Source organism: Pseudopipra pipra, chromosome 6, assembly GCF_036250125.1.
Source record: "Pseudopipra pipra isolate bDixPip1 chromosome 6, bDixPip1.hap1, whole genome shotgun sequence".
Classification (NCBI taxonomy): domain Eukaryota; kingdom Metazoa; phylum Chordata; class Aves; order Passeriformes; family Pipridae; genus Pseudopipra; species Pseudopipra pipra.
Window position 1 is genome coordinate 36,177,435 of NC_087554.1, and position 72,089 is coordinate 36,249,523.

Genomic DNA, 72,089 nt, shown 5'->3' on the forward strand with positions numbered 1-72,089 from the left:
AGCAATAGATTCCATTCACGGCCTGACACCGTGACTAGCTGTATGACCATCCTGGGCCAATACGGTCACCTTCGGAGGGTCAGTTTCCCTACTAATATGGTGGAATGACTTGTGGAAACACTGATAAGTAGCAGAAGAAAACGCATGTGGTAAATAATGAGGAAGCTTAATATAATTTCAAAACTCTTTGTCAACAGAAATCTGCAAGGAGACAGTTATAGTTTAATGGTGCAAGAGTTTTAATCACTCCATCCTGTCAGTTATGAGTTCTGGTCAGAAACCTTAACGGCTAAAAAAGTCAGAAACTAATAACTGCATATATCCCCTGTTCTCCTAAGCTGTCTAATCAATAAATGAAAATAAGCCACTCTGTTTTGATCATGCATGGTATCTTCTGATAGGCAACCGGTACTTGCTCCCAAAAGTAGTAAATTTTTGCCTGTATATAAGGGCCAGTGGCTGTATTTACTGTCCTTTTTGAAAACAAACACTCCATCAGTCAAATTGAAGCATCACATAAACATTTTACACTGTTGTTCTATCAAATCAGTATTTTCAAAGCACCACAGAGGCATGTTTTACCAGCTGAAAGAGACTTACATTATTGCAAAGATTCTGATTGAAATTTTGGCCCTACTGAAATCAGTGAGAGTTTTGAGACCAATGTGGCTATTATTTCATCATAGTCCAGGATGCCTGGTTGCAGAAAATGAAAACTAGAAGAGCAAACTTATAATACCAGGCTTTGTAAATGAAATGTTGAGTCACCCTTAACTACCTATAATGCACAGAATGCTACTATAATGATAGCACTTTGCTATGTGTTTCTCACTGTAACTGTGGCAAGACAAGGAAAGAGCTACCTTGTGCACGTACCATTAGAGATAGGGCGCTTGAACATATATTTGGTTTTCCCTCATGCCGTGCCATTCCTATTCCTGTTTTTTTTGTTAAGCCAACATCATTTTTTTTAATTGCAAAGTGAAATAGATGTTACTTTAATTTTAAATTAAGACTTTATGTACTAAAGAGGTGGCACAGGTATTTTCAGGATTATTCCCCAGTATATTAGCTATTTTGTTTATGCAAATAAAAATGCCAAATGCAAATTCACTTCCAACGGGCCATGTGCAATGTCAGGGTCTCTGCTGTCCACTCAAATGCCATAGAATACATCTGACTTTATAATGAGTCAAACAGTTGTCTCTGTATAATCTCAATTTAGCCTTCTGTTAGGTATCTGTTTCCAAATTTTACAACACTGTAGTAGAGGTTATGTGCTTTTGTGGCTAAAATCCAGTTGAAGATGTACTTGCTCTGAAATCTCTCACATTTTGTCAAAAATTTTGGCAAGCAGTTGCCTTCATATCCTTTGCAGTGAAAATGTTTGACCTTACAGGGTCCAAATGGCTTATTGCCTAGTTTTGATCTACTTTATACACTAATGGGGAAGAGATCAAAACCAGATGACAGACATCAAGGCAAACGGCCAGTGGCAGAATGGTAGGCCTGTAGGTAGAAAACTAAAATAAACCTGCCAAGTATTATTTATCTCAAGGGAAAACTACCTCAAGCTGACTGCTTTTATGATGAACTTCTAACTGGTTACCAAGAACCACCAACAAAATGTATTTTGAAATTTGACAGCTTGAACCTTATTCCTCTTCTAAAATGGATTTTCTTGCATTGATTTTAGAAAGAAATGCAGAAGAACCATGGTTTGATAGCAGCACATAAAGGCAGACAGATCTCTAGAAAATACAAACATGACTGTATAAAGGATATGGTAATAAAAAGAAGTAACTTTTCCATCTTTTTCTTCAGCAAGGACAGTGTTAAGCAATTTCAGTCTCATAGTACTTTAATCTCGTAGGTTGGTAGTGTGTCTGCCAGATTATTCTCTCCAATATAACCTCAAGCAAAAGGATTTAACTACAGATGTAACAAAGGGAAAAGTATTAAACCCCAAACTTAGAAAGAAAATATCTTTTTCTTAATGAAAATAAATGGAAGTAGGCTACATTTCTGCTCTGTAATTATCACTTCTACCAGAAAACAACTTTTATACTCAGAATAACAACTAACAGAAAGGCCATACAAAATTAATATCTTAGTAAACAAACATTATTTTCGTAATTAAAAGTCATAATTTAGTCACCACAAATTACACTTTTCCTTTAAGTATGGAAGGTTGTATTTCTTAACTCTTCAATATCCTTAAACATTTCACATTTACATGCTGAAGACTAAAACACCTACGGTAAGAGAAACCTCAACAACACATTGCTGTATTTTTTTGTTGTTTTACTAACAGAAACAAGAAGCAGAGCATAGCACACAAAACACAACCAAAGTACCTTGACTCAGGCATTCAAAAAAAAAAAAAAAAGGAAAGGGATGTATCAGACAATTAGGTGGGATTAAACTAAATTTCATAACTATATTTTCCAACTTTTTTCTCCACAATTTGGTATACAAATTACAATTACATATGAACTAATTACAATGCCAAATTACAATTACATATCACCGCAGACAAATGTGCAGCCGACAGTCCCATAATCCTTGGGTTGTTTAGAGATCCTGCTTCAGGGTTAAGAGTAAGAGAATTATTTCACATGGATCTGGAGATCTCAGTCCCTACCCCAGATTTCATTGTCCATAAGTCTTTAAAATGCTGTCCCTAATCAGAGACTACAGTCCCCAAAACTGCTCTCAGACCTTGTTTTGGTGAAGATTGACCCTTGGCAATCCAGCTGTATGATTTACTGACTCAGATGAAAACTAATTGTCAGCAAATAATAACGTCTAATATCAACAGGGTAACTTGAAGACTCTTAAAAGCACCTTGCAGAGTTGGAATGTTGTAGAAACAGTAATCTTTATAGTGTGCTTTGGATGTCCAATCCTACACAGAAACACTACTGAAGTTCCTGATATTCCACTGTTTTAATTTTGTTTAAAACATTGCTGTTTCAATAAAATATATTGTTTCCTTCTTTACAAAGAAAAAGCTTATTTTATTTCTAACTTTGTGACTGTGTGACTGCTAGATAAGTTTTAGTTTCCTTCTTCTGTATTTTCTTCCCTTTTCTGTCCATTTCAAAACAATAAAATGTGTAGTTTAGGAATATCTGAGCATGTCCTGAATTAGAATAAGGGTATAGTCACAGGGAAGAGATACACCAACATCACTTGCTTAAATTGAGACTTTCACCAAAACTGGAGAGAACAAATTCAAGTACTGTTTAATGGCCCTGGATTGTGCCACGTAGACCAGCTCTTGATGAAAGACAGTAAATCTATTCAAAGGCCTACTAAAAATATAGTGACTACATTAAGATAAACATCTGGAAGGAAAGGTGATTTATGTATGAATGCCTCTGATTTAGTAGTCCTGAACTTAGCTTTACTGTAGTGGTAAAGGGGGAAATGTTACACTTGCCAATTACAGGATACATAAACCATTTGGTTACAAAACATGAACGACAAAACATGCCATTGACTCTTCAGGTGGTAGAACGAGCTGGCTAGGACTGGACTTATTTTGCATTTAAAACTTCCACAGAGTTGTATAGTTTTGCTGATTAAAAGAAATTGTGACAAGTTGGTCTAAAATAACTCTCATCTCCTTGAACAAATTTTCAAAATTTTTCATTTGGAGACATTTAAACAAAATATTTCTATTTTTAAATGTATTATGGTGGTTTTTTACTTTGAAAACTGCTGCATGGTTTCCTTATGGCAATTGAAAATTCTTTCAAAAAATAATGTGATCCTCTTAAAAATAGGGCTATTTTTTCCCACCCAAGAAAATAAAAAGTTATATGCACATTGTTTATCCAAACTTGACATAAATTCACCCTGCACATTATGTTGCTCCATCCTCTAGCTTGTATGAAGAGAATTAATTATTGGGTCACATAGTATTCCACATCACATCTGATCTCACAGATGATAAAACACTTACCTCTAATATTTTGGAATACAGTACTGTCTCCCCCGCTGTTTGTAATTGATAGTTTTGACTCCTGTGTCCAGCATTCAGCATGTTTCACCTTTCAATGAAAAAAGTGCAAGTATACTCCTTTTTCAAGGTAACCTTAATTTTACCTTGAGAATGGCAACACAACAATAACAAAAAGTAAAATCTCTATGGAAAAGTAGCATCCCCTTCTGGAAAACTTTATTATAACCTATGGCAGCTGCTCCTGAGGTTTATGTAGGGAATACCTCACTGTTTAAACTTGTGATATACAAAAAACAAGCCATAGAATCATAGAATGTGTTGGGTTGGAAGACCTTAAAGATCATCTAATTCCAATCCCTCCATCATGAGTAGGGGCACCTTCCACTAGACTAGGTTACTCAGAGCCTCATTCAACCTATCCTTGAACACTTCTAGGGACACGGCATGCACAACTTCTCTGGGCAACCTGTTTCAGTGTCTCACCCCTTTCAGTAAAGAATTTCTTCCTAACATCTAATCTGAATCTACCCTCCTTCAGCTTAAAGCTGTTCCCTCTTTCCTATCACTGCTTGCCCTTGCAAAAAGTCCCTCTCCAACCTTCTTGTATGCTCCCTTTACGTACTGGAAGGCTGCTATAAGGTCTTCTCAAAGCCTCTTCTCCACACTGAAACCCAAGCAGATAGATACTCCATAGGAAAAAAAAGTTAATAGGTAGTAAGTTTCTACAAAGGAAAATTTGTGGACATATTTTATTTGTCCCTCAAAGTTTACTTTCATCTTAATACATTCTTCTATTACTTTACATTGCCTTTTTAACAATGTATTTCAATACACCGGTTACACTGATTCTTCTGATATTTAATAATGTGAAACTTGAGATAGGTTTAAGACATGAACAATTAATCAAAAACCTAAGATATTCTGTTTAGATTTGTTAACTAGATCAGATGCATATTGGATTTCCTACCAAAATGGCATTCTTTTTCTTCTCAAAAAGATCCTATAAAATATTTTAATCTTATAAATTATATAAAAATGTATATAAAATTTATTGTCATTTAGAAAAGTAGATGGTACTAAGCATGTTGTACAAACTTGGATATGTTTGATCATAGCAAAACTGGGATACTCAGAAAGACAGCTCAAGACTCGCCAGAGATGAGAGTAAAAGCACATTTTGTTTCTCTAAGAATGGGAGTACCTTATCTATCTTGATCACAATAAGAATAAAGCCAAAAAGAGTTGCACATAGCAGAGAGTTCTGAAGACTTATTTTTTGGTGTTATTTCCACTGGATGGAGCAAAGTAGTAGAGAAATATGGGAAATCTTGGAGAGGTGCTGCTGCTGCTGGAAAAGGTTGTCTCAGAAACAGATCCTGTTCCACTCTCAGCAACCAGTCTGTCTTTCCAGAACTCTTACCACAAGGCTTACTTTTCACCATCTCTAGCAGTTTAATGGTCTCTGTGACTCTTCTTTTTCTCTATATCTATATCCCTCCTTGTTAATTTCCTGTGAAATTCCACGAGAAAATTAAAAAGCAATTCAAATTTAACCTCGTTTTTTCATATATTATACATGCTGAGTATTTGCTAGCTGCACAAAAGACCAAGCTGAAACTTTTAAGCAAAGGAATTTAGTAAAGTGTAACGGTCAGCTTGTGACCTAGCCTAATCAGTCTCACTGGAAAGGTTAGATATTTGAATGTTATACATACAAGATATAGTTTATTTTATTTGGCCCCTTGCACTCCAGGGCTGCCTGCAACAAGACAGTATGTAGACATATCTTTTTCATCTCTAACCTAATACTGTCAACTTGTAATATCTTTATAGCTAATTAACTGAAAATCTATTTTCAAGAACATTTTTTTCCCTTTTCTTGTCTTCCAGACCTTAATAATTTTGGTATTCATGTTTTCCATTTTGTTCTAGCAATTCTTCTAAATCCATTCAAGTGTTATGCAACCTTTTCTCTTTGAGATGTTACTGTTTAAAATGTCCATTCTAAAACTTTTAGCTGCATCATATTAAATTATTCACTCTTATAGTTCATCTCTTCAACATGTCTTAATATTGCATCAATACTCTTATTTCTGAATTTAATTCCTGTACTTAAACACAGGAGTAAATGCAAGTATCAAAAGAGACAGAAAATATTTATTTAAATAAAGGAAATTACTGTCACTGGCAGCTACAATTACTGAGCTAAACAGAGAATTAAAATATATAATATATATGTGCAAGTACATTAAAAGATCCTCCATCTCTGGTATATTCTTTATGCAATAACACAAAGACAACTTCTTGCTCGTACATTTGTTCTCCTTTGTAGTTCTTTTTATATTGTTATGAAGAAAACAATTTCTAATCAAAACTTGAGACTATACTTCAGAGTTCTGTGCATTCCAGTTTTGTAGAGATGTTGTTCAAGTGATATCTGCTTTAGTTTTCAGATGTATTTTGAATAGATGAGAAAATCTTTAAAATATGTATTGTTGTAAATATGACCTGTAACAATCAAGCATACAGTGAGAAGACAGCCTGATGTGAAAATAGGACTACATGAAATTTGTAGTACAAACTTATATTTGCATCTGGCAACTACTCTAAGAGGGCTTTGAGAAAACACTAGGCATGGCATTAAATTGTACTAGGTGGGCCATTTACACCAGCTCATTGCAAAAAATGTTTCCTGCTGATCATTCCAGCAAATACTTGGGCTATTTATAAGGGTTCCAAGGAAAACTGGATCCCACTGCGGTATACTACTCTCTAAAACTTAAATAAAGGGGATGACAACTATACCTTTCCTTTCCTAAAGCTCTTACCTCCCAGAATTCCATGCTAACAACTTACCTTCCTTCCTTTGTCAAACACCTGTGTGACTCAATTTCTTATTATTAACAACATCTTATTCTTTAGTTATACAGCACTAAGAACACTCTATTTAAGACAAAAACCTATTGTTTAATTCAATGTCACAGTAGAGTTTTATAGCAGTCAGGAACTGCCTTGATAAATGGCCCTGACATTAGCGTTTTCATGATTCTACCTTCAATGTCATCGCATCACAGTGCAGAGTGCTAAAGTAAGACCACTGCTACCTACTAACAACATATTAAGTTGAAGCTCACACTATCTCTGGATCCCATAGGCACAATAAATGGAGAAAATAACACATTTACAAACTGATAAAACCCAGCAAAGCTAATAAAATCAGACACTTTATAGCTTGGCTAATAACGTCCTTTGAAGGGCATCAAATAACACATCATGTACTGCTCTGAGGGAAATCAATTTAGGTACAACAATACTGCCTGTGAATGATGCATTTGAAAACACATGAGATACTAAACTAATCAACTCATAATGATAGAAATTTAACAATTAATGCCCCGTTTTTGTTAATGTGGACGTATGCTGGTTTGATAGGTGCAGCAATTACCTATTAAATTGTTCCAATTTCAATAAGAAACTTCTTTTAAAATTCTAGAAATATTTCAGCTACTACATTCTTTTTCCTAATGTTGTGTATATCTATTGGTAGGATATCATCATGTCACCTTAGCAAAAAGGACTTTTTTTGTTATTGCCAGACAACTGCAACAATAACTACATTATTCATTTGTTCCGGCTCAAAAAATTAATACAAATCCTTTTTATTTTCTGATAGCTCATTCTAAGCTGTTATTATCAATATATGGATTGCCTTTGTTCTCATGGCGAAGTTTAAATTAATACTTCAATTCCTCTTTTCTTTTACTCTAACAGAGCTGGATTTCACTGTGTTGATCATAATTACCAGGCATCAGATCTAGTCTGTGTTCAGGTTTATCTACTCTTGACCTCTGACCACGTACCTAATTTTAACAACGTCTAGTCTTCCAGGAGTTCAAAAATAAACTGATTTAGTAGTGCAGAAATGTGTTTCAGGGTGCCTTGAAAGGCAGTAACACTCATTTGTGCTCTGATTCTATCGGATCTGACAAACTAATCAAAATTAAGCCTGGATAGTAATAATAAAGGAAATTTCCAAGGATGAGCTAGACTAAGAAAGAAAGGTAATACTCTCCCATTTTTGTCTTTATCTCAAAGATTATGAAGAGAATGTCAGCCTACTTTAGCTCAGAGACTTTTTTTTTAGTGACATAGTGCTAAAAACTGACACCTGAAGACCTGTTGGCTGCCATCGCTAAAAAATATCACGGTATATCAAATACTTAAAAGAGATAGTATGTGTTCTTGATCCAAGATCTTGCAATAGAAAGGCACAGCAGTATTTATGTAGAGCACAGTAAGTAATTTTTAAAAAGCAAACCCACAAAACTGTGTTTGTGAGCAATGTATCTGAAAATCATAAAGGGTAGGTGGCAACTTACATGAGGAACGCATTGCCTTTTCTAGGATCCTGGGCTCATATGCTGTTACCATAATCAAGCAATGTCTTCAGATCTATCAGCTACAGTTTAATCTCATTTCATGAGAAATGATGGTCACTATTATGGACTCATGCAAAATTGCTAAAATTTCCATACACATACACAATAAAAATACATTATAGTGAGACTGAACAAATAACTCCTTGTTTTCTTTTATATTAGGTTGCTTATAAGTAGTCAGGTATTCTTATTTTCAGGCAAAGTATAGTCCTAACACTCAATTATCTGTGCTGCCTGTTCATATTCAGCAATTGCATCTTTGCATATCTCAGTCATGTGAAATAACCCTTATTTATAGGAGATATGATACCTTCTTAAGAAAACTAAAATATACATACATACACATATACATGAGCTAATAGAAACAAAGCTCTTTGAAGAACATCATGAAACAATACCCTATGCATGGTAGAAGGTTTTTCATGGGATTTCCTGCAGTGCCAAGGAAATATTTGGTATTGAATAGAACAGACCCAAGGACAGCATCAGCATTCATTGGTAGGTCAAATTAGTAATAAGTCAGACAAAACCTTACCACAGCTTTAAAGAATTATCTTTGGGTGGACTTATCTGAATTGTCATATTTAAATATGACTGTGCTTCCAATACATCTATTGGAACTTTTAAATAAACATTTCTTGACTAATAAGAGATCTTCCAAGAATCAAAACAGACCCAGTACAATGCTTCATACATTTTCTTTATAATGAAATAAAAAAAAAAAAAAAAGAAAAGAAAAAATATGACAAACTGTTTTTTAATCATGAGGTCTTTTCACCTTTTTTCACCCTTTGAACTCTTATGAATTCTTCCTACATATCAGGCACTAGCACATCTACCATAACTAAGCAGTTGGATTTGTCACATGAATTAAATCATTCTGGCATGTTTTTATGAGATCACAGCATGTCTTGTTTTACCAGAAAGACTGCTGCATGCTCTACGATTGTGTACTTTCTAGGTCAATGTATTTCTTATAGAGCTGATCAAAGGCTGACTGACATGTCTTGGAAGAGAAGAATAAGCATTTCAGGAAGTGCTATTATCCCATCTAAACATATGCCTGTTACAGTCCTAGTCATCCAAATTAAATGCTCATGTATGCTGTATTAATGTCTGATATGATATAATGTAAACAGTCATTCATTTTTGCAGTGGTGTATATATCCTCTAATTGAGGACAGAAAATAACATTTGTGCAAAATAGAAGCTGAGAAATTTTATTCTGTACCTAGGCAACTGACCATTTAAAAATCTTTTCATTTTGACTCTAAATGATGACTATTTCTTCTCATGTACAGTGAAGAGCCAGGAAAGCTAGACCCAATCTCAATCCTTCAAGAAGAGAAAACTTTTAAGATTTAACATATTAGTGTCACCTTCTTTTTTCCCAGCCTGTGAAATGATGATAGCCATATAATCTCATGGTTTCTACTAGGGCTTTTTGTAACAAGTTACAGTGTACCTTTACATGTGGGCAAAGTAACAACATATATGAAAATACATTACCTTCCTCTTTTCTTTCTGCAATAGCCATTGCCTTCTTTTATTCTACACCTTTTTAACCTCCCTTTTGTTCTATGGGCATCAGTTGCCTTTCTGAGATAATCTGAATGATGCAGTTACCTTTTTTTATATATGTTAGGTAGATAAAAAATAATAAATACTTATATCCATAGATACAATCAATAACAAAGTCTAAATGACATCTAGCTTAACAATTGCCTCTAACCTGTGTTTAACTATTTTTTCACGACCAAAAAAAAAAAAAAAAAGGATGAAGGTCTTAATGGAATACAAAAAATTTTATTACCAAAGTTCTTATGCTGTCACAGCTCCAAAAAGATGACAACTAATTAAATACTAAATATCTAGGACACTTCTTTTCAGAAGTACCCAGCAGTGCTTGTTACAGTTCAGATGAAATAATTCAATTTTCCATTAATCCTTATTTTTGCAACATCTTTTTTGAACCGTATGTTCAATATTTTACCTCCTAGAGCGTTTCATGTACTATGTGGAGAAAAGAAACACAAGACAACCACAAACTTCTAAAACAAAAAATTAATCTTTCAGAAAAGTGAAAAGAGATTAATTTCCTGGAAACTTCTGCAAATTATTCTTTTCTATGTTTTTTTCTCTTTTTTTTCAGGTTCTGTGCTTGCCACATGTATTCTAACAATAACAAGGACTTACCTTTCGTACAAAATTTCTGATTTGCTACAGACAGGGGTTGTTATCTGTGGTTCCTGATACTAACAATGGCTGTTTAACAAGTGAATGTGACTTACTGGCCTCAATGATCTTCAAGTATTCTAATATTATAAGTTCATTGTCACTTCTAATTTATCCTGCCTGTTCCTTGGATCTTTCTTCAATAAATCCAATAATTATTACGGGGCTTAATGGCACCCTTATTCTGACTTGTGCTCAGTATATTTTAGTGTGCCAATGTAGGATTACTACTTGGCAGCTGGTTTTAGCTGTCTGTGTCAGCTCTCATGTCACCTGTGTTTCAACACACCTTTGTTTTTTGCCTTTTTTCATTGTGTTTTGTGTCAAAATAACATTGAATCTAGGCCTACTCACCTATTCCTAGTGAACTGTAATCCTGTTCTGTTGTTCCAGTCAACAGAACAGGAAAGCTAGACCCTGTTCTAGGGTCTAGAACAGGGTCTACCTAAGCATTTCCATACATTTTGTCTTTTTCCAAGCAGCAGAAGTTAATATCTCACGAGAAGCTTTTGTGTCAGTAGGTACAGATTTACTGAGCAGGATGAGCAGGCTTCATTTGCCCTCAACTCTAACTTTTCTTGGGATTTTAAAATCAACTTGCATATTAACAGCAGAATGTTTAGATATCAAGTACAAGGACATGAAGCAGCCTTCAGTTGTCCTTATCCACACTCTGGAAGTGCAGGGACATGAACTATCACAGTGACATCCTTCTTCCCATCAAGTAGCATAATGTTATGAGGACATAACTTCTGCTTGTGCTGTCATCAGTGTTTCATCTGCTTCTGTTTCACCCCTTTAGCTATGGTGAAACATTGACAGAGAAATGGTTCTCTTGTCTATTTAGCCATTGTTATCTATGCTTCAGCAGCTAGTGTTACCAAATAGCTATTTCTATGTCTCTGCAGGTAGGCACAGGAAGAATTAATATTCAGATTCCTACACGTCTATGACTTCTTAATTTGCTCAGCAGTATGCAGAATAAAGTTAAAACAATGTGCATTGTTTGTTAGGAGTATGTTATCTATGACACAATTGTAAAATTGCTTTAGCCTGTAAAATTCTTGCCTGAATGTCCTCCAGAAATTCTAACTTTAAGAAATCATTAACAAGTGCTTTCTTCTGTAATATTTTCTGGTTTTAATTGTGATTATTTTTGTCTATAAAATCCCTTGTTGTTGATATTTGTGCATAGCTACATTCCTGGCTTATATTCTGCCATGAAGATTTTTTTACTGAGCCTTGACAAAAAACATTCCTTTAAGTGCATCCATGACACAGTTCTGCCTTGTAATATGTAAAGTATCTTTCTTTTATTTAGCACAACCAGGTTATTGTCCTGTCACTGAAATTTGGGTTATACATCAGGTCTCATGAGGTTTAAGTAGGTAATATCAGTATGTCTCTTTTACTTGAGATAAACTCCAGAATCTGACTGTTTTCTTGTGTCAAGTTGTCTTTGTTCAGTGTTTTGTCAGACTGAGCTCATCCTTACATTAGAAATACATCTGTATTACAATCCTTTTTGAGTTCTTTTGAGTAAAATTCATGCTATACTGTAGAAAACTGAATATGATTTAAGGACATGGCCTGTCATGTTATTATTACAGTATACCAGGCTACTAACTCCTGAAGAAACTGTTTCCTCATAGCGTGGATGGATGTACTCAGCTGGCAAAAAAAACTGGCCGAATGGCCAGACCCAGAGAGTGGTGGCAAATGGAGTTAAATCCAGCTGGTCACGAGTGGTATCCCCCAGGGCTCAGTATCGGGGCCAGACCTGTCTAATATTTTTATCAGTTATCTGGATGAAGGGAGCAAGTGCACTCTCAGTCAGTTTGCATGCAACATCAAGCTGGGTGGGAGTGTTGATCTGCTGGAAGGCTTTGCAGAGGAATCTGGACAGGCTGAATCAATGGGCCAAGGCCAATGGTATGAGATTCAACAAGGCCAAGTACTGGGTACTGCAACTGGGTCACAACAACCCCATGTCCTGTTACAGGCTGGGGGAAGAGTGTCTGGAAAGCTGCCTGTTGGAAAAGGACCTGGGGTTGCTGGCCAACAGCCAGCTGAACATGAGCCAACAGTGCATCCAGGGGGCATCCTGGCTTGTATGAGCAATAGTGTGGCCAGCAGGACCTGGGGAGTGATTCTCTCTCTCTACTTAGCAATGATGAGAGTGGACCTTGAATCCTGTGTTCAGTTTTGGGCCCCTCACACATTGAGAGAAAGACATTGAAGTGCTGGAGCATGTCCAGAGACGGACAAAAAAGATGGTGAGGGGTCTGGAGCACAAGTGTTATGAGGAGCAGATGAGGGAGCTGGGGTTGTTTAGCCCAGAGAAAAGAAAGCTCAGAGAGGACCTTATCACTCTTTACAACTACCTAAAAGGAGGTTGTAGTGGGGTGGAGATTGGCCTCTTCTCCCAAGTAACAAGGGATAGGACAAGAGGAAGTACCCTCAAGTTGCATCAAGGGAGTGTAGATAGGGTCTTAGGAAAAATGCCTTCAGTAGAAGGGTTTACAAACACTGAAACAGACTTCCCAGGGAGGTAGTGGAGCCACAATCCCTGGGGGTGTTTAAAAGGTGTGTGGATGTAGCACTTAAGGATATGGTTTAATGGGGCTTGGCAGTGTTAGGTTTACAGTTGGACTTGATGATCTTTGAGGTCTTTTCCAATCTAAATGATTCTATGATTCTGTCTCCTTTTATTTTCAGCTAATATATTATGAGCACCTAACCTATCATCACAAAGGTGAATAGATTAATAAATATGTAGTATGAAGAGATTAATTCCATTTATTACTCTATTACCGTACACAATGATTTATTCTTGTGTTCATTTTATAACAGCTGATCAAGAAGTCTTCAACTTTTGTTATTTTTTCCTCCTAAGATACTGGAAACAACCAGTTGGGTGACTCAATCCAGGCTGGATGTCAGATCAGCAATTCTCTTGCTTCCTCTCAGAGAGAAAATAAAATAGAAAGCTTGTCTCTTGAGATAACAACAGGAGGAACACTCACCAGTTACCATACAAGAAAAACAGAATTAACTTTTGGAATGTTAATTTAATGTTTTGGTAATTAACAGTATAGTAGAATATTTAGAAAGAAGACAAAACTGAAAACCTTCCTCCTACAACCCACTTCTTCCCAAGCTCAACTTCACTCCCTCATTCCCAACTGTTCTACCTCCTCTTCATCTTCAGTGGTGCTGGGTTATGGAGAATAGTGGTTGCAGTCAGTTCACAACATCACATCTCTGCTGCTCCTTCCTCTTTTCCCCTGCTCCAACGTGTCACCCCTCTTCCCCCCACCCCACAATACAAGCCTCCATTAACTTCACCAACTTCCGTCCTTCCCATGGGCTGCAGTTCTTCAACAGTGGCTCCATCATGGGGCCTTTCCATAGGACGCAGTCTTTCAGGAACTGAATGCTCCAGAGTAGGTCCCCCATGGACCACAGTTCTGATAAAAAAATATGATTCTATGTGGGCTTCTCCATGGTCTGTAGTTTCTTCCAGAAGTCTGATTCAGAGTGGGATCACCAAGATGTGCAACTTCCTTCATGGCACATCCATGTGCTGCAGCACAGGTTTCTCCATGGGCTGCAGTGTAGATATCTTACCTGACACAGTCCTATACAGGCTAAAGGCAGACAACCAGCTTCACCATGGTCATCTCCTCAGGCTGCAGAGGAATTTCTTTTCCAGGGCCTGAAGCACTTCCTTCTCCTCCTGCCTCCCTGACCTTGGTGTCTGCAGGGTTGTTTCATTTTTTTTCTCACTCCTCCCTCTTGCAGCTGCTACAAAGTGTTTTTCACCCTTTCTCTAATCTGTTTTCACAAAAGTACCACTAGCTGTATTGATAGGCTCAGTTTTGGCCAGCAGTGGGTACATTTTGGAGGCAAGTGGAATTCACTTGTCCAAGACAGGCTCTCTTCTTACAGAGGCCACTCTTACAGCCCTCCCTGCTATCAAAATCTTGCCACATAACTCAAATACAACCAGTTTCCAAAAAAGTAAGGAAATTGAGCAACTTCCTTGATCAAGAAGACGTTTCATCTTTACTTAAATTAATCAGTCAATAAAATAATAATTTCTGCTTCAGTGTGAGCTTTTAATTTCTGAGAACAAGAGAAGCCCAGCTTTTAAAAGATCACATAACGCAGTCTAATATTTCATTGAATGGGCTAAAGGAAAAATGTAAATCAAGGCTCTTATGCTATTCTCATCTAATTAGGCAGTTATTCAGAGTATGATACTGCTTTATCAGGCAGTGACCTTTGATACAATAGGATCAAAGTGTTGGAAGAGATTAAATTCTTCTCCTGAAGTTAGTTTATAATTTTTACTACCATTGTTTTTGAGAGGAACCCTATTTATGCTTTTCTTTCTGTTTCCACACTGTGATCATGAACATTTTCCTTGAGACCAGTGCTTTATTCTGCCTGCACTCTTTTAGATTGCTTCAGTTTCTACTATCTTTCCTACCATCATGCTTTCAATTCATAACTCACAAATTGGACTTATTTACATTCCTGTTTCCTTCTCGGCTCTTCTTGTGGACTGGTCTTGACCTACATGTCAATAACATTTATGTGCCTACTAAAATCTCTGTGATAAGTCAGATAAATCTGTTATAAAAACTGGTCTCCTCCACAGAGATTTGAGTTCCTTATATACACTTTTAGTTTAAAAAATAATAGCTTTTTGCTACTATTTCTCCCCCTCTTTTTTTCTTCACTTTACAACATCAAGGTTTGACCTGATCTGCTAGTAGTTCTTAAAAATACCAAGTTATTATTGGACAGTTTCCAATCATCTAACCTCTGTCTGCTGCTTAAAAGGTCATGAGATTATGGTTGTATAAATGTTTTGATGTTACCAGTGGGGATCCAAAGAGCTCTGTTTCTCAAATAATGCCCATATCTGTACCAGATTTCCTCTGGAAAATGACAGTGAATATCACTTGCAATTCTCTCTCTTGGCTGTAATCTGCAATATAAGTAACGCGTCTTTATTAGAGTGACAGGTCTCATCAGATATTTTGCATGCTAGAATCTAGCACCAAGTGAAGCAGTGAGGAGGCTTGGAGCATGTCCCAAAGCTGTGAAGAGCACATATATTTCACTCCTTGTTCAACTGGCAACAGCCTATGTGAAGTCATTTGTGCATTCACTTTAAATTATAATGTCATGCTAAATGAAACAGTACCTAGTTAAGTTCTTAAGAAATTTATTTTAAAATTAGTCTGATCCCTTTTGGACAACTACCCGGTTCATAAATCTAGCCTCATCTCTTTGTCAAATGTCTCATATTCTCTAGGATCAATAATTGAAATATATCTTGCAACAGGGACTTGGGACCCTGTCTTCAAAGATCCTTAGATGCTCTCTCAGTTCCAATACTACAAAGTACCCTTAGCTTTTGAGCTAAGGCTTCTTAGTTAAGTAAGGCATGAGTGATGTATTGGCCTTGTCTTTTTTTTTTTTTCATACTCAAATCAAAAACCCAGAAACAGATATGTGAAAAGTGATATAATTCTGGTCTTTACCATCTAGCACATTAATAGAATGGAGATGGTTTGAAGAACTAGAATTTCTACTGACTGTATTGTGTTTGGTCATTTAGGTTTTATTTGGTGAATAGGATGCAAAATGAACTTGAACTTTTGATTCCTAGAAGGTAGACATTAATAAGCAACAGGAAATAAATTGTTTTTTCATTTCTTTGAGTTCTAGTCTGTATTTTCTGATGATATGTCAGACAAAATAAACCATGTGTAATTTTAATGTTATGCAAACAAAAGAATATATCAGGCATAGCTACTGGTTTGTCCTTTAACATTATGTGATGTTCAGCAGCAGGACGTATTCTTGCACAAAGTAAAAAAAGGATTAAAGACTAGCCAAGGTGCCCTGAGGTTGACTTGCATCCTTAATGTTCATACTGCTAAACAGTATGATAAAGTTTATGTTCCATCAATGTGTGAATGAGCTCTTTGGAAGTGGTTTTTTTTTGTTCATGCCTGAAGAACAGGCAATAAATAGAAAAGACACAGTGTGTGAAGCAGATCCCATCCAGATGTACCCTGATGTCCTTTTTCTGCACTGTGTCAGATAATGCATGGGATTGTTCCCAGTTATTATCTATTCAACTCAGTTTTGTGTTTAGTGAAAGTGACAGATTTAACTCTCGCCTCTCTTATTATACAGGATTTCTTCTTTTTTTTCCCCTCTTTTTTTTTTTTGTTTGTTTGCTTTTGTTTTATTTTTGGTTATGTTTGTTTGGTTTGGTTTTGTGGTTTTGTTTTGGTTTGGTTTAATTATGTTTAGTTTTGTTTAGAAGAAGAAACTAGCCATCAGACACTGGAGGCAGAAATTCACTGCCAAGCACACCACAAAACATGACATAAAACACAAAGTGACTAAATATTAACTTTGCTTAGTGAAAATTCACAGATTATTTGAACACTGGGTGCTTAACACAGCAGCTTTAGAACTACCAGGATATGACTTCAGTGTTTAAATTATAAGTTCAGTGTGTGACAAAGTGGTACACTAAAGGACTAACCTCTTGGATCAGTACATTTTTCCAGTAAGTTCAAAAGGAGCAGGTTTTCATTAATTAAAACCATGAAAATTGATTGAATTCCCCTCCCACCACTTCACAATAGGTCTTCACTATGGTCACAAGCCCTTGCTGGATGCAGTTAGAGTCAGAGAAGGTTCCTATTCCAAATAGCTTACTTTGATAGTAGCTGCTCAGTCTAAATATCTGATGTTATCTTTGGTGTTTGTGTTCCACATTCACATTACAGAACACAGAGGACTACTTCACCCTCTCTTGCCTCCCACCAGAACTGGATAAATCATTTAGCTTCTTTGAAAGCAGCACTGTGTGGCCTGCACCAAAGCATATGAGCTGATTATGACATTGGGGTATTCTGTTGTTCAGAAAAGGATCTTCCTAGATGATACATGATAATAATGTAGTTCTGAAACAATTGTTCTGCTTTTTCTGCATGAAAAGGTATGGACAGGATTTCCTTCTGGCTATCCCTCCTTGCTCTTAACTCTAAGCACAGACTTGAAGGAAGATTCATGCAGGGAATGTTACTTGCTTAAATGAATCTTTTTGTCCTCTCTCTCAAAATGTCTCTCCTGGAATGGAATCTGGTAGAGCTTGTTGATTTTGGAGGATTTGCCTTTAGTAACTATGATAAATAAATAGATAACCTTTTTTATTTTCTTACTTTTAGCTATAATAAACCATTTGGCTGTATTCATGACAAATTTTATGTAGAGATTTGTGAGTTAGCCCGGGAATGGCACAATTCACCCCATTTCTCCTAGCTGACCACTTATTTTTGAACTACTCTTTTTTTCAGGAAAAACAAGTGTTAATTCAGTCACCCAGCTAGAGAATTATCAACTACAGATAAGGAGAAACTTGAAGTTGTTGAAGGTACTAAAGTGATCTTGGTCTCAAAAGAGTGTTCAGACACTAGGTCATTCATCTAGTTGTAATGAGTCTCTAACAGAAAGCTAATACTTGGCCAAATCTCTTGAACATATGGGAAGGTTCAGTCAAGTCTTGAACACAGATCAAATACAAAAGGGGTGAAGCAAACGAAATAAAAAAAGTGGTAAGAGTTGTTAAGGACCCAAGAATCCCTCATGCACATTTGTACAGATCACAGATGCCTTGATTGGTGACTTGGGAGCTGCAGTAAGCAATTATTTTCAAGCAGGTAAAGTCCTCAACTGTAGTTTTAAAGCTCCAATTCAGAAAACACGTAAGCTAGCAGTTTCATAGGTGTAGTATACCCATATATAACTCTTTAGAAGTGAGGTGCTATGCTGTAAAAACAAAAGTCTTGATTCTTGAAATTTTTATATAACAGAAATAGAAAGAGTGGAATCATAACTGGAGTATAGAAGAGAATATTTTGTTATGAAATTTGAACCCATGACCCTAATGGCTGGACTGGGGACTCATGCATAACAGAGGCTAATAAGCAAATAAAATTCCAGTTGTTAAGCATGGAATTGGAATGCAATATTACACCGGTTTCATTTGAAAACATTTCTGCCATTCATGTACTTAGAAGCATGAAGTCAAGCTGAATAAAATTTCACCTCATTTTATGATTAAGTCTGACAGATATTTCAGATAGAATATGAATGAGGGTGAAAAAATTTGCAGTGCTCTTTGCGCTTGGATATTGCAAATCTAAATACAGTGAGAAGAACTCTTAAAAAAAGCTTAGTGGACTCAGAAACTGAAGACTTTTTCCTAAGAAGAAATTCTTCTTCTGAGAAGAAATTGTGTCTGATTGCACAAGTTGGTGGTCATCCTGAAAATATCAAAAAGCTAAGAGGCTCTTCTCCAGCTGTAGTCAAATCTTAAGGTGTGACAGTACAGAAAGTTACAGTAACAGATAAGCAGGATCCTACAGAGGGTTTGGTTTGATTTGGTTTGTTTTTTGAACTGTGGAGTATTTATACCTTAAAGTGTTCACTGAACATGAACATTGTTATTAGAGGGTAATACAGTCAAAAATTCATACCACAAGTTTAGGACTTATTGTAAATGGTACTATATAAACACTATGTAAAATTAATTTCTTGTATATAAATTACAATAGCAAGGAGGTATAGATAGTAGAAAACAGGAAGGAAGAGGGGCATAAAAAGGTCAATGTGCAAACTGTGATGCCTAGCACTTGCATAATAATGTTGATTCCAATCAGTTTTGTTCTTTAGCTAAAATCATTAAGTAACCTAGGTATTCTTTGCAAATATCCAAGAGACATTTGCAAGTGTCGTGATCTAGGAGCTGATCCTAAAAAAAACTGATTTGAAGAAAGTTTAGGTCCTGAATAATTAAAAATAATTGTAATGATGTAAAGGGACCAGCTTTGCATACGCAAGTAAAAGATTCTGGGAATGAGGGAGTTGCAACAGGTGACAAACTGTATCCTTTTAGTCTTTTGACTTTCCTTTTCAGTCAGCCATAGGGTCTAAAAAAATTCCAGCCTTAACCAGAGTCATATGTACATTCTTTTTCTCTACAAACCATCATCCATATTCATAAGCACCAATTGCTCTGGGGAGCATGGTTTCTGCTAGAACCCAGTGGCTCTGCACATTTCACTCTCAGAACTACACTATCACATATCCTTAATTGACATAATGACACTGTGCTGTTTAATTCATCTCATGCTACCATGCAAGTTGAATTATTGCCTAGTTCAAATAATCTAAGCTTGTCAAAAGAATTAGGTAAATGTGGCTTTCTGGAACAATAATTGGTTAAGTGCCTATCTGGCAGATTCTGGTTCCCGAAGTCATGTGCTACACAGGGGATAGACAATAGCTTTCTAACTTTTTGTTCCAGTTCTGTAAATGTACTGGGACTGGATTAGCACAAATTCTCCTTGAAAACTTATGAGGGTTTTCATCTAGAAAATTATGAGAATGACAACATAGAACAGCATACTTTTTAGAAAGCTGACTTTTTAAGGATTTTTTTTGTAAAGTCAGTCTTCAAGGTCATTTGTACCTGTTCTCTTGTATGTGCAATTCCTAATTCTTCCAGTCCTATAGCCCTGTCACATTCTTATATTGATGGAATAATTTTCTATAAATCCCTGGGAGATTAATGTTTTTATTCATGTAAATATAAGAAATTAGTTTTAATATGACATCAGAAGTAGATCTAGGTAATAATAGTTCAGTTATGAACTGGCTCACAATTTCCATTACAAGATTTTCTCAGAAAGCTGCCTGAATATTTAGAGCGGATTTTTTTTTTAAAGTTTCATCAAGAACTACACCAACAAATCCTGAAAATAAATTAATGAAAAGTTTTCTTTTTTTTTTTTCAATTTCCTGTTAAAAGTGATAGTTACAGAAGTTTAAATAAGACATTGTGGCAGCCCCATAGTTTAGAATAGGAGTTTGAAATCTATCAAAACACACGCCCTTACTATCAGGCTTATAATCTATACTTTTTCTAACAACTGGAGACACAACACCAAGATGGAATTCTTTAAAGACTCCCCATTTACATAAGCCTGGTAGAAACGTATTAGAGTGTAGCAGATAAAATTACCTAAGACTTCATTTCTACTAAGTGTGCTCTGGTGTTAGCCTGCTTTTTGGTGTTCTCAGTTCTTTTATGTCAGGTAGAATGGAGCAAAATGCTGCCTGACTTGAAATAAGTATGTTTGGAGGCACAGCTATGGCTAGTGGAGAGCGCAGGTTTAAAAAGGCACATACGAAAAGTGAAAATAAATGCTATTTTGTAGTTTGGAGAAGCTAACCTGCAGAAAAAAACCTTTGACAACCCTGATGTGTGACATCACATCAAGAACCTGGTGCTTTCCAATTTCATCCACTTCTGGAACAACTTTCACAAAACTAATTAATTACAACCCTCTACACAAATGATCAAAACTCACCAAACTAAAACTTTAAAATTTCATAATTATATATTTTAATTAATTTAACTTATTACTTTAATCAATTATTTATTTTAATTTTTACATAAAAATTTGCTTACATAAGGTGTGAGAAACATACACCTAATATGTGATTAATCTTACATAAGGTGTGAGAAATTTGGTAAAAATCCTCCCCTAAATAGAATACTTCTGTCTATAACAAATCTTTACCAACTCAAGTGGAGTTTTTCACTGATACATTGTTTTGCAGAAAATATCATTAACTATAACAAAATAGATACCATTTTTCACATCTGCCCCAAAAAAGTTTTACCTTTTTAATAGGTCACTTTTTTATTGTATTGTGAATACAGAGAAACATAACACTTTTCAGTATTAAATCTTTCATTCCTCATCCTCTAATGAACTTCCCCTGTTTAGAGTGAGTCAATGACCTAATGTTGTACAGCAAATAAGGAGGAAAACAAAAGTCTCTGATGCTATTCACCATGCCAAAAGCTAATACTTAGTTTTTTCTGCTTACTTATGAAATGGGGCTCATTTAATTTGTGAGCTGCTTTTTCCACAATTTGATTTACATAAAGTTCTCCAATATTGCCCTTTATTAATGGGTTTGTTTTTTTTTCATTTTGGTTTCACTCATCATTCAGCTTTCTGGTTTTGTAAGTGTAACAAAAATATGAAATATCCCCTGATATTTACTCTCAAAATTTTCTTGTGGCTCAAGGAGTTTATTTACCTTCACAGGGAGAGATTTGAAGCGAGAGCAGTACAACTGGAGTTTTTCATCTGACTTGTAGTTTGGTAAAGCAGCATGTTTTTCCTACGAAGCTGGTCATGCTGCTGTATCTACTCGCCTTTAGATTTTTTTGTAGAATATCCCATGGTGCCTCAAATAGCATTGTATAAATTCCAAAATTTAGACAGGAAGAAGAGACTGTTCATTCCCAACTTAGATCATGGAATCATAGGATGGTTTGGGTTGGAAGGGACCTCAAAGATTACCTAGTTATAGTCCCCCTGCCTTGGGCAGGGACATCTGCCACAAGGCCAAGTTGTTCAAAACCTCCCCCAGTCTGGTCCTGAACACCCCTTGGATGGGGCAACCACAACTTCTCTGGTCAACCTGTGCCAGTGTCCTCATAGTAAAGAATTTCTTCAATCTGATCTTTCAGATTAAAGCCATTTCCCCTTGTCCTATCACTATATACCCTGTAAAATATCCCTCTCCATCTTTCTTGTAGGCTCCCTTCAGGTACTGGAAGACTGCTGTAAGGTCACTCTAAAGTTTTCTCCTCAGGCTGAACAATCCTAACTCTCTCAGCCTTTGGTCACAGGAGAAGTGTTCAATTCCCCCAATTATCTTCATGGTCCTCCTCTGGACTCGCTCCAACAGGTGCTGAGGAACCCAGAGCTGGACACAGCACTCTAGGTGGTATCTCAGAAGAGCAGAGATATTTGAAGTGAAATGATATGAATAATCATCTATTCCTGTGAGATCCATTAGGAAAAAAAAAGGCACAGACACTCCCTTTCAAGTTAGTCAAATTTGAGAAAAATAATTCCGATGACCAGAAGATCTCATTTCATTCCAGTTAGTGCATATACTAACATTCAAAATATTTTTGCAGAAAAACAGAGAAATCTGTTCAATAAAAAAGGGTTGCACATCATGATTTAAATATTTTCATTAAAATTGTTTCATTTTCAAATTAGTGATGCAAATAAAACATGCAGGGGAAAGTTCTAATTCTCAGACATAAAAAAAAAAAGGAAACTGACAAAAGACACCATGATAGTGATTGTGATTACTTTGGTGGATGTGAATAGATGTGGGCAGAAAAGAACTTTGCTGGCAGTTATTTGGAAATCATTTTGTAATGAAAACTATTAGATATTTATTTTTCACAAGTTGCAATAATTCTATTGCATAGTCTTTGGTTAGCCCAATATACACCTTAAGAAAAAGTAGAAAACATGCAATCACAAATTTGCTATTACCTTCATTCTCAATTCTTATTTTATGTTTGAGATATAAACTTTTATATTCTTGTAAAAGAAGAAAATTAATTGTAAGTAATACAAGTTTAATTTTCTTCCTCTCACAACAAACTTCTCATTCACAAATTCAGCTAAAGATGTTTGACAGATTATATATTCTAGTTCAGTAATCTTGGTTTTCTGTTGGACTGGTCCTCTGCAGTATGGAAGACAGTGGCAGCCCAGGGGCATAGTATAAAAATGGATTTCATGTGGTTTGTATTTCTTTTCAGCTTTTATTATTTTACTGCTAATGCAATATTTTCCTAAGAAAAAGGAAAAGAAGATTTTTTTTCTATTCATTCTTTGCAGCCCTACCTTTCTTGGGACTTATTTGAAATAATGGTATTTAAAATTAAATGCAGAGCTGTTCTAATTTCCTAAAGCAAAATCTTTTAAGATTTGGCAGATACATTTTAAAAAGACCCTCTTGGGAACCAAGAGTTAAAAAAAAATCTACCATCAATAATTTTTTTCCCTGTCTGAAGCAGCATGATCTCTAACTTCAGCATATGCAAAAACTTGTAGAATAATCTCTGACTTTTCAAAGGGATCAGTTACAGAGTAATAAAAGTGTATTTTCCCATGAGCACAACATTCTTAATACCCTTCTGAAAACAGGCCTCAGAATAGGCAAATATAACTTTCTTTTGGAAGTTTCATTTTCACTGCTAAAGCCTAGATATGTGTTGCAGGAAGAGAAGAGGAAAATTAAGGCAGTACTCATACAAGGAAGCAAAGAACAGCCTCAATTCATAACAGATAATTGAATGATGCATCTTAAATAGAGGGTTAGTTTCTAAATTGTAAAACTTTTTAAGATTTTCGTTAAATATAATTACATAGAAAGATATTATTAAAAGTTCTAAAAAGTATGTCTGTTGTAAACAAAAGACAGATGTTGGGCGCAACTTTATCCTCCTTAATTCAGACATACTCCCTAGGAACACCATGTGAGCCACAGTTGAATTCATTTAAGCACCATTGGTGACACCAGCAATAATAGAGGCAGAAATGTCTCTTCCATATATATTGATGTACACATGTTGATGGCTCTCTTACTTTACAACCTCTATCATTTTCCCACCTACTATGACATCAAACCCATAACCTTCACTAAGACAGAACCTTACTGAAAACATGTCTGTCCACTGAAAGTCCTCTGCAGCTTCCTCACCTTCTTTCAGAGTACTTTTATCATCTGAACTAAGGTTCTGTGACCAGGTCCCACACCATCGTTTCCTTTCACCTCTATGCATTCAGTTTTATCTTCTCAACCTATAGCCTTGTCTTTCAGGCTTCAGCTACATGTTCTCTCCTACTGCAATACCAGTTCCATTAAACCAGAACCCAACTATGTTCCACTTATTTGTAGATAAGTGATCTCATTAAGCTTATCTTCCACCTTCTGCTCCACAGCTAGGCAGAGCCTTGGTTGGACTCCTAGCCTTTTATGTGGATTACTCTAGAATCACTTAACAGAGACCTTCTCTACTGTTTTGTTGGATCAGCATATACTAAAGTATACGCTGCTGGATGTTCAAAACTCACCTGGACACACATCTGTGTAATCTGCTCTAAGTGACCCTGCCTTGGCAGCAGGGTTGGACTAACCTCCAGAGGTCCCTTCCAACCCTAACAATTCTGTCATTCATGAGATAACTTGATTGATTTACCCCATGAGTACAATTCTACATTGCAAAGCTAGTTTAAGAGTCTTATAGTCTTCTGTTTCCTATCTGCTTGCCTCTTCCCTCCCAGAGCAATTGACTATCCTGTCAGTTGTGTTGATATTGCCATTTGAGATGACATTATAAATTAGATTAGTGAAATCATCTACATGAAAGAAAGAATCAAGCAAAGGAATTACATAAAAAATTTTAAATCTCTTTTTCATAAAGCACCTTTTCCTCCCAATAATCTTTTTTCCTTGCTTTTCTTTAGACTGCCTCCAGCTAATATAGTTCCTTCTGCTATCAAGGAACCTAAAGGCTGCCATAGTTATTTAAATTGCAAAATAATAGAAAGGTCTATTTTAAAGATCTTATCTGGGTAATGTCAGGCTAGTTTTTTTAGATCATAGATGTCTGACTGCTGTATTATGCAGCTAGCCAGTATCATAGTGATTTACTGTGATCTTTGATTTCTAATAGAAGTGCCATAAGTGCAATACTGCTACAAAATGGACAGAGAATTATGCAGAACAATAGACATAAAAATTCTTGGTCTCCTTAATTGCTACTAGGCTACTGCAAAAGGAAATTTATATCTCACTGATAGGTGTAAGGAGACCACATATCTGTGCTGCTTGACATCTTACGTCTTTTTAACCTTGAGCGGTCCTTCATGTATAGTTAAAAAGTTGAAAGAATAGTTTTACATCTATTAAAGTATTTCTTAAAATATTTTATTTCACTGACGTGACTGTTCACTCAATTCCTGCTTAGATTTTGGCTAACCCAGCTCATGCTAACACCTGATGGATGCTGGAAGCTGTGCCACTAGGTCAAATCAAGAGCCCCAAGTAGGCAGGAGAGGTGGCCAGGAAGAGCTAGGGGACATTATGCAGCCATGGACATCTGAAAATTGATGTCTCCTGCAGCCATTATCTTTTTTTCTGCCAGTTTCCTAGAATCCACTGAAGTATGGAAATGGTATAGATCAAACCTTCAAGTTGCAGGGTATGAAACATTGGTTTACCCAAAAGAAACTTTGAAGTGGAACCAACAGCAGCTGGACCACTGAGTCTTTCCTGCTTTCCAATGAGATACAGGGGACATCTGCATTGAAATGGAGCAAGAAGAATGAGCACGCTCAACATCAGCTAGCTAAAAAATTCCTTTCTTTGGTTCATAGGTGCATGATACCAAGAGTTACAGGTTATAAATTATGAAATCTTATTACTTGGTTAATAAGTGAATTAATGTGAAAGGATAGTCTGGGCAAAAGGGGGATCAATCCCCTGCTTGTCATATTTGTTTATTATGCTTCTTAATGAGCTCATTAAATAAGGTTTGAATCACAGAGTACTTTGTCCTGTAAATTTAAGAGATCCAAATAGACTTCGACAATCCACTAGATTATTAATGCCATTTTTACTAGTTTACTATGTTGAATGTGGAAACTTTCCATTCTGTAAGCCTGCATAAGCCTAAGCATTTCCTTGTTTTGTGGGTTCCCCCCAACCCCAGTTTATCTGGCCTATGGCCATGATTCTTGACAATATATAGGCATTCTTAGATTGAACATTTATAACTTCATTTCTCCTACATATCTTATGACTTCATCAAGAACAGAATATATTTCCAGAACCATGTTATTTCCAAAGAAGATATTTCAACAGATGCCATTTTTTGAGACATATTATAATGCAGACATTCACATAGCTTTCCCTTTGGAAAAGTCTCACCTAAGTACTTTTATAAAGAAAACATTGCTGTTTGGATGGTTTCAACCAACCAGCAACTGCTAAAATGCTTATCCCAACAAGCAAGGTAGTAAATATGTGACTCATCTAGTTCATTAATTCTTATTGGATATTAAACGTTTGGATCAGGTTTTTACTGATCAGTAGTTTAGTGGCTTACAGTGAAAAATAAGTTTAGACATGTCACTACTGGTCCCCATGTGTTGGAAGAAAAGAGTGTCAAAATGATAAAGTGCCCACTACAAAGGCTTTTGGAATTTCAGCAATATACAGTACTGCTCAACTAGATTATGGCACTAGTAAAACTTGGGTTGTCACCCACTGACATTTGTCGAACATAAAACTGAAAATAAGAGTGTCTGCTCTCTCAGATGTTGATGCATTAATGACTTGTATGATTATAAATAGAAAAAAAATATAGAGTAAGAATAAACAAATATATATGTTCTCAAGAACTCCTTTACCTTCAGAGAAAGATGAGTATTCTTAAAATTATCATTATTTTATGAAGATAATTTCTTTGAGCTTGTTCTGTAGTCAGTGGATATCCTCAAGGGGATAATTCAGAACACATAAATTGGATGTTTTCATGCAGCATTTTAACTGGTTTATTTTTTTTTAAGTTGTTTCTTTCTTTTTACCAGGCAACCAAAAGATACCATTATTTGTATGCTGGAATATTTTGTATTTCTGTGGTAGAAAACTGTAGTTGAAATGTAAGAGTACATAAAGATGCATAACTGAAAGGAATAAGCACTGATTGGGTGAGAACATAATGAATTGTCTAGAGTTCTCAGAGAGCAGGTTATTGGAACACTTAATGCCTTTGCACAGAAATAATTCAAGTATGTTTTCTTTGTGAATATTTCTCAAAAACATAAGCAGTAAAAATAAGCATGTAGACCAAAAACATTCACTTCTATTCTTTAGAGATGTTAATTTTTACAAATAAATGAAAATATAAAATAAGAGTAACAGAAATAATTGTCTCAGTAGTTTTTTGTCAAAAAACCCTCTAAGATCATTAAGACCTACCATTAACCCAGTAGCACTATGTTCATTGTGACTGAATACCAACAAAAAAAAGTTGGCAGAAAGAGCTACTAAATCCTCTAGATCCCTCATGTAAACAGGCGAAACAGCAAAGAATCTAGTCTTACTCTCATTGTCTTAACCATCTTCATAATGTTAAAGTAATGGTAAAAACACAATAGCAAATTTAGGACTCCCAGTCTGTTCTGCTTGCAAAAATTTCGATATTTTATTGAAGGTTTAATACTTGTAAGGCACAGACTCATTTGACTGCTTCAATTCAAGAAAACTTTCTCAGCTATACCTTGAAAATTCCAGGAATTTAAATAAAATTAATTATTTCTAATATCCACCTTGGTACAACTTCCTCCCCTCATGATCACCAGCATCACCTACTTTTCACTCTCACAGGATGTGTTTGTTTATAGAATTTATTAAAAATTTCATCCTTTGCATAATTCTGTAATCAAGCAAGTGGGTTGCTTTATCAACATTAGTCATTATATTACAAAAGTACTATATAAAAAACTACGATAGAAGAAACTGCTGAGACAAAAAAGTGAACAGAGGTACTCAAAAAATTCTGTGGATCTGTCTATTGAATTCTACTAATCTGATTTGTTAGATGTAGTACTGTCATGGCCACCTTGAGTTTTTCACCTTCTTATGTTGTGACTTTCTAGCACTAGCTTAGTTATTTTCAATTATTTAGTCAGGAATGCATTTATTACAAACTATTCTACCTTTTCATTCTATTGACGTACTTCAAGTTGAAAAAATTTATTTTGTTCAGAAGCCAGCCCTTTGACACTTTATTTATTAGTTCATAAATTCATCTGAAATTATAAAAGATCTTTCACTTACCTTTACACAGAAGAATCCCTCATTTTCATGACAAAATGACTATTGACAACAGAGTAGTTATAATGGAAATTATGAAAAACCCCCACTCTAACTACTGTTACGTTCATAACAGAACATCTTGCTTACGAAACATTCTATTCACTGATATAGAAGGTAACTAGTTCTTTGAGTTTGAATAAGTATGAGAAGGAAAAATAAAGCTGACTTTAGTTGTAAAGAAGTTACTTCCAAATCCCAGGTTTGTAATACCGAAACTTGGAACTAGACTACATTGAATTAGTTAATGTCAAGTATTCTTGGGGTAAACTCACTTCTATACTTGATGAAAATGAGCCCATGGGTGTACTTTAGTGTGCTCAAGAGAAGCTGGGAGCTTATCTCCTCTCAGTTTCATATGGACTGTGTGTTAAAAGAGTATCAAAGAACCTGGAGATTTCTTGATTTATACACAATACCAAAACCTCAGTATTTCTTGAGTAATGCTTCTGCTACAAGAGTTCTAATTTCATGTGTAACAGATTAATTGGGGGACTATCAGTAACAGACTAATTTGTTTTAATGTTGGAAATTGTGATTAATGATATTTCAGAAAAGTGTAGAACAAATTTAGACACCGAATGTTCTACAGAATGCTGCATGTTATAAGGACATTTTTCTTTTTTGCTGGGAATAGCAATTTGCACTTGTTTCAAGAGGTACACATTAGTGGAAAAACTTGATTTATAGTGGAACATGCTACTATCCCTGTAGGCTTGAGAGATTTATTTCCTTCAAAGATGGGTAATTTGTTTTCAACAGGTAGACAGGGAGCAACCATGGGGTAGAAGGTGGCCCATAATCTGAACCAACAACCTAACTGTAGGAAGAACTGTGGTATAAAAATATCCTCTCATGGAGTTAATCTCCATTATCTGGGAATGAGATTGTAGAGGGGTTTATGTGGACAGTAAATTGAGACTATTTCTCACCTGCATCACCCACCTGCTGATAGATAGTGTCACTCAGGGCAGATTCCTAGTACCTTTCATAAGCGTGAAATCCAGTTTTAGGTTCAGTAAATGGAATATTTTTTTATTCTTACTAATGTCCATTTTTAATCTCAATACATATTTCTTTACATAAAATAATTTTTTATTATTTGAAAAGTTTAAATTACTTCAGTGGACTTTCCCTGTACTATGGACTTCATTCAACTTGAGCAACAACAGTATAATCAAATTAATTGGCAAATGTTTTTAATAGAAAATGTTTGCTGTTAAGTATGGACTATCTGGAACCACTAGTTAACAGCAGAGCGACGAGAATCCAGGCATTAGATTTATGATATTTCCTCATTTTGAATGTATCTTGTGATTCCACCTATTTTGAGACTCATGACTTATCTCAAAATTACAGTTATGCAAGTTGTTCTGAAGTGTAATGTTGAAGGAGCATTGCATGGATATTTTAAGGGCATCTAAACAAGGATGACAATAATGTTTAACTGAAAAATTGAGGGCTGCACTTTTTGATGTTCTTTGCAAAGTATTACACCTAATTCAATGAGTAGTATCCTTTTCTTATGATTCAAATAATTAAAATGTAACTAATGAGTAAAAATAGGGGGGTTTATATGAAAAGCAGAAAAATATGCAGTCTGAGTAATATCAGAGTTTAATTGTATACCATAATATTGTTTGGATCATCCCTGTAGCCTGATTTTAAAAAATGCTGGAACCTTAGCTAATTGGGAGAGCACAGCACTCTTCAGAATATATTTGTGCTAAAAAAAAAGAAAGGGTTTCCAATACTGTAAATATTTTTGGTTTAACTCTTAATGTCCCTTTTCATTCCACTTCATTATGCTATATATAAAATCTTGACTACAATTTAATATAATGAAGGTTATTATCTGGGGCAATTATCCTTATTTTCACCGACTTAAACATACTTCCCCTTTTCTTTCCTTTCTTTTCCTTTTTCTCTTTTTCTCATTCAGTTATGTTGTAGAGGACCAAACATTCAGTGCCCTTCTTTTATGTGCATACAGGCTTAGTCATACAGTAAGTGAGAAGTTTCAGTAGTTGAAAGAGAACACACAGAACTCTAGTATTGTGAAACATTAGGTTCTGGACATCAAATATTTACTCCTCTTTCTTCAATTTCAATAAAATTTTCACCCTTAAAATTAATTCCCTTTTGTTTCTGCAACAACTAGTAATCTTTTTTCTTTAATTTACCCCATCTATCTTATTTAAATGAAATACAATGATAATTTGCCTTTCTCTTTTATGATAGTAGAACTACTTTCTTACTCTTCAGGAAAAGATGTTACTACTTTCTGAAAAAGAAAAAGGTTAGTACAAGACTTACATTTTACTAGGTTCTGAAAATCTGAGGGATATTAAACAACTGTAAGATATTCCACCATAGGTCATGTAAAAAATTGCAGTTATTTGTAGCTTGCTGATTTTATAATTATTTTAAAATAAAATTTATTCACAGTAGATTTTATTTAATAAGGTTGGCCTAAAAGTTAGAGAGGGCATTAAATTTTCGTACGTGTTCTGCAAAAGAAAACTGTGTGGATAAGCCTCTTTCTTAACACAGTTTTACCATGAATGGTTCTATCAATAAAGATCAATTACTATTTTTTCTTACTAGCAGACTATTATGGTAACATTTAGAATAAGTACCTCAAAAAGAAATTTAAAGTTTACCAGATTAAAAGTAATAGAATCTTACAATCTGCATATTAGCAAAATCCTAAATTATGTTTTTTTCTTTGACCTACAGAGATTATTCTCTTTCAGTTTAGCCATGATACCAAAAATATTTGGTGTGCCTCTGTGTATGTCTCCGCCAAGCGCCATAAAGCTGTGGAGCCAACCAAGGACTACTGATAAGAACACACTGTGAGAAAGAACAGGATGTGCCTGGCGAACGGGGCCATACAGAGGTAGGGCAACATGTTCTTGGAACAGCACGGGACAAAAGTCTTTGTTCTGGCTTCTGGAAATAAGCATCATACAATACAGTGCAGGCACACGAATGAGATTGAGAACTGGACAAGGACTATTGACCAAAGGTCAATCCAGTGGGAGATGGAGGATCACCAAAGCCTCCTGAAGCCCTCCAGCCCATTTCCAGTAAGGTCTGGAAGAATAAACTCTGCTTGATAACTCATTTCCATAGGAAGAGACATTCCCTCCAGAGCAGGGAAAACTTATCTAAAAAAAAGTACCCCCACAAAACCCAGGTAGCACACCCCCAGAGCCCTGGACACCACAGCAGCTGGATGTAGTTTTAATCAGACAAAAAAATGACAGATGGACAAATGTTCATAGATGAAATCAAGTCATCTATAGTGCCTTCTTTTTCTGAATAAAAGGACAGTATATTAGTTATGACATTTAAGGCCCCTGCAAGAGCAGTAACCAGGAGTAAAACAATCAACTCCTCATTGTTTTCTGCAAAAAAACCCCAAATCAAACAAAAAAAATCTTTTTTTTTTTTTTGAAAATATAATTCAGTGAGGGTTATATCTTGGATTCACTAGAGGATTCTCAAGCTCTTGAAACAACTCAAATTATAATAATTGGTATTCAAAATACATCTGAAAAATTTAAAGTTAGTAATCATAATTTGAAAAAATGAAATTACAAAAGTAAAATTAGTGCAACTACAGAGAAGCCCTAGACTTTTTTAAATATGTGCTTGTTCCTTTGAATTTTCAATGTTATAATTCTTAGCATGTTTTGGCTCTCTTCTGACTATATTGGATAATACTTACGTGCTGAGCAGTTCAAATAAAGCCTCCCTTCTCTTAAGACCAATCCCAGTTTTGCATTCTCAAACTGTTGGAAAAATCATCTTTTATTAGAAAGAGAAGTGCTTCACAGAGCTATGAAATGCCTCTAGGTGACCAGATTAAAAGTGTTTTTTGACCTAAGAGTTTATCAAAGAAAACTACTTAATTCTCTTTCCTTGTTTTTATGTTACAGTACATGAGATGTTTCTATTTCTTCACAAAACACCAATCTTAATAGGACGATTGAAAAATTCACTAGAATTAAAATTGCATTTTATAGTTGCAAGAAAGAAAAATAGGAAGCAGTTTTAAACCTTTCTTAAATTACCAAGTTTGTATTTTTTGCTACTCATTTTGTTCAAATGTATGTGTGGCAATAGTAAAACTATATAGTAAAATTTTGCCTGGAGTTCAAGATTCTATTCCTTCCAGCTGCATGCTAAGACTTGCTATCATGCCCACTGTTAGCACTGCAGCACAAAATGGGAGTTACTGCAGAGTTAGAGTTCTTCTAGTTTGGTTAAAATATTACCTATATGATAGTCACTATTCTGCATGGTGAGAATATTGTTTAAAGTGCAGTTCTCAATTGAATTCTGAGTATTTTGAATTATATATTTCTGGGCCAGCTCAAATGCCACGGGAACGATGAAGCTGAAATAGATCTAAAAAGATTTACTGTTAATCAATGCATGGAGGCAAATCTATTCAACTGTTTGGAGATTAGACATTTTCCTCTTTAATAGACAGAAAGTTTATCCTCAAATTCACAAATTCCTCCAGAGATTCCAGGATCATTGATTTGGGAAGGGCTTGCAGTCCTCAGTCTATTTCCATGACAGTGCTGCAGATGGTAAAGTGATTGAAAAACAATGTCTCCTTTCAAAATTGCAGAGAATTTTTCAAGTTTTTACTTAGTAGGTATAACTGAAAATTATCAGCTATCTGAGTATAACATAAGTTGTGAAAAGTAGTAAGTAGTGAATGTTTCAAAACCATAACACATGCAACAGGATATTCACACTGTATAAATCTTTATCAAAGCAATATGAAGCTTCCAGCCTGTAGCATTTGGATTCTTCCATGGGGTAGAGTTGATTTTCCTCACAGTGGCTAGTATGAGGCTGTGTTTGGATTTGTGCTGAACACAGTTGATAATAATAGAGATACTTTTGTTATTGCTGAGCAGAGCTTACACAGAGCCAAGGCTTTTTCTCTTTTTGTACTGCCACTCTGGTAAGGAGGCTGGGGGTGCATGGGAGGTTGGGAGGAGACAGAGATGGGACAGGTGATCCCAACTCACCAAAGTGAAATTCCATATCGTATGACATCATGCTCAGTATATAAAATTAACCATGATGGAGCTCTGTTGTCTTGGAGATGGCTGAACACCTGCCTGCCCATGGGAAGCAGTGAATTAATTCTTTGTTTTGCTTTGCTTGTACGCGTGACTTTTGCTTTCGCTATTAAACTGTCTTTCTATCAATCCCTGAGTTCTCTAACTTTTACCTTTCCCGTTTTCTCCCTGGGGGAGTGAGCCAGCAGCCGCATGGGGCTTGCTTACTGCCTGGAGTAAAACTATGGCACCCCTCTCTGTGCCCCTCTCTGGGAATATAAGAAGTTAAAAAGATCAAAGTAATGTCTGTGATTTCCATGCTCAACAATTTTATGGGATTAGGAAATTTATCTTTATGTGGTCTTTAGTAATAATTATATAAAAAATTATAGCAAAAATAGGCAGTGTAATTTTTCAGTGAGGAAATAAAAGCCCTGCATCCTCTTAGGTGGCTTCGCTTGGACATGATCAAGATGTATATATATTACTGAAAGACAGTAAGGGTATATGAAAGATATTCCACTGGACTGCTGACTCTGTAATCTTCATTCTGTGCCAGGTTGGCCAGTTCGATAAAATGTTACTCATAATAAAGTAAATGCTTCAGTTAAGGCCCACGCACTTTACATTATTTTCACTCTTTATTATCACAAAATGAACTTGAAGAAAGTGTTATGAATTAAAAACGCCAAGACTGTGGGAGTCTTTCTCCTACAGTATGGCCCACTATGGAAATCTAAAATTGTTATCTATACTGTTTCTATTTTTACATATTCTTGACATTTTTCATTATTCTGTTTTTGGTTGTTTGTTTTTTTTTTTTTATTTTTACTTCATTGGAAGATACAGTCAGAAAATATTATTTTTCCCTGTTAAATATACTACCTTAACACATGCTGTGGAAGCACTGCTTGCAGTTCCAGAGTTAAGAATAACCTAATTTTTGAATGCAAAGCAAATATCAAATGACCTTATTTTGTTATGTAGCTATATTCGAATCTTTTCTGAAAATTTCAAAGTAAGCTTTCATGGATGAATTTTAAAAATTGATCACTAATTACTTGGGCTTAATAAATATTGTTCCTTCATCTTCAGTTATGCTCAGAATGAAACAGGGGTAAAAATTTTCCATGTCCCTTGGTTGAAACACTTTAGAAGGATTCTTTGATACAGCCTGAATTTCATGTCTTAAATGATAAAAAGGATTTTTCCCCTCATAGTCTCATTCCTGAAGTTGATTCTTTTACAGGACTGATGAATACTGCAAAATATTCCACACAGCACTATCTTCTTTTAAAGCTTGCCAATGTCTAGGTAATTATGCTGAAATGGTTATCTGCCACCCATTGTTTTCAATTTGTTCTTAAGAAAGATGTCTGGTGCCTTTTCTCTGGAAACAATCAGCATTTTGAAAAAGAGCACCTCACCTTAACTGAATCTCATTTAGAATAACAGGGAATGGAGCCATTTGAAAGGGAATGATAGATGAGCTTCTTTAAGGATTTTACCTCTGAAGAAGGTAGAAATGGCTATTTAACTTAAGCTTTTTCAAAGTTCGAAAAAAATACCCTCCATTATTTTTTTCTCCTAAGGCTATATTTAATAGCCTCTCCCAGATAGGTTTATTGAATTTGGTTTTATAAACTACCAAGAAGAGAGATTTCACAAGCTTGCTTATTAACTAGTTTGTATATTTTACCATCCTTATAGTAAGGAAGCCTTTCTGTAAACTAAGATCATCATTTCTGCCCTATCCAGTAGAGTACTGTTGTCTTTACAAAAACGTGTTATTTAATACTGAATAACTCTTAGGTTTCCAAAGTCTTTTCTAACCCCAAAAATCAGTTCTTTCGACCTTTCTGTCAGTCATATTTTATAAATAACTTGTTCTCCTAACTATTTTCCTCAGAACTGACCCCAGTTATTTTCCATCCAAAAGCATTATTCCCAAAACTGGCTCAAACACTCTATGAGACCTTATCAATGTCAAATAAAGCAGAAGAATGATTTATATGGCTAAGTTCTATTTCCCCACAATAAGTGAGTGTCCCTAAATGTGTTACACAAGGAATTTATCCTTCCAGAATTATTTCCCATTTCCAGCTGCTTATTTCCCATCTTATATGCATCTGCTTTCCCTTATCTCAGAGGAGTACTTTGTTTCCTCTAACTGAATGCCATTGTCTTGATTTTATATGATTTCTCTGGTCTATCGAGATTACTTTGAATTCCTCTTTTCAGTAGTGTATCAATTGTCCTAACGTGGGTGTCTGTGGTTCATGAGAACTTATAAAAGAATCACAGTGAACCCTAGAATATTCTGAGTTGGAAGGGACCCAAGGATCATCAAGTCCAGCTCTTAAGTGAATGGTCCGTACAGGGATTGAACCTACAATCTTGGCGTCATTAGCACCATGTTGTAGCCAACTGAGCTAATTATGTTTTATTTCATCATTCAAACTAGTGATGAAAGTGCTGACTGGAACAGGATTCAAGACAAACTCTCTAGTCAGACAATGAACCCATGTTAATTAAACTCTGAGCATGATTTTTAATTGGTTTTGTACACGTCATGATTCCATTCCAACATTTGCCTGCACAAACACTAAGTGGAACTTTTCATTCAACATCAAAATATACCACATTTATTGTCTTCTGCCTTATCTACTAGACCAGTCACCCTTTCAGGAAAGGAAATTTGGCTGGTTTGACTTGATTTCTTTTTGACAAATCTATGTTGTCTATTTGTTATCATCATCTTTTCCTCTAGAGCTTCAAAAATAGATTGTTTAGTAATTTGTTCAACTATCTTTTCGAGCATCAAAGTTAGGCTGCCTGGTTTGCAAACTCCTACTCATTTTATTCTTTTAAATTAACATAATCAAATACTGAGCAGTCAAACACTGCTTGTCAGAGTGCTAGAATGTTTTGCCAAAAATTATTTTTAAAAATCTGTCTTTGTTATTTTAAATTGATGGAGAATAGTGTATTCTATGGACATAGTTTTAACAAGAAATTGCTTTCTACATCAAATATTTCCTAGATATATATCAGACAGAGACTGAAGGAGAAAATAGGGGATTGGCCCAAAGTTTACTCCAAGCAGTAGAAAGCCTCCCAGCTGAGGCTTCACACTTTGGATAAGGCTCTTAGTATGTGTCTGGCACTTGCATCAGTCTGGCACCTGCATCACTTTGACAGACAGATCAATTTGTGAGCCTGGCTATGCAAACTAAACAGTCTTTAAAAAGGCTTTGCTGCTATACAAAATGGGAAGCGATGACTTACTGACCATAATTGCACTGATACATGCAGCCCTGCATACTCTGTGGGAGTCCCCACTGTGCTAGTGTTGTGTGTTACAGAAATCAGAGATTTAATAAGAATAGAACTGCAATGTATTCCAGTGGAGAAAGGAAAAGTGAAGAATTTAAGGAATTCACTTTAACGAAATTCTCTAAGAATTCACTATAAAGAATAAGTTCTAACAAAACCTGCTGCCAATTAAAATACCTGGAGTTTTTTAAAATACAGTTTATGCTATTCAAGTGTTTTGTTAAAAAGAAAACCACCCACCAAAAATTCCCCTCTAAATATAAACCAATCCACATTCCAGTTGTTTTGTGTTTTATTTATGCAGTTGTAAAGTCGCCATCTGGTGGTTGTTGCAACATAAAAAAATGTGAGGTTGGTTTTGAACAGCTGTTGCTAAATAGAACATGGTATGACAAAAAAAGATCAACGTCTCAGCAATGACTATCATAACAAAATGTAGGGAATGGAGGTTACTATAATGGCTTTAGCCAGGATGCTTTAGGGATTGGAGTGGTGATAGGTTTGGATGCCTATATAAATACTCAAATTCAGGAAAATTAATTTAATCAATAAAAATACTGGCAAATAATAAATTTAAGGTTCCAAAATTAAAGATGAGATTTATCTTACCTACCTTCAGCAACTGAAAAATTAAATCAGCTAGTTGTCTGAGATACCTCTGTTGTCAGTGAAGAAATAGAGATCCCTTTAAATAGGAATTAATGTTCACCTACTAAAGGCATGCAAGATAAATATGATGAAACACTCCCTGGAAGGGCTCATCTCTGTCTGTAATTTACTAGCTTAGTGACTGTACCCTTTAGACAAATAAAGTTAGGAAAAATGGAATCTGGTTAAACTGGATCAAGTATGGTCAAGTATTGGAAATTCCCCGTTGCCCAGGAAATCTTCTTTCTAGCCCTTATGCATCAAACCAACCAGTTGACTGTGAGCTGTTGAGGCCAGAATTCTGAGTTGTTGAGGCCAGAAGGATGATAACAGGGTAGGCATTTGTACCTGCCCTGTTTTCAGCCATATTTCATACTCAGATATCTATGTACTATATCAAGGCACTGTGAGATGCAACTATGACTTCCCTATTCATGAGCTTTTTATTTAACTTAGGACATCACTTCTGGCTTTTGATTATTTGCCCACTAAGGAGAGAAGAAGTGAGTCAGCTTAATGGAAAATGAACAATCTCTCAATTAGTGTCTGTAACAGTGTATCCTGGCTGCAAAATAGAGATCATTTAGCAAATTATCAAGATGCATGACACTTTATTTCAACCTATTGTATGCCATAATGCTTCCCTACACACGTATGTATATAGCTATCTAATCTTTTAATTGGCAAAACAATGCTTCAAAAATGTGCTTCAGTAATGTCTCAGCCACTCCAGATATTAGTGTTCATGTAATCTGTACTTGACCTATTAGCGCCTTGAAAGGTGCCATGAAAATGCTGAATGTTTGGCAAAGTCTTCCTTGTTCTAGTGCAGAAAATCAAGGCAAGGTTAACATTAAGACTATTGTGTGGTAACTATGACTTTATGGTATGATTGTAAAAGAAGATTTTTTTTTTTTTGTTAAGAGATAAGAAGATAATTTTTTTTTTGGTTAAGAGGTAAGAAACCAGAACTCATAAAATACAATCTATAACTTGTTGTATTAATGGTACAAATCCCTACATTGTTACCCTAAATTCTTGTATTAATGTGCATCATTGTACGCCAACACAGCACCACAACCATCATACGTTTGTGAACACACTAGACTTCCTGGGTTGTAAAATCAGGTGTTACACCTTAATGTGAGAAATTATGCATCATTACAAGATGCAGCTCTGATGCAGAGGTTGATAATGTGTAGTGTCTCTTCTCAATGGGCACTGAGTTCAAGCTATGCATGTCCTGGTATCATACTTTGAAGACTTAATCAATGAGCTTGTCATAGACAGCCAAACAACCTCATTTAATTTGTGGTTATTGTTTCTTATAGAATTAGCTAAGCATAACCAACCAAACATGGAATTTGGTTTATGGTCAGGAACTTGAAACAATGTAGAAGAGATTTAGATGAGTATTTTATCTGTATAAGCTCAGAATGACTTTTGACAAGGAGTTATTCCAGATTTAAGCCAATAGAACTTTGCACTTCAAAGAGCATGCATATGAAGTGCAAGATAGCTCTAGAATTAGATACCTCCTTGATGCTACTGAATCATATATGAAAATCACATTCTGAAAGATATGTGTTGGCAAAAGTATTGAAATAAAAAACTTCACCTGTAAAGAACAAAGGAAAGAATATTCACTTTGGGTGGCATCATATCCACCTTTTTTATTTTAACATGATATAACACTGATGATTAAAACATTGGATCTCTTCTATAGTGGTCACTAGCAAATGCATAATGCAAAGAAACCAAATGCTCTTTCCAAAATAAAAAGGAATTTGTGGCCTTTTGAAATGAAACAGTGCAGATCACTTAAGTATTCAATTCATTAGGCCAATCCAGGACCAAAAAAACCTTCAAGTTAGAGAAAAATATACCATGATTTTATGGTGTGTTCACCATGTTTCTTTTTCCTGAAAGGTTCTTCTTCAGAGGATTTACATTTTTACTATAGTAATTAAACTGAGGTAGAATTAAAAAAAAAAAAATAGTCAATTCAAAATTAATTTTTTTGGAATCTCCAAATAAATTATGGGAATAGGTCAAAGCTCTATGTGCCATGCTTAGATGCAGCTAATTGTAGTTTAGAGAATAGACACATTTCAAAAGAAATAAACCTCAAAAATGCATTTGGTGTTTAGGCTAAGACTATCCAGCTTACAAATTTTGTGACTAACTCGATAATGGTTTTGGCTTATAATATGTTTTCAGTAAGTGTTTATTGTCTAAAAGATTTAAGATAATTGTTCATACTTGTCTTGGGCCTCAAGATCCTGGAGTGGGAAGAGAAAAGAAAGCATTCAAGTTTCTTCAGAGAAATAAATATATAGCTATTTTACTTACTAGAAAGGAATAAATAAGATGATCACCACCTTTGCTAATTCAGTTGTTAGAATTTACAGCTGGGTAGTATTATTCTTCTTATTTTTTGATGAATTTGAATTGACTTCCTAGAGTTCTGTGCTTGAGAGAAACTGAAGCTATTCACATTTCAAAACTGTCAAAATATTTCCTTTATAGTTTTTTGCTTTCAGAAAGGCATTTTGTTGAATATTTCCTCTCAGAAAAGAAGTTAAGCAAACAGACGAAGTAAGTAGAGAATGAAATAAAATATTTCATCTCAGACCGATCAGCATGCTTCTGAATTGTTTGAGTTTTGTATCACCAAAAGAAATAATTAAATACTAAACACCAAAAAAAAAATTAAATATTTAAAATGTTTTTCAAGTTGACTTGAGCAGAACTTTTTTCAGATTTTCCATTAAACTACAAATTCTTTGGTTTAAGCTTTTGGAATTACTGTCATTGTGCATACAATATGAAAACTACGCCTGTGCCACTGCAAAGAATAAAATTATACAAGAGGATTTATATATATATTATTTAATTACCCTCTAGATAAAGAATGTAGGAGTAGAAGAATACTCTCACAGCAAAGGACCATGGCACAAAAGAAAGATGACACCAAAATTTGAAATACTTCCACAGAAATCATAATACCACATAATTCTTTTTTCAGTTCATTTCCTCTATCCTACGTATCAAGCCTTCAATAAAAAGGATGAAGGGAATGCCATTATGTGAATCAACCTCTAAGTTAAGGACACTATACTATCTAATAAAAGAGGAAAAATGTTTCCTCAGGACTATTTATTTGCTTTCCTTTGGCAGCCAGCTCCAATATTTTTAAATTTTTCCTATATATTATTTACTCAATATTATTAGGAAGCAAAACTGGCTAGTGTTCTTCACTATGTAAATAGGATATCATCAGAGAAAGATTATATCATACCCAACAACTTTATGGCAGGAGAACTAGTTTTCAAATTTGTTTCCAAATCTTTATTACAAAACTCATTTTAGAATAATGACTTCAATGTTTTGAAATTATCTCTTTGAAAATATTTTTCAATTTACTTTGAATTTTCAATTCACTTTTAAACAATGTGATTTTTAGACAAATAGCTGAATTTTTAATGTGAATGCAAATGAAAACACTAAAGAAAAGTTAATAAAAATTATAGCACTTTTTTTTGTGAAACTGGGGAAAAGGAACTATTCAGTTATTTCTGTAAGTGATAAAACAGTCCTGAAGAGGACTTCTGCCTTCCAGGAATCCTAACTTTCTTTTATTCTGCTGCTTATAAACTCTGTTACCAGAAAATCATGTGGGAGTTCTGAAACTACTCTGAAATGCTGCTTTTAATGAGAGTCATGCTTTAGTCAGTCCTGACAGAAGGAATATTAATTTTTCATCATGAAAATATTGCATATTATTTTGATACAAACAAAAAATTCACAACACTTGCAGTGTATGGTATGTTTCATATACATGATTTTGGTACATTAAAACATGAATAGTATATATGAATTTCACACTCTTTGAGATTACATTTTTAAGGTATGAGTACCTACTTTTAATGTGCGATGTGTGTGTGATACACACACATTTATATAATATTTATTTATTATATATTGTATATTGCATATTGCATAACATATAACATATATATCCTATATATTTGATCATATTTGTACACCTTTTAGCAATAAATTTATTCAGGCCATTTAAAAATGTATAATTTCACAGTCTTTTCTCATCACATTAGCTTATTATTTACATTGGATTGCATCATCCTTTTTGTACCCATCCTGCTTTTGCAAAACAGAACAAATTTGAATTTACACACAAACATATCATACTTCCAGCCCATCATCAGCCCAACTAGCATTGTTTACACAGGAATAAAGTGCAATACAGTAAAAGATTACAGAAATCAAATGTATACAAATAAACCACAAATAAACTAAGTGCTATCTTAAAGTATAATGAACTATTGATTAATAATGCATTAGAAGTTAACACAGAAATCAAATTAGTCATCTCAGGAAGTTTGCATGCAGTTTTTTTCCTTGTCACTGATGTAGTGATAGTAGTTTCTAAAGCAAGTATGTTTCTATGATGAGTTCATTTAGTATTCAGCATAATAGCACTGATAATAATGAGCTCAATTTGGCTTCCATTATATAAGCATTAGATAATAGATACCTATATTAAAGTGTTACTGTTATGGTAGTGATTTTTTTCTTCATTTGGTACACACTACTAATCTTTAAAGGAAAGCTTTTATGCAAATCGTTGATGTTTTTGTCTTTGAATCATGACTAATTTTATGGACTCTGGAATCCCATTATTGTCAAAGTTGCTTTTGATATGAGACTCTCAGTAATTTGACTTGTCAAGAGTTTTATCATTATATCACCGCTTTTTTCTTTCATCTTTTCTCCCTTTGTCAGCTTTTTACATCCTGAGACTTGTAGTATCATCCAACAAAAACATACAGACACAGTTCTGGCAATGCTCTGCTAATGTTACCTCTGTTAAAGTGTCATAGTCCAGTACACTGACTGCTCTTCAGTGAATGACCTATGTGGCTTGCTGGGTACTAGAATTTCCCCTGACAATTGCTGATGCAGTGTTTCTGTGTTTTTAGTGCGGAAGATATTTATATTAAAGATTAAGAGATTTAAGTACTAGGAAAGCATAGGATGAAGCTTTATTTTATTTAAGGCTTATCATACTCCAAGATCCTTCAGATTAGATGCTGTTGGAAGTTTATTCATGTTCATTTAACTATGAGGATATTTTAAGACATTTAAGACACTGAAAATGCAGAATGTTATCAGATCACTTTTGTTTTCTACTGTGTACAAGTGTCATAGAAAAAATAGTTTCAGTCTAGTTGACTCAGCTTTCTGTATGCTTTCTGATTTATATTTTGCATGCATTCTGATTTACATTTTGCATCTACACTGCTTGATAGGTGTTTGTTCCTATGGCAAGACAAAACAGCGACTGCTTTCTGACCTGTGTCTGTCCACGTAGCCATTGTCATAGGGCAGTAGATGCATATTTTTTCCAACAGATCAAAACTCAGCAAAAGCATACTGTTGCTCTCTCTTATGTGCACCACTAGGATCTTCTAGGAAGGACCTCAGGTCTGACTTCCCTGGCTGTACCAGTACAATGACACCACAGCAAAACACGATTTTTACAACTGTTAGGCAACATGGGGTTTTTCTTTACTGGCTTAAAACATAACTATGACTTCTTAAATTAAATTTCAAATGTTTTAAATTCCTTGGATTGGAATCTTAAGAAATTTATTATGTTCTGTCTCAATGGAATACTTCCTTTTCCAACCCCTTTTCCTTGGGGTCTTTTATTCCTTTAAGGCTTGTCCTACCTCCTTGTCATCTAATAAAAAGTTCCTTTGTTTTACATGTGAAAAACAGGAAAGTATCACAGCTTTCTCAACCACTTTACTAACACAGTGATGCATTTGATAGAGCTCTCCAGTAGAACCCTATATTGGATTTGCTATATTAGCTATATTCTGTACAAAGAGAGAGGAAGAGATCTTGTTAGCAAAGACTTTGTTAGCAACTGAGAGAAGAATGCAACTTTTAAATAGGTTTAAAAGAAAGGATGTAGATGAGTGCATGTTTTGGAGAAATGCTTGAAATGAAAAGAAAAAATAATAGAAAGAATGAAAGTGTGGAAAGAAGGAAGAAAAAATGAGAGAAGGAGAAACGACGAGTGGAGAGAAAACAGCAAAGAAAACTTGCAGGAATAAATAAAAACAAGCAGAAATAACAGTACAAAAAGAAGAAACCCAAACAGAGAAATTAAGATTAAAGCGGATAAAGTGGAAAGAAAAAACTTCAAGTTAAACAAGGATTATGAAAAGACATAAATAATAAAATAATTTGGAAGAGAATGAGAATTTTTTTTTAACCAAAAAGTAAATATTGCAAAAATATTGCATGAGAACATGGATTGAGAATAAAATACTGAAAATTAGAGAGGAAGCTGAGGAGGATGTCCTGAAATGAAGAAGAGGGAAAAGAAAAAGATATTGGAAGTGCAAAGTCATTATGTAAAAGAAAGGTTCTGTCAATTTGGTTTTACACGTGAAAAAGCTCAAAGTGTGATTCCTATTTTGGGATTTAGCAAACACAAAATGTCTTTGAGGAAATTTTAAGCTACTGTTCTCCTGCATGTATATGTCATATAAACTGATAATTTATATGTGATATAAACTGATAAGTCACTGTATCAGTAAAATTTTATGAGCCATTACAATGACTTTTCAAAACTCTGATTGAAATGAGAGATTATTGCCATATATCCCACAGCTCTGGAACTTTGTGATATCCGGATCTGCCTCCGCCTACTGATAGCTTCATGTTAACTCATGCTGTGTTTAATTTTTTGTTAATGCTAAGAAAGTTATCTGGACAGAAAAATGCCTGTCTGTTTTTTAGAGTGTAAAAATCTATACAATTATTTTTTGTGCTCAATGTCCTGTAAGTGGCATAAATTCCAAATTACTAAATAACTTCCCATTCCTAGACAGACAAATGGAAGTAGCTATAGCTGCACGATCCTGCCAGGAGTACATAAAAGCTGTAATTTTACTGAACCATGTCTTCTTTGTCATTCAGTAACAGGGTCATTTTTATCTCAGTAGTACTTTGTTATTTTTATTTACCTACCTTTCTTGATCTTCAGGTATAGACTCAATCAAGTGATGTGTACAGGGCACATGCTGTTGAACTAAACCATGACTGATAGTTAATGATTCTTGTAACATTTATCAAAAGCAGCCCAGTCCTGTAACTCCATCACAATCTTCTGATCTGGCACCTGTGTCATCACACTGCTTAGGGTATATCCGACACATCATTGAGCACTCAAGGCATTGCATCAGAATACATTCTTTAATTCCATGAATCAGAAGAGTACACTTTTTCATGATTACTGTAGCACTTCTATGTAAAGAGAAGTTGTAAATATAAAAGGTAATCCAGTATGTTTCTATATGAGTCATATCACTATTATGACAGTTACATGACTAACATGGAAGGGTTCTCCTCTTTTGATCAGAAGTAGGTCTAGTACATGATGAAGTCTCTTAGTATTTTGCCATAATTCCCTATCATATTGTAGAGCAATACTCAGGGCTGCAATTTTTCAAATGCCGCTATATGAAGTCATGTCATTGGCCTCAACCCAAAGGCTCCTTTACATGGGGAGGGGGATTCACATATGCTTGAGTACATACTTTGTGCATACATACTTTATATTTCTTTATTATTTTGGGGGGTGGGGGGTTGTTTGGTTGGTTTGGTTGTTTATTTGGTTTGGTGAAAGGAACCATTTCAAGAAATACTTTCTAATTTTGAAGTCCTAACCAGAAGATGTTTCAAAGGGATATCTATAGTTTGGGTAGAGGTGATATTAGTCTTTCATCTTGTAGTTAATGTATGGACAGGAAGTACTAATTTGGAGACTCTAGAAAACAGACCAGTATTATACCAAATATGAAACTTCCAATAATGAACACCAAAATAAAAGTCTAGTCCTAGAGAGTGAGACCAGGACCAAAGTCTATACTGGGCTTATTTAGGAATTTAAAAGCACATTGATTCAGGATTTAGTTCTAAGAAACAGAAATTTGGTCTATTACAGAAAGGTTAATAACTGTCAGTACATTTTGTTAGTTACAGTAGACGATAACTTTTCACACATGCAGCTACAGCAGCAGCTTTGAAGTCACAGCATAGCATCAGGGTTTCCTAGGATCAAGCAGCATAGTGAATCATGCGTGGTGGTGGGAGTTCAAGTTATCACAGTGGTGGCTCAAGTAATACTGACAAGTAGTGACAGCTGTACTGAGAAGCTGTTCAGAATCATTCCATCTCCACCCCCTCTAAAAAAAATGATGGCAGGATGCTTGAGCCAAGCTACTTCCAGCTGCTTGGTTTTTAGCTGTAGTTTGCAGAGTATCTGAAACAGACAACCTGGTGTCCCCTCACATCTGTCGGTGCTAGTTGCAAAGCAATACTTTTCTTGTATACAGAGTTAAGTGTTCAGTGAATGTTAAGGTAGTCTATTAACTGTAAGTCTGTTGGTAAATAGAATTTTTTGACCTACTAAATCATGGCTCTTCTTCATGTAAACACTCATTTGGAGAGAAAGTTTCTTAAACATGATCCACTTCTCACCAAAGCATGTTCTGAGTAAAAAAACAAACAAACAAAAAGACTCTTAATTAACTTCAAAGCACACTAAACAAATTGTTTCCCTGCTGCTTGATGGAATACAGAACAACTAAAACTAGAGTGTAAACGAACCCACTGACAGACAACATTACTTCTGTTCAACCTTTGGTAGGTATGTGGATATGAGTCAGTGGAAGGAACATCCTATCATTCCCACCTCCTCTCTCTCTGGGCAGTGTGGAAATTCCAGATCTAATCCATTGTTTCTCAATAACATTTTAATGTATTGGTTTTTGTTTTGCCTTTTTGTCATCATCATCTTTTACAGTCTGAAGTATGTAGTATAGATTTTCTCTAAAAACATAGAGATTTTATGGTTAACTTTTCAGTAGATCAGACAAAGTTGCACTGTAAGTATGATAAATTAATGCTTTTCAGGTGATTCTCTCTTTAGATGAGTAAGTGGGCTATGGAACTAGGTTTTTTAAATATTGAGGAAATTCAGAGCTTGGTACTACTGCCAGTATATCAAATTCAGATATCTAACAAAAGAAATCAACCACAATCCCATTTTCTAAACTGAATCAAAATAATTTCCAATTATACCAGCAGAATTTACAGGTTTTTTGACAACACTTAGTTTCTATGTAGTAAGAACAAAGTTTATTACGTCCCAGAAAGACAGGAAGATGATGAGAAACAGATCTTATCATTCCAATTAACAGTAATTTCTAGCATTCTCAGCCACTATACATTACTTCATATGACAAGATTAAGAGTACTGGGCAATACACATTTATGATTTCCTCACTGCTGAAAACAGTGTTTCAGGTCTAGCTTCATGTTTTGTTTTGGCACAAGTCAGCTTTGTGTTTCTCTTTTGCTACTACTTTTCTCCCCTCTTTTTGTTTTTACAAAATCTGTTAGCCCTTTTTTTAAGTCATTTGGTGCTATGATAGCTTTGGTGAGCTATCAAAAGCTGCTTCTATCTGCTGTAGCAGATGCCTAGAGCTATAGTGTGAAATCAAAGGATATAAACTCTGTCGACATGATTGGTAGATTATACTCTGTACATCATAGTAGGTTTCAAGGGTTGGCTTTGTAAAGCTCCAAAAGAAATTTCTTTTTTTCTGCAGTTATCTAAAAGTCCTCATATTAGAAAAAAAAAAAACACACAGGAGTAGCTGAAATCAGGTGAAAATGAGGATCACATTCAACCGTGTCCTGGGGGCATCAGGCAAAGCATTGCCAGCCGGTCAAGGGAGGGGATTGTCCCACTCTGCTCTGCACTGATGTGGCTTCACTTTGAATATTGTGTGCAGTTTTGGGCACCACGATATAAGAAAGATATTAAGCTCTTAGACAGTGTCCAAAGGAGGGTAACGAAGATGGTGAAGGGTCTAGGGGGAAAGCCATATGAGGAGATGCTGAGGTCACTTGATCTGTCCAGCCTGGAGAAGAGGAGACTGAGGGGAGATCTCATTGCAGTTACAACTTTGTCATGAGGGGAAGAGGAGGGACAGGCACTGATCTCTTCTCTGTGGTGACCAGTGGCAGAACCTGAGGGAATGGCCTGAGGTTGTGTCAGGGGAGGTTTAGGTTGGATATTAGAAAGAGATTCTTCACCCAGAGGGTGCTTGGGTACTGGAACAAGCTCCCTAGGGAAGTGGTCACAGCACCAAGCCTGACAGAGTTCAAGAAGTGTTTGAATGATACTCTCAGGCACATGGTGTGACTCTTGGGGATGGTCCTGTGCAGGGCCAGGAGTCGGACTTAATGATCCTTATGGGTCCCTTCCAACTCAGCATATTCTGTGATTCTGTAAACTTAGAAAATTAATTGGGAGGTCTCATATTTCTACAAATCTCTTTCCATTTTAAAAGGAAATAAAGAAGAAGAAATAAAGAAATAAAACATAATTTCTGATTGTTTATCCCAAATAGGTTTACACTGCAAATGGTATTAAAATATTTACTTTCTTACCCTGGTTCTATTGTTCATTATTTTGCTTCTTATTTCCTTGATTTTGGCATATCCAGATGAAGATACAGACCATTTTTAGACCTGTAATTATGTTGAATTATTTATGACTGCCTTAGAAGTTTACCTAGAGATAGGGAAGAATCTAGGATGTCTATGTCACAGGAGAGCATTCCCACAAAAATAATTATCCTTCCTTTCTGGTAAGGTGGTAGCATAGATAGCTCAAACCTTCTAAATACTGTAAGCAAAACTGAACTTTATAACTGCAAGGATAATGACAAAATTAATTCAGTCTTGTAGAAGAACCAGAAGTATTCCTTCAGGTACCATTTCCCTTCCTGGCTCAAAACACTGAAACTGAACACATTCCTAATACTGATAATAGATAGGTGCAGCCCAGTTTCTCGCACCCTCTTACTAGTCCTCTGCCTCTGACTCCCATCAATGCTGTGTAAATGACTTTCAGAAAAAAACCTGCAGCATTATTAGAAAAAAGAACGGTGAGGAAAAACAATCCCTTGCTTTCCTTTCCTTCCCACACAGAGTCACCTAGTGTTACTACTATCTTTTCCAGGGAGGGCTGCAGCCATCTGTTTTACAATACTGGCTCTGGGCTCCATAATGAAGAGCCACAAACAGAGGCTATGAGACACTTGTCACATGTCACTGAAGGTTAAGTATTTCACTTTTATTGGATGAACAGCTTCCTATCTAGAATAATCTTCCCTGAGTTACAGTACTTGACAACAGCAAGTATAGACACAAAATTTTTTGAAGTCTCTTTCTTTTCCATGAGGCAAAATTTATGAATACAGTAACAAAGCTGTTAATTCACTCAGTGAGCTCCACACTAAATATTTGTGTAAAAAAATTGCACAAAAATGTAGGGTTTTTTCCCCTAGAAGTTCAAAAACATGATATAAATAATTTGTTCTTTTAATTAATTAAAAATAGTGAATACTTACTGAGAAGCCAGGACACAGCATGATAGCTGATGTGGCAGTTGTGTTGTTGGAACTCTAATTATTCTCTGAGGGAAGGAAAATGGGTAGAGATTAAAAGCTATTTTATTCTGTTAATTTTTTTTGTGCTGTAAATTTCTATTAAATCTTTTGCTGGAAATCAACTTTGTTTTAGGAAAATATGCTGTAGGATCCCAAAATCAAAGATCTGCAGAAAGGAGTGTGAGCCGTCTCAGCAGAAGGCCTTGGGCTACGAAAGCTGGGAAAAACCCCTCAGTTTGAGGACCAGACAAGATATCAGCGGTTTGGAATGTCCTGCCCAGACCCAGAGAGACTGTACTCTGATTTTATCAAGTCTCTGCATAAGACCCATTGTGCTCTCTCCCTCCCTATGTATTCTCTGTATCCTGTGTACTCTGTAAACTTGAATATCTCTCCCCCATGTAAATCCCCAAAAATGTAATCCTAAGATAAATGTTTTTTCCCCATGATATAAGTGCTAAACCCAAAAGGTGTAACTTGGGTTTTCCCCTTACCTTATCTTCTGAAATCCCCTATTTGTAAGAAGTTCAACCCCCTGCTGAATAGGTAAACCCCAGACCCTTAAAATATCCACTTGTAAGTCCAATTAGGATTCCAGTTTCTGCCCCCAAAGCTGGGATCATGTTAGCTTTGTTGACTCCCACAATATGCTTCTTTTAATCAGGGGTTCAAATAACAGTATACTGTACTTCACTAAGTTAATGTTCAGAAAAAAATAGGAATCACTTTTAAACTGACTTCAACAACTTTTTCATGCAGCACAAGAAGTGTCAGTATCAATCCTGAGGCAAAGCAACCACTTTAATATAAGAGCTAAAAGTGATACAGCTGTTATTTGCTAAACACTTAAAAGAGACTTCAAACTTAGCCTGGAAAATTCCTTTTTTTTTTTTTTTTCCAGTTCTGACGAGCTGGTCATACTGTCCACTGCATTATATAATTAATTCTTATTTGATTAATTATCTCATTTAGGAATCACTATTTTGTTTTTTAATTCCTTGACTCCTTAGTTTACTGTTTCTGTAGAGAAGTCACCTTGGCTAATGTTATTCAAAGGCTGCTTAACTTCTGAAACTTGAGTTTCAGAATTCAGTAACATTCAGATGGTTGAAAACTCAGACAGGACATCATTTTTAGCATGATGCATAGCACTGCAGTGCAAATTGAAGTTGATCTGGTCATAACATGCACATAACACCTTCCACACCACAGGAGAAAGCATCTAGACTTCATCTTTTTCCTACTGTTTCCAAATCCCTATCAACTGACTAAAAATGTGTCTGGTAAATTTGTACCACTTATTTTCCCCTGAGAGGGACAGAAGCAATTTTATGAGAGTTGGATCAGAGTAAGGTATAAGAAGTCTGTGACTTCAAAAGTGATATAAATATTTAGAGGTTTTGCTCTGGAGTTTTGACATAAACCTGTTTCTTGTTAAATTCAGGTGATTTTGCATGTCAATAGCATTCAGTGATATACTGTACCATTTTGGAAAAATGCTAAATCTGATTGTTAAGAGGCTTAATTATTTTAAAATAGCCCACCTTACCTATGATTTGCTCTGGATTGAATGTATATGCCTTTTCTTTGAGTCCACCTTCTTTGAAGCAACTTTATCACTTATGGTCAGAGCTTAGATTTTATAATGACTATAAATTTATTCCAATTTAAATACTTCTGAAGTATCCACACAAAATTAAGAAAAAAAATGCATAATGTTTAAGACATTTTATTTCCTATTTTAAAACTTTTCAATGTTTGGGAAAAAAAAATATCCAGGTCTGGACTGTTGAGTTCAACTTGTCTTTCATTCCAAAACTCAGACTACAAGTAAGAAAAATACCAGCTGATATTTAAACAGAAACATAAGAACTTTTGACTGCAAGATCAAATAGAACATCAAATAGAATGATGCTCTCACATAACAGAATTTTGTCATGTTTTTTCACACCTCCACAAAACACTGTGTGATAGAGTGAAGCCATGACACCTCACTTTATTCAAATATGGTTGGGAATAAAGTGACATTTTAGCTAACCAATCTTGCAAAAGATTGTCTTCAGGGTGGTAACAAACACAGTAATGTACTCTACCGTCAGTCACTCTTCTAATATCTTTTGACTTCTCTATGGCATATGATAGGAAACTGAGCATTATTTGTGAGACTGCTGAGCAGTTTAAATTAATATTAGCATGGAAAAGGTACAGGGAAAAACCAATATATGCCAAACTATCCTTTTTCACAGTTCATCTGTTCCTTCTCAAGATTCACCTGGGCAAAATGTAACAGGAAATGCTTTCCTACACTCAGGTGCTAGGTGTAGATTTTGTACTTTTATTTATTGAATCTGAATTAAGTTGCTCTTGGTCAAAATGAGTTGAACTTAAGAGGGAGAAAACGGGTTTCATTTGGTTCAAGTTGGTCATATTTTTTTCAGATTAATATAATCTCACTGGTATTCTCCACTTTGTCAGAACAGCAAGGCTTTGTGAAGCGTGTCTGTTTCAAAAAAACATCCCTAAGATTTGCCATTGACTCAACCACTGAAACACAGATCTGAGAAAAAAAATTGGTGTGTTCCAACTGAAATTACATATTTTAACATCATTTGGTCTTGAAAGTGTTGCCTAAAGAGACCATGGAGAAAAAGACTCCAGGCTAATTTAGTGTATAAGATAAGATAAAGGGAGTAGGTCCTTTAATCTCAGGCCTGAGACCCAGGGAATACACACAATGCACACACCTCTGACAGTGGTTCTATGATTTTATAGTAAGGTCCATCCAATCCCAGATCTGTCCCCCCCCAGTTCTGCCCTGTTCTGCCCCCCAACATATCCCTTCGGGAATTAGGTTTGGAGGTGTTTGGGACCCCTTTTTCCTCATCTTAATCTTCTTCAGAGCAAGTACAGTCCTTGGAGCTTCTCCAAAGTTCTGGACTTGAAGGTTGCTGTGTCTGTGTGATATCTCCTGGTCCAAACCCAGGGTACAATGTTCTTAAACAGAGGTGTTTTTCTACAATTCTACCTTGAAAAGAAGACTAAAAACACTAATGGAATTTAGAGGGATTGATATGAAATGGGGTAACAGTTAGGTATGTGTAACTATTATGCTATGGGTAAGGGATATAATACAGCTACATTAAAATGTATATTTACTACACAACTATTTCTAAAATCTACAATAATTAAAAAATCCAAAAACCTCTGAGGCATCAAAAGCATATTTTAAAATTTATCATTCATGAAGTAAAAACTTTTGGGAGCCTCACTGTTTCATTTCAGAGCAGAATCTGAATCCCTTCAGTCAATCTCTAAACCACTCTTTAGGCTTGCAAAGCTCCCAGACAGTTTGAGATGAGCAAAGTTCCTCAGGACCTTCTTTCCTCTACCTGTGGCCAATGGAAATTTGGTGGTGGAGTTTCACAAGACACTGTGAAAGAAATCACCCAGAAGCTAAGGACACAAAGTGAAGATGGAAGCTTGAATATATCACCCTAATGTAGATCCTTCAAGTGCATTTGCTTAATTGTTCTGCTGCTGTTTCAAGTTTGAAGAAGAGCAGTAAAGCACTTAGCAATTGTGAAACTGGAAAATCAGTGAAATGTGAAGTTATTTCATTCAATTTTTTCAGATTAGTTTCATAGGCCTACCCTTTGGTGTGCTGAGCCACACCAGCCTCCAGGTCTTATTCATTTTGGGGATTATTTCGTCAAAAGACACAAAGGGTGGGTAAGTTGGACAATATATTGAAAATTTGGCCTCAGTATTCTCAGAGATTTTTCAAAAATATTAGGCCTAGGAGATGATGAAAGAGAGAAAGAGGAATATCATCTGCCAAAGCTAAAATACAAGACAGAGAGATATAGCTGAGCTCTCAGTTGCCCCTCTGGTCACACGAGGAAAACAGAGCAAGCCCAGGGTCTTGATAAGTTGGAAGCATGATTACTTTGTAATAATCCATGTTTGACACCCTCTTCTCCTCATTCTTTTTTTTGGTAGTCAGTGTAGGAGTTATACTGCTTAAATTGTGTACTGTGTGCCTTGCCATTGCCTGAAAATTTATGTTGCTGTTGCTATGGCTGCAGCTTCATCCACTGCATATTTTCAGTCCTCTACAGCTAAAATGCTCTGTGGAGTACAAATTTTCACTGCAATGGTGCAAAAGAAACAGCATAAAATATTCTGCTTTTTGATCCAACTTATATTTCCATGTGTAGAATGTCATACGTATTTTGAAAACCTGAGTACTCTCAGTCACCAGAAAGCCATTTCTTTTTCTGCTAATGTTAGAGTCATTTGTTACTGTCTCCTTTCTCTTTGTTGCATTGCAGGGGGCAATAGGCTCACACAGGTTTATAGAGACTACTTGTTTCAGCAACCTTGGTATTGGCTTGTTTTCATTTGGTTTATAGAGCCCTCTGTTTTTCCCAGTTTAAACACAATTGTTCCAAACTTTTCTTTCAGTACTGTTAAGAGGTAAGTGCTAAGATTTAGCATGTATAACATTGTCTGAGGCATTTGCTCAGCTGTCTGTTGAATCCCCTGAAACTAATGCTCAGTCTCTATTAATGTCTCTGTCCCTGGAAACCAGAGCCCATTCTCTCCTATAATTAATCTTGCAAGTACTGCCTTGACATTATTGGTTCACCAGCAGAGCAGAACTGTCCCAGCCATCAATAATAATTCAGTACATTAGAATAAGGCCTACATACACAGCCCACAGATATAGCCGAGTTATGTGCAGGTTCCAGCCCTCCTTGCTGACTGGGGAAAGAAGAAAAGAAATCTGCAATTGAAAGTGTTTTGGTTGCTGGATAATTTTGCAATACAAAGGTTATGATGTTACTCATGCTTTGGCTTTATGTTTTTTCTCCAAATGTTGTCAGTGTTTGGCACAATGCTTGTGATTGTCTGTTTACTGAATCTTAATACTAAAGCTGTTACAAATTGTCTTTCACAGATGGTGGGAGCTTCTCAGATCAGGAGGCAGGGAATTTATTACTCAATATTTCTGTATTACTGATTGGGACGTGAGAAGCATAAGCAATCTGTTCTACTGCAGGGTTTGAGCTCTCCCTCCTCCTTCCCCCAACCCAAAAATTATGGCTAGCTAGAGAAGGGTGTTTTTTTCTCATTTTGTGTAGATAGCAGCTGTGCAATTTCAAGCAGAATGTTTGCTTTGATCTTCCTTCCTTTAATTGAAATCCACAATTATGAGATTTGTTTCTTTTATGTTTGCTAGTTTATTGGTTTAATCTACAAAATGTGCTGTCTTGCTGTCTTACACAGTTAAAGGCAACAACACAGTTGGGATTTAAATGGCAAACTTGGAGGGGGGTTGCAATCTCTCAGGTATTGCGGGGATAAAATTCTTTCATCTGATTTTAGATCATTATACATACAGGGTAGCAATGAGAACACAAACAATATGTCAACTAATTGTAAAGAATATCCCTAGGTAGGCACTCTATGTAAACTAACCACATGAAAGGAAATTTTAATATGGAGGAAAAAATCCTTTTCTGATGGTTTATTTGTGGATTTCTGCTATTTGGAAGCCTTTGTTGTAATAGTTTTCATTACAGAATGCTTTTCTGGCCTTTCCAATACCAGCTCCTACTTATATGAGTTTAGCAAAACATTTTAGAACAGTGAGGGTATTTACAGTTTGAGGGAGGCATTGCCAAACTGGCAGATGCAGAAGATATGACAGAATAAGCACCTATGAACCAGAGGAACTGAGGCATCAGCTGGACTCAGATTTACAAAGAATTTTACCTTGTTAGGTCTAATTGGGGTGAAAAAACATCAGGACTTGTCCACTTATGGATTTTTTTTTTCAGCTAGTCTCTTACAAGAAATCCTCAGAAAGAAAAAATCCTTTCCTTTAGTGTCTTTTCCAAGAACTATTTCCTGACAATAATTTTGGCCAGAAAAAGAATTACTAAACAAATTTTTTAGAAATATTTTGTGTGCATTTGTAATAACTTCCTTGTCTTGTGAGATAGATGCCACAGAATAAAATGGTTCCAGCCTTTTGATTACCATATACCATGGACTGAATATGAGATTATCTATCAATATTCTACAATGTTTGCCCAATTCATCATCATGGCTGGGCTTTGCAAACGAAGATTTGGGAAAGGCTCTATCCACATTTGTTACAGGCACGCTGGTGGCTAATAAGGCCAATGCGAGTTAGACATGTCCAATTGCAAAAGGCACAACGGAAAGACTCCTTGGATGGTATCTTCTGCGAGGCACGATTCTTTCTGCTTTGTCTTTTCTCCTCGAGAGCGATCCTGCGTGCATTCTCAAAGGAAGCAGCAGCATTATAGATGGCCTGTCTCCAGACCTCCCGACTGGAGGCCAGAGTAGACCAGTTATGTTGATCAATGTGGCCAAGGCTGAGATGTTGTTTCAGGGAGTCCTTGTATCTTCTCTTTGGGGCTCCTCTCATGCAGCAGCCAGTGGCAAGTTCACCATAAAGCAAGATCTTAGGGAGGCGGTGGTCCTTCATCCTTGAGATGTGCATTGCCCAATGCAGCTGTGTTCTCAGCAACATGGCCTCAATACTTGTGATAGCTTCTTGTTCTAGAACAGATGTGTTGGTCACATAATCTGACCAGTGGATGTTTAGGATTGTACAAAGGCAGCGTTGATGGAAGTATTCTAGGTGTCGTAGATGGTGGCGGTAGATGACCCATGATTCGGAAACATATAAAAGAGTAGACAGCACAATGGCTCTGTAAACACTGATCTTGGTACTTTTCTTCAGCTGTTTATTTCGCCAAACTCTTTTATGGAGTCTTCCAAAAGCACTGTATGCCTTTGCTAACCCGTTGTCTATCTTTCCATCAATCTTACCATCCGAGAAGATGAGGCTACCTAGGCAATTAAACTGCTGGACTGATCTGAGCTCTGACTGGCCAATGGTGATAAGGGGATGATGGAAGACTTCCTGAGGTGCAGGTTGACAGAGAACTTCTGTCTTCTTTAAGCTGACTTCCAGCCCAAAGAGCTCAGCAGCATCTGCAAAGCAGGATGTTAAACGCTGCAAAGCTGCTTCTGTGTGGGCCACAAGGGTGGCGTCATCAGCATAAAGCAGCTCTCAGACAAGCCCAATTAAGGAGGAAAAGAAAGACTTCTGTGAAATCAAGTTCAATTGCATGTCTTTTGCTAGATTGCTAAAAACTGTTGAGAGTTTGTTCTCAAACACATGAAGAAAACAAAGTTATTAATGAAAGCATGTTGCAAGTCATGGATCCATTCTGGAGCTTTCCCAATTTACAACAGCTAATAAACTTTCATTTAAAAAAACCCATTTGCTCATGAATAGAGATCTTTTTTGTCAAACTTGTCCAATAGGAAATCTTATACAATTAATGTTGAGCAGAGTTACATCAAATCTGGACTTGCCTTAAGGCTTAGTAAGGTGCTCATTGAATTCAATAAAAAAGGACTTGTCAACAACTTTAGATCAACTTACAATAAAATGCAAACACACAAATCTGTGAAATAGAAGGCTGATCATATGAGCATACCCACTCCATTGGCTTGTAATTCTTATAATGAATGGGACTGCCAAGACAGATTCTCCTTCAGTTATAAAAAGCCCACAATGCTTTGCAAGAATCACTAATAATAACAACAAGCTGTCTTCTCTTGCTAAAATAAATAAATAAATAATCATATGGAGGTGTTTTTGCAGTAGTGATGATGAAGGTGCAGGATCTTCTTTAACAAAACGGTAGTTGGAGACAGAGTGCAATATGTTCATTATGTAGCCCTATAGATCCACACTGCAGCACTGCAATTGCTAAAAGCAGTCTAGAGGCTTTGCTTTGAGTTTGCAAGACCTCAGCTCTGAGGTACTGTTTCTGAACTTTTATTTACCTGCCTGTTCCTTTCTATGGGTTTGGTTTAGTTGTAACAAGCACTTTTCTCCTGTTTTTGCTTTTCCTTATCTTTTCACGGTACAAGCAAGTTTTATACAGATAGTAAAAGTAGCTCAAGAAATAAAGGGCTTATTAGTTTAATGGCTATGGAGCTCTTGTAGTTCTGTGCAGAGAGGGCAAACTGTAATATTAGTGACACTGAGAAGAATAAGATGATAGGCCTCCTATGGACTAAAGAAGAATCAAGAATTACATAATGTCTGCCCTCCCAGGTCTGACCGCAAAGAATTCTTGTCACAGAGTTCTGCCTCTGATGCTTTCCAGAGCTCTGTGTTACAAACATTTTCTGCCACACTGGGCACATGACTGACAAAAAGTGTTGGGGAAAAAAAAATACTATTTCTGTATCATTTCTTTATTTTACCGTAACTTTGTCATAGTCATCATTAGAACCAGTTTTCATTAAAAGCATAGTTATGTCATCTTAAGGTCTTTCTGTAGAAATCATGTCTAGCTACTGTAAATTCATTATATTATGAGTATAAGAAATAGAATATATTTTTTACTATAAAATACTAAGTATCATTTCAATGTTTGTAATAAATGTAAAAAACTTCTCAATATTGTTTCTTAAACTTTAACTATCAGAATAAGTTATCCTGACAGGTTTGAGGGTATCAAATCAGAAGTCCAACCTCAGTGTCAGTAAAGAAGGTAACATTAAATCACTTAATTGCTTGATATGAATCACATCTCTGCACACAAATATGTAGAGCTGAGCAGCAACAATTTAGATTTTCTGAATCAAAGACTTTGTCTAGCTACTGAAAAATGAAATTCAGTTAAACAGCCAGACAGAAATCCAAAGATTGTTAGGATTTAGTGTTAGGCACAATAAATATATATTAAATTGCAAATAAAAATTGTAAATAAAAATTAAATTAAATTAAATTAAATTTTATTCATGGACTCATAGAATAATGTAGTTTTGAAAAGACCTCTCAGATTACCAAGTCCAACTTCAAAGTCAGGATTTCCAAGTCCACTACTAAACAATACCCCTAATGTCTTTTAAATACTACCAGGGATGGTGACTTAACCACTACCCTGCACAGTCTGTTTCAATACTTGACAGTTCTTTTGATGAAAATTTTTTCCAATCTAAACTGCACCTATTACAGTTTGAGACAATTTCCACTCTCCATATCGCTTGTTGCCTGGGAGAAGAGACTGACCCCTACCTCACCACGGGCTTTGAAAGAAATAAGGAACTGTAATAAAGGGTTAGAAACGAGTGAGGACTTATCTTCTTAACTTGGTGTCAGTTCATCTTCATTTGGAGATTGATTGGTATCAATTTGTCATTTCACAATATTATGAGCCTAACACTTCCACAGCGGCATTAGATATCACCGTTACAAATTTCAACAGTTGTAAATCTCATTAGACTAGATTAAAAGTACAGAGAACACATTTCTCTCAATTCATGATGGAAAAAAATTAATAGGAACACTTACTACAGCACTTTACCTCCTGTATTAGTTTAGATCATGGAGTTCATATTCTACTGACATAATTTGCTATCTAAATAATGATGATAAACTCATAGAATTGAAGAAAAGGGGGGGGGGGGGAAGACTCCTGGAATAAATGTAATTGCATTATTCTGCAAAGTTTTAGGTATGACCATGGAGAAATTGATCACATAGGGCAATCCAAAAGATACCTGAATCTGAAGGAAATGAGTATGTCCTAGCATATTTATGTGTGTCTCTTTTTTTGGTGTAGAAACCTCAGATACTTTCACAGGGAGGATATAATCACAAATACTCAGAGCAGACTTTTATGAATATTGCAGAGGATGAGTCCAGAATGTACAACCTCCAGATGTTTTATTCCTCTAGTAACTACTGCTTCAAGTAAGTGGTGTCGGCCTTAAAAGCCTACCAAAATTACAGTTTGGGTATGGTAATGGTGCAAAAAGGAGCGTAACTGAAATCGCTGCATGTTTTAGAATTAACTTTATCTCAGTTTCTACAGCTGTAAATATAGACAGGCCTCAACTATTAAGTATCAAAAAAATCTGATACTTAAAAAAAGGTATTTTCTACAGCCAACTAACAATAGCTAGGATCTCAGGCAGGCTTGTAAGGCTTTTGCTGAAACTATGAGGCAGTAGTTTCACTGAACTGACTTATCTTTATTAAAAGATATCTTGGCTGCTTAAATGAATCTGCCCACAATGATACTGTATCTCTGCATTACAGTGTAATAACCCATGTGCAAGTTCATGGTCAAGAAGGTATTGGAAATTAAGCTATGATGGGAAGAATATCAAGTGGAAATAAAGAATATTTAAGAAGAGAAGTCATTTGGTAGTACAGCTATCAAACAGAAACCAAACTAAGCTTGCAAGTGTAAGTTACCTACAAAAAATTATTGACTCTCATTCTGGTATTGAAGAACAAAGAAAGCAAAAAGCAAAACTAGGACATGACTAAATTTGAGTACGAAAATGTAAGCAAACTTTGACTGTGAAAATTCTTCATCCTCTGTAGAAATAGAAGCAATGAACTTGATTAACAAGCAAAATACAGCTTTGAAGGTTATCATTCAAGTAAGTAAAAAAAAAAAAAAAAAAATATTTGGCACTTTAGAGGGAAAACTCTAAAAAGAAGGAAAGCGCTTGCCACGGTCCGAGGGGGGAGTGGAATGGGACCGTGACACAGCACGGACACGTACAGTGTCAAGGTAAAGGTGCAAATGGAATGCTTTATTGAGGTGTGCAGGGGTTTTATGAGTTCAGGCGGGGAAAGGGCTAGAACCTGGGGTGGAGCATGAGACAGACAAGCGGGGGAACAAATCGGGGTAGGCACACAGGCAAAGGGGAGGAATGTGGGAGGAACCGGGGAAGGAAAGGGCGAATGGTAACTGTCTCCTCTCTGCAGCTTTCTCAGCTAATCAGAGGGAGGAGCGGGGAAGAGGGAGCAGGCAAACTCGTGGCAAGCCCAGGCATGCCCAGGCTATGCGCTGTGTAATGTGGATACAATACAATACACATATTTGAAACCACATAACAATGGTAAAGTCCATATAATCACTGTAAAATCCATATAATAAAGTCCTGTTAATTGCTGTATATCTTCCTCCATGCCTAGAACTGTTCCCACTTTGGGATTTTTTCCACTTTTATAGCAATGAAAGTGTCACAAATTTTATTAAAGCCTTAGTTTTAGGCTCAAGATTTAAGTTTTCTACTTATAGTCTTTCCCACATGCGCTTGTTTTTTCTTCTTTCTTTTTTTCCTTCTTAAATACTTATTTATTTATTTATCTGCAAATCAAAACAGGAGAAGAGAACTGGGAAGAAAATGAAAGAAAAACGTTACAAGAGAGCAAACAAGAATTATAAAACACAAAGAAATGTTTCAGAATTTATTTTTATGTTAGTGTAGATATTTTGCAAGCTCTCTTCTCAGCACAGAACAAGGAATACATCATTATCAAGCTTTGTTCTTGCCACTTTTTGATGATGATCTAGAAATGCGGTGGCAAGAGTAAAGACAGGATGTATTTCAGCTGTGTTTCCATTTTTTCTGATCTGTTTGTCTGTCTGCTAGGTACATCAAGTGCATGTAGCTCAGTGTAAATGCATTATCTGTCATTTGGTGTGTTCTAATAGTTGGTCACTTGACTGGGAAGAGAGTGAAGCACCTATATTTTCTCTATACATATATTACAAATTTTGTTACAGGATCCTGTCTGATAAAATATTTACTTTCTTGTGAACTGATTTGTTCTCTGTCTTAATGGTCTGCTGCAGATTGTAAACTCCTTGAGATTTTCTTTTCAATTCTTCTGTGTATTGCGCTGTGCTATTGTTTTGTATTGGTATACTGAAGGAGTGAAGCTGCAAATGTGTCAATCCACCATACAAATTCTAATGAGAGTGCTTGCTGCATTCTTTTCTAACATGAATTACAGTGGTTCAGGTTAGCTCTCTCTTCAGTACACTAAACTGCACTAAAAATACTCTTTCTGAGTTTGTTCACTTTTATTAGACTCCTACAGTTATGTCGTTCTGAAAATGTTGCTCGAAAATATTGCTCAAAATTTGCATTCTGAATCGGGGAGAAAATTAATAGCTGATACTAAGCAGCACTCACTATATTATCACCCTTGGGGGCAGCATTTGCAGAAATGATGCAATGCAGTTTTATGATATGAGGAAGGCAATGTATGCAGGTACTGAAGGTGTATGTATCAAGTTTTAGCTCAACTGTAAATTAAATTCACTCTAGTGGGCAAGGCAAGGAAATATTGTCATTGTAAAATGTAACAATGTCTCTGCATTTTTTGCTTATATCATTAAAAAAAGGACTTCAGGCCTAATTCATATTTTGACCATATTAAAATAGTTCTTATGTTAGGTATACCAGAGGAGAAATGAGTAAAGCACAACCTTTTTTAACCCCACAACACATCCTTTACTGAAATTTGCGAAAATCATTTTGTATGAGGGCAAATTTTAAAGTTAATATGAAATAAATATAAAATGATCAGTGATTGTGTGAACATTAATTATCCTTCAAAAACAGATCAATAAATCTCCTAGCATTACTGTGGATATTGCAGAAATCAGGGAGAGAAACAAATAAAAAGCCATATGTAAGACAGGAACAAATGGATTTCGGAAACCTTCGTTAGGAATATACAAATTCATCTATTTTCATACTAAGAGAAACTAGTGCACTCTGATATTCTTGAACATTTCTTTTATCTAGAAAAAAGGCAATTTATACAAAATTTTGACTACTTTTTCTAACTATATCACCTGCTCTATTAAAAATAATGCCTAACTTTACAGTAATCACATCGCTTCTAACCACATCCTGCTTTGTTACCAACTTGCTTACAGTGAACAATAAATATAAGTCCTTGGGTTAGCCAGCCTGTGTAACAGAAAAATGTGCAACCCCAAAGATATCCTCTTAGCATTAAAGAAGTAATATATCCAATAGTGACATCTGATGGGACAAGAGAAAAATACTATGCTGGTGTCATTTAGAGTTTGTTTATAAACAGCTGAATTCAGATAGGTAGGAATCAGAAAGGTCAAAAAGCTTCCTGTATGCAATTTCTGTCTAACAATATTCCTCTAAACATTTGGGAATTGTGACAGAGGTATTTCATGGAAGAGCAAAACAGCAATAAAATAGGCTGTTGGTCCATGCAGTAAAGCAATGCTTTTAAAACCAAAGACAAATATTGAGAATAAAAATGTCTCATATTTTATAATTAAGTTCTTTTGTATAAATGTCATTTATAACTGACCTCACTGAAATGAATATATTTATTGGTTATTTATTGATATTGGGATCAATCTCTCTCAAATGTAGCATCACAGGTCTTTTTGAACGTTGATTATCTTTTGGTGGCTTTCAGCTCATCCTTCTTCCTTTGATCCCATAGGTAAGGTTGAGAAATGTAAAACATGCTCTTGTAATTGAAGACTGGCATTTTCAGATGTAAGAAAACAAAACCAAGATGGCAAAATGTAAGTGGCCACATTATTGCTTGAAACCATCAAAATGCTGTGCCTCTCCAGACTTTTTATGAATATATAGTCTAAATCTTAGACACCAGAAAGAGGAATAATTTGGCTTTGAAGTAGACAGAAAAGATGCTTTTTATTTCAGGAAAAAAACACAGGTCATGAAGGAGTACAAGTTAGAGTGACTCCTGAATTTACTTAGAATATCCAAGACCTTTGAGATTTGTAAAAGAGGGGGGAATCCATATCAAAGTACCGAAGACACTACTTTTTGACATAAAGTTCCACCTTCATCAATCATTTCTGTTAAAGAGAATTTTTTTTTCATACTGTAGTTAGAATAAAACAGAGCAGGTCCTATTATTGATCATGTAAACAGAAAATTTGACCAGAGTGTTTAAATTTATAATCTGCCTACTGGTGGATAAAAAAGGACAATCTCCATCAAAGCAAACATCAGAAGCAGAAAACACAAAATAATCTTTTAATTGAAAAAGTCTTTTCCCTTTTGATATGCTTAGAATCTACCCTGCACTGTTCTCTTACTATCCCTCAGTGTCGTGACAACCATCTCATTTGTTTTTCATTTAAATAAAATCTCATTTATTCCTATTCAAGTTAAATCTCATTAACTGACTGAGATGGATTGACATGACAAGAACTTGCATAGCAGCTGACAGTTGACCATTCTATTGCCCTTCTATCATGTTTGATAATCTTTATCTACAACCCATAAACAAACATAGAGAGAAATAAATACCAGAGAGAACAATGTTTCCGCTTAAAAAAACCCACCAATTATGAAGCCACAAGGACATTATCTATTAGAGAATGTTACTACCTAAAATTCATGGGTTTATGGAATCACAATAACCTGTAAATCATACACCACAGACAGAATGAGTATTTTACCAGCACTTCAGATTCAAAAAAACCCCCAGCTTTTCATTTATATAACTGTATATAAATATGTAGCCATATATATTGACCTTTCTTTGTGTTAGTATACTTCCATATCCAATGAAATATTATCTTCAGGAGGTTGACAGGTGAACAAGCCTTATGGCTAAGGAGCTTGTACAGATGTCTGAAAATTCAATTATTGAACTTTAATTTCCTAGCTGTAAAATAGGCATAATAATGTTTGGAAATTTGAGAGAAAAAATTAATTTTATGGACTTATTTACTTTGTGTAGAGAGAGTTAAATGCATATACACATCTCTTTTTAGTATTAGTATCCTTTTGAACCCTTCAAATATGATTTAAATTTGAAACATTTTGCACCTGAATACAACTCCACACCTTAGGCATGATAGACATAAGGCTTGCAAAAAAAAGACATAGGTGACTTAAAATTTCTCATACAGGTCAGGAACAGACAAGCCTATAAAATAAAAAATAAAAAAAAATTCCCTGTTAAATATTAATTAATTAAAAAATGTTAAGTATCATAAATGCCTACGGAACTCTACTTTTTTATATCATCTGCTTTGATTACTTTTAAAGAAGATATTTACATATTGTATGTTTTCACTAGGTTACTGACAAAATAAAATTGTGGAGATCAGTCAAATGTGAATGCTAAACTTATTCATTAAATATGTCTGACATTGTACTTCCTTTCAACATTACTCTTTCCTTTTTTAAATTTTTTTAATACAAAGTTAAATTTGGGTCCACTCTGGTAGTGAAATTAATGTATTTGACATCAGTTGCATTAGAAGCAAACATGACTTGAAAATTTCAGATGCAACTGAGAAAAATCTTTACTTACTGTAGAAATGTGTCCAATTTCCTAAGAAAGAAATAAAGAAAAATTATGTCACTGCATACATTCTTCATGGCCACTTCTAGAACTTTGTGTGCAGTTCAGACCTCTCTATCTCAAAGGAAATGGCAAAATAAATTTAAAAAAAAAAAAAAAACATAAAAAGAAGATATATGAAGAAAATCAAGGCTTTTGTGTAAGGGGTATCAAACCAGTATTGAAAATATTATTTTCAATATTAAACAAAAAAAAAGCATAAGGAAAGAATATCATAGAGTTTTATAGAGTAATAAATGGCATAGAGACACTGGATGTGGATTTACTGTTTGTTATGTCTTTCCAGTACAAGGACATGGGGAAATGCATGAAATTAAAGTTGAAAGGGCAGTTTCAAAATAATCATCCATTGTACGGGAAAAAAGAAGCAGTAGAATACCTTACTGCAGTTTGTTGTAGTAATAACTCCATGAATTTAGAAGGTGACTGGACAAGTTTCTGAAAGAAGAATAGTTCTATGACTGCTATGAATACACACTGTAATTCTGGTCTTATGACCTTCATGGTGTTAATCAGTTAAGTATTTTAAAATGTAACATGATGATAGACATTGAGAGTTGATAATGGCCTGAGCCTCCAGCAGTTTAAAACCTTGGAATAACATATATTGCCATTCACAGTATCACAAAATCATAGACTATCCTGACTTAGAAGGGACACACAAGGATCATTGAAGTCCAACTCCCGGCCCTGCACAGGATTACCACATGAATCAAACCATCTGTCAGGCTTGGTGTTGTGACCACTTTTCTGGGGAGCCTGTTCCAGTGCCCAAACATCCTCTAGGTAAAGAACTTTTTCCTAATATCTAACCTAAATGTTTCCTGACACAACTTCAGGCCATTCCCTAGGGTTCTGTCACTGGTCACCAGAGAGAGAACAATGTTTGTCTTTTGACAAGGAAATTGTTTGACAAGGAAATTGTCTCCCCTCAGTCTCCTCCAGGCTGAACAGATCAAGTGACCTCAGCTGCTTCTCATATGGCTTCTCCTCTAGACCCTTTACCATCTTCTTTGCCCTCCTTTGGACGCTTTCTAATAGCTTAATATCTTTCTTGTATTATTGCGCTGAAAACTTCACACAGGAATTGAAGTGAGGTCATTAGAGCAGAGTAGAGTGGAATTAGTCCTTGAGTTAATTTTCTAGTATTTGAATTATATGCCCTAATATCTGCCAGGAATGGTTGAGCTTAATATTTCCCTTGAATTCTAACTACCAACATGCAAACCAGTGGCAAATGTTAAAATGGTTTAGTGTTCTCTCAAGGACAATACTACAGTAAAGGCATGCCGGCTGGGATGCTGCTATATTTAATTAAAAACACTGAACAGTCAGAAATAGAAACTAGTTCATCATTACTACCAGAATAAAATATACTGTGTCTAATCAAAGTCTGCAGTATACAGTCTCAATTTTCAGTTGTTCTATAAAGAATTCAGTGCAATTATATTTAATCATCCATGTACTTGATGCTTACTGCAGTTTGGTCCAAATGTGTTTCACAGTCTGTCAAATGAAAGTGACTTTAAAATTACACAGTAAATAACAACCACAGAATCAACAAAGGAGGAAAAGGTACATGAGCAGTCAAATCTATAATTTTTGCATTTATTGCACCATTAATTAAAAAAAAAGAAAAACTACAGGAAAAGGAACACACCAATTGCATTTTTAATTGCTCACTCTATTATGGATTTAGTAATTAAAAATGGCTGGATATTAACCAAGAATTAAAATCAAAAAAGACAAAATTACTGGGATGGAACTCAATAATCATTCCTGTAAAAGCTCTTATTCTTGCTGATGAATCTTATCCTTACTCTTATCCTTAAGGTGAATATGTAACACAAAATCCATGCAGCTTTAGGAGTTCTATAGCTAGGATTCTCAAACAATAATATTTCCAAAAATAAAAATAATTTTGAGAAGTATCAATTCTTAGTTTCAAGATCATTATAGATAGTACACATCAGACTTAAAACTGCAATTTTTTTTTCCACGCTATTATTCACACTACAAAAAGAGTTCCTATTATTTTTTAACAAGAGAAAAGTTAGCGGTTTTTTTTCTTCCACTGTTTTATGTGGGCCGAAGCTATTTGATTATCTTCCATTCCTCTTCTGCTAAGTGCTAATAGAACCTCTATTATATGATTTTTATGAATGCTTATTGTATTTGGTTAATTCAGAGATCCTAGCAACAATCCACTTTGTAATGTGCAATATCTTTTTTAAAACAAAAATCTTTAATTGTGGAAAGCATATAGAAATGCATGTCATCATTGATTAGAAATCAAATGTTTACTGACACAGATAATTTTTTCTAGTTATTTGATAATTTTTTCTTCTGAACTTCTTTAATCATATTACTTAAAGTGTGGTTTCAACATGTCCTTCTACTAATTTGCAGGAGAGGTGATTATTTCATACCAATTGGCAAACTATTTTTCAGTCTAAACTATTAGAAACTTTTGATATTGAGGTAGTTGATACAATACAACTAGAATGCCCAGTAGCTGTTATAGAATTTACATCAGCATCAAAATAGCAGATTGTGTGGAGGTGTCTTAAGCCAAAGAAGCAGTTAACTACAACAGGACACACACAAATTACAGGTCAGGCAACTGACCTAAGAACAAAACTTCCATTCTGTCCTGAGGTTATTTTTGACATGAATCTTGGGATAAGCTTCAATAATAATGAAAAAAAATAATTTCCTTTTAAAAAATTTGGGGAAATATCGCTTTGCTTTTACTGAATTTTTAGTAGATACTTTTTATATTTTCCATGCATCGCATGCATGAGTAATGGGATTCTTTTGACACTTAGATTTTAGTTTTCTATTTAATTACACATTATAGTCAAACTAATTTCAGAAATTCTTAGATCAATCTTCTGCCAACATGACAAGCCCACAAATATCAGTGAAGATAATGTCATATTTACTACATCCACATGTGTTAGCTTACCTTTTGGAATTCGGGGTTTTTTATTTCTGTATTATTTGACATATTGTAGGGTTTTTCTAATGTTATGTTTGGAGATATGCACTTTTATAGCTCTCTGTGTTTTTCATAATATATTTGGTAAGACACATTAATCAAGAGACATTGGTCACAATAAAAGAAAATAAAGTAGGAACAAAGAAAAACACAGTCCTCTAGTCCAAGATATAAGCTTGAAAGAGGTATCATTTATTCATTAGAAAACAAACATGCCTTTAAAAAAACTACTTGACTGCATATCTTCTGCATTTCTAAAGTAGGCATTGTCATATGTTTTGTTAGACCTCAGTGAAATGGTTTGATTTACCCAATGTGCTTCATTTAACAGGTATTATGCATTACTCATTTTCTTGTATATGTACATACATAAAGTCATGCAATTCACATCCCTGACCCATAAGAGAAGCTAACAAGCTGAAAAAGACTGTAGACAATTTGAGGTAAGAAATTTGAGATATCCGTTACTAGAATTTTGCGGATGAATGCAAGTATATCACGCAGTGCACGAAGAGCTCAGATGACAGAGTAGTAAGATTAGGTAAGGTCTGGGAAAATAAAGACCTCAGTAAGAATATAACAGTAAAATTTCCTACAGAAATAGAAAGAGGAGAGGGAGGAATACATTGAATTCAATCTAGAAAAATCTCTGTGTTTCTCAGATCTGAGAAATAAATCGTGAATAAGAAATAAAGTATGTATTTTATCCACAGCTACCAAGCAGACCAGAAAGCCCACCTAAAACATCCCTAGAATGGAAGTTAAGACCGAGTGATTATGTGATGGGCAAACTAAGAAACACTAACTGGAAGTACTTCCTTGTACTGGAGAGAGAAAAATAAAATCTGTCCAGCTAAAATATGGTTGATAAGAATGCATTTTCTAAGGCTTGAGTGGGTAAGTATTTACATGTAGAAGAAAATCCAAAGGCGGCAACCACAGCCACCATCATTCCTCTAGATTTTATACTGAAAAAATAAATAAAATTGAGTTCTCAGAGGAGAATTGTTGCTCATCTCACTTTCACACAACAAAATAAAACTGCTTTCAAAGAGTAAACATTCAATGAGTTTTGCAGACCCATTTATATAGTATGGAGTCTATCATCATTAGAAACTTTACTTCCATGAGTTAATTCTTTATATTCAACACTTCTGAAAAGCTACTTCCGAGATAGTTAATCAAAATTTCCCCTCCAGGGAAAAAGGCAGGTTCCAGCCCCCTCAGGGTCTCTTTTGTCCTCTCTGTTTCTCCCCTGCCTTCCCAAGATCTCTGTGCATGTCTCTTAGGGCTCCTACCTCTCTCCTCTCACATATCAGAGAGGGAGACTGAGAACTTCTCTTGCTATGTGGGGGGTGGTGGGGGGGGAAGGATTGAAACTGCCTTTGAGAAAGAGTTACCATTTGTGCAGAAAGCCTTCCTAGCAAAAACCAAGTTCCTAACTTTCTGTTACAAATTCTTCATAAATTGTACCTATCTCTACAATAGCAAAAACATAGATGAATTATAGCTTGACATTATAAATCTGTATAGTTGATTTTCATATCCATATATTGTTTATTAAGGCTATTACTAGAATGAGGCATTTCAAAGTCTATTGGAAAATGGACCTGATTGAATGCCAAGCTTGCAGTACTCTTTCCCCTAGAGTTGCAGTCTGATTCAGCTGACTGCCTGAATGAACATATTCCTTATTCCCTCTGAGCAAGTGACCTGTATCTAATAGCAATGTTATTAGCCACAGGGGCTACTTGTAAAGAGTGTTCTACTTTTCTAGTCTGAATCTTTGTCTTTTTTTCTCCTCTGCAGTACTCCCTTGGTCAAGCAGAACAAGTCTAGAGCAGTATGATATTTAGTGACTTTTTTCACATACTTGAAACTGGGAAAGTGAACATCTTTCAGTCTGTCATACAGCAAAAATACCTCCAAATCAAATATCCAAGGTTATAACATTCTGAGGTCATATGTGCATGTGGTCAGCAGAAATATCTCTGTAACTCACTAATTGAGAAGTAAGCACTGTAGATACTTTTATGTAAAGGCCATTTTGAAATAGCTGGCTTCTGACATTTCACCATTCCAATGGTGTTTTTAAAATGTCCTTTATTTTAGAGTGATATTTCCATTTCTATGATTTGATGCATTGACACACATTTGAATGCTAGTTGTCCACTAGGGAACTTCCTAAGGTATGCATAACAAATGGGCCACTTTCAGCTCATCATAGAGCTTACTACTGCATTATCACAATTTGATAAGCAATGCAAGATACCTAAACCACTTCTTCTGTTGCTAAGTGTGTTGCCATTCCTGTTCTTTTTACACTGTAATTATTTTTCTGAACAGACTGAAAGGGTTTACACAAAGTTTTCCTAATGGTCCTAAACTTGCAATTGGGCAAATTTCTGTTGTTTTTGTCCAATACGTTATTGAGTGTTCTAAACAAGAAATGAAAATTGCAATTTCATTTTATTACAAAGTAATTAGCAACCAATAGCATATTTCAGCAAAAACACCAATAGCTTTTTAATATTTATTTTTAATAAATATTTAGCATTGTAATACAAACTGAATGAAAAGAAACAAGTCATAATGACATTTTTTCTCATGGGAAATCAAAATATAAAATAATTATCCAAACCAAAAACAAGCTTCAATTTTTGTAACCTAAGTATTTTTCAGTATTTCACAAAAATTAGGCCTAAATTCATGCCTGTTGACATATAATTTGTATGTACAAGCTTTCCCTTATATTGTTTGTATGGACAATTATCCAAATGTCATACACGATCACAGTAGGTGCAAGAATAAAACAGTCATGTTTTTTCACATTCACTTGTATATTAAAAACTTGTTAATGACATAATTTCTATCCCTTTTTAACATATTAGCTTGTGGGACATGATTTCTCTATAACATTTTTTAAAATAAATACTTGTGTTTGAAGCTACATTAGTAGATTATGAGGAAGGGCTGATGTTTTCACTGATTTTAATGTGCTACAGTTTTCACAATTATCTATATATTTGGCATCAAACTAGGAATACAGATTAGTTGTGTTATGATATGAATATACAGATATTCATTTTCAGACAAACGGCAAAAAATGTGTGTGTACTTGATCAAATAATAGATATTTAAATATCTTCTCTGGCAATTAATTTTTGAAATGGATTATTATTGAGATAATTAATTCAGTCTTCTCAAAGAAAAACACAATTAGGTTCTAAAGTAGTGAAATGTTTTGTTTCATCAAACTAATATTTCAGGCAACTAAACAAGAATCTGTCAGGCAACTTCAAGAGTTAAGTTGGAACTTGGAAGTTCTCTCAGTCTTATAAATAAACTTCATTTCTGTTATTTACAAAGCTTCAGATGTATTTTTCTCTCATCCATGCACAAGCCAGATGTGCCAGCAAAGTAATACTTTCTTTGAGCTTAAAAGAGAGAAGTCCTACAGTACAAAATGTAGAGAGCTATGACAGAAAATTTTGGTGAAGGAAATAAGTTTTGATTGCTTAGGAGTGCTTCTGGACTCAACCTCAAGTTGCTTATTCTGGTGAAAGTATCTGTAAGAACTTGAATGACCTTGCAAAAGTCATAATATCTGTTCAAATAAGATTAATCCCGAAGAAAATAGTGATGATGTATAAAGTATGTTAAAGCTATAAACAAGTAACTTCCTTTAAATAACAAGATCTCCAGATAGTCTTGAGTTGATTCAGTTACAAATGGCAATAAAAAAAAATACCTCTCGAAGAAGACGTGCTTCAAGGTCTTTTCACCCTTAATGAATCCAGAAGATTTTGAACCCAACATTACCATGATCTATATAAGTATTGGAGTTTTATGAAATGCTGTTACTTAACAATATATCTTGGCAGATATTATTATATCTGTATATTTTTATTCCAATACACAAATCTCTGTTGTCTATGTAACTTACCTTCATGGTCTGAATGTCTTATTAGACCTTGCACATTCTTTTCCTTGGAAGAAAAGGGAACGATAAAGAATTTTACTGTATATGAAATTTGCATGTTGAGGATATGTGAGAATATCCCAGCTGCCATATACAAATTTCCCTTTACTCAACATAGAATGTATATGTTTAATGGATTATTTCAGAGGATACTGGAGAAAAACAGTGCTCTTTCACTAGGATTGGCTTAATCACCCTTTTGTAATATCTACTTATATAATTTACATCTAGAAAGAGTTGATTGCTGCTGAGAGGTCTTCCCACTTCAGCTCAACTCACCAAAACAGAAATTTCTCCATCCCTGCTTAGCCCTTGGTTGGGTAAAACAAGAACTTTGCCTGAGAATATTTCAGGAACTGACTCAATAACACTGAAAGTTAAACCTTGAGAAGGTAATTCACCCTTGCTAATTTTGTGTTCCCCTCCTCTGTAGTCCCTACAAATATAAAGAAAAGCAGTAAAGAACATCTAAGTATTTAAATTTTAGAAGTAATTTCAATGTGTTCTTTATGTTTCTATGGTTTTTAAAGGCATGATATTTTTTATTTGTTGTTGTCTGAGAATTTTGTCAAGAGTACATTTGTAAAAAGCACAGTAGTCATTAATCTAGATCTATACAGGTGCAGAAATGAATCTATTTGTGTGTTTGCATGTTACTGCTGTTACCTTGCAA